This window comes from Pantherophis guttatus, chromosome 3, assembly GCF_059756535.1.
Source record: "Pantherophis guttatus breed Tessera chromosome 3, ASM5975653v1, whole genome shotgun sequence".
NCBI classification, from domain to species: Eukaryota; Metazoa; Chordata; class Lepidosauria; order Squamata; family Colubridae; genus Pantherophis; species Pantherophis guttatus.
Window position 1 is genome coordinate 208,943,417 of NC_142065.1, and position 70,582 is coordinate 209,013,998.

Sequence of the window (70,582 nt, forward strand, 5' to 3'; positions counted from 1 at the left end):
GTAAGGAAATATATTTCTTATATTTATTTACTTATTTATTGGTTTGATTTATATGCCGCCCTTCTCCAGAGACTCAGGGCGGCTTACAATGCGTTAAGCAATAGCCTTCATATTTTTGTATAGACCTGCTTAGTAGGGCTTTTGGCTCCCCCTAAGCGGTGTTCTTTTTCATACAAAGTCAGCTTATTGCCCCCACAATCCGGGTCCTCATTTTACCTACCTCAGAAGGATGGAAGGCTGAGTCAACCTTGAGCCTGGTGAGATTAACTTGCAGTAATTGCAGGCAGCTGGTGTTACTTAACAGTGCTTTAGTCTGCTGCGCAACCAAGGCCCTCTAAAGAAATGATAGGAGGGGGAAATGGGCAGCTTAAACATTTTGTAGAGCTACAGATACTTCCAAAAAATGGAAAACACACCTACACACCACATTTTGGTCTACTTAAGTAACAGAACAATAATAACAGCGTTTGAAGGACCTTGGAGAACTTCTAGTCCAACTAAATGCTGAAACAGGGGACCCGATACCATTTCAGACAAGTGGATGTCCAAACTCTTCCTAAAAATCTCCAGTGATGAACCACCCACAACTTCTGGAGGCAAATAGTTCCACTGATTAATTGTTCTAATTGTCAGGAAATTTCTCCCAAGTTCTAGGTTGGTTCTCCCCTTGATTAGTTTCCATCCATTGTTTCTTGTCTTGCCTTCTGGTAATTTTGAAAATAGGTTGACGCCCTTTTCTTTGGGGCAGCCCCTCAAATATTGAAACTTGCTACCACATCACACCTAGCGCTTCTTTTCACTCTTCTTAGTTCTAGGCTGGTTCTCTCCTTCATTATTTAAGTATAGAAGATTTCCTGTAAGTACAGGTCCACACTTTTTGTGATTAACCAGAACTTCCCCAGTTGATCCAGAAATAAATGGGATGAATTTTCTTACAGAACCGAAGAGCCAAAACTGATGAAAAATGATTATTTTTATTATGAGCCTTGGTGGCGCAGCAGACTAAAGTGCTGTTAAATAGCACCAGCTGGCTGCAATTACTGCAAGTTCAAATCTCACCAGGCTCAAGGTTGACTCAGCCTTCCATCCTTTCGAGGTAGCTAAAATGAGGACCCGGTTTGTGGGGGCAATAAGCTGACTTTGTATAAAAAAAGAACACCGCTGGGGGGGGGTGGCTAAAGCCCTACTAAGCAGGTATATACAAAAGTATGAAGGCTATTGTTTAACGCATTGTTAGCCGCCCTGAGTCTCCAGAGAAGGGCGGCATATAAATCGAACCAATAAATAAATAAATAAATTATGGGTAAGCTAAAGAAACATCTTATTTCCTTGACTTTGAGTTCAAAATGGTTTGTTTGCTTCCGACATACACTACTTGTATTGTTCTGTCATGATGGCTAAAAGTAGGTTGGAAAATGAGTGATAACCAGGAAACCTCAACATAGACTGTTATGACAGTCAACATACAAATGTCAGGTGTAGAAATATACAGCTACTATTGCTCAGTTTGCATATCGCTAGGTCTAATTAAACCTTCCAATACTATAACTTACCTGAAAGTGATGGTTGAAACTCTTCGAAATTGCTGAATGGAAGATTATTGTTTCATATTAGAGGTCTTCAGTGATCAGGGATGGCGGGACATGCAGGCAAAATCTCTTTAAGTCCTATTTAGATGTAGTTCATCAACAGAAGGAAAGTCCATCCACCCGATCTTGAGTTACAAGGTTCAAAGAATTGTCCGCAGATTTGGATATCCCTGGAAGGAGAACCTGAGCAGAAATCTTCGGAGGTGTCTTTATAAAAGGAACAAGGTTCAACATAGCAGGTGAGGATCGATCTCCTGTGGAAAACCTGAAGAGCTTTTGCTTCTGGCATGAATGTTTAAAAGATGCACACATACTCTGTGGAATTTCTAATCGGAAACCACCACCATGTGACTCCCAAAATGTGATCCTTGTCTGTGTAAGATAATCACCAACAGTCAGTGTAGAAGAGAGAGAGTTGGCTTGAGCCTGCTAGAGCAAGGGAACCAAAAGCCAACTCAGATAGAGTTAAATTTTGAAGAAATTTGTAACAGAATATTTAACATCTCCTTATAAAGAAAGATTTTGGGAGAACAGGGGAAATTGTTCTCCAGATTATATTTCTTTGGAGATGCTCTGATTAAGGAGACTATTTTCTGATTGATGTGAGAAGAGCAAACAACAAAACTTCCCTGACCCTTGGATTTCCCAGATCATAAATGGGACTTTGACCATTAAGGAAGATCACAATCATTCAACAATGCAGTCTGTTCTTTTGTTTTGATACTATCTGCTCCTTAAGGTTTATTTCCTCTCTTTGGTCATTAGGAATATGAGGATGGGGATAATGAAGCTTAACCTTCTTGCCTTTCTGACTATCACCCAAAGGTGCTTTTCAGTGGTGAAATTCAATTTTTTTACTACCGGTTCTGTGGGCGTGGTTTGGTGGGCGTGGCAGGGGAAGGATACTGCAAAATCCCCATTCCCTCCCCACTCCTGGGAAAAGATACTGCAAAATCTCCATTCCCACCCCACTCTGGGACCAGCCAGAGGTGGTATTTGCCAGTTCTCCGAACTACTCAAAATTTCCGCTACCGGTTCTTCAGAACCTGTCAGAACCTGCTGGATTTCACCCCTGGTGCTTTTCCAAAAAGCAACTGGACTTTGTTGGGTTTTTTCTTCGAAAACATTTTGCTTTTCAGCCCAGAAGCTTTTTCAGTTCTTTTTCAGAACTGAATTTGACAGCCAAGTTTCTTGCGCAGTCTCCTGATTCTTCAGTGGGTGATTATCTTGCAAAAACAAGAACCAGATGGTCTTGTCACTTGATGCTCACATTGATTCTGCAAGATAAAGAAGGTATCTGATTCTGTGACACTTTTAACAAGATCTGCTTGGCCCATCCCAGAACAGAAAGAATATTTATTACAGAAGATCTGCTTAATGTTACTTATACTCCAATGTATGACAAATTTTGAACATTATAAGCAAAGCCTAGTATGGGTATTACCCAGTGGTGACATCTAAAATTTGTTACTACCGGTTCTGTGGGCGTGGCTTGGGGGTGGTGGGGGTAATGTGACTGGGTGGGTGTGACCAATTTTCTTTTTTTTTTACTTTTAAAATCATTTTTTTCTACAACCTCTTCGGTGAAAATGCTTTCAAAAGGATCTGATGATCCCAGCTGAGTTGTCTGATCGACAGAGGCTTTTTTAAAAAAACCTCTGCCAATCAGGAAACTCAGCTTGGATCGTCAGAGGCATTTAAAAGAAAAAAAATGGTGGGGTTTTTTTTGGTTAAGCTGACTTTGTATAAATATACAAAAGGATGAAGGCTATTGCTTAACGCATTGTAAGCCGCCCTGAGTCTCCGGAGAAGGGCGGCATATAAATCAAATTTAAAAAAAAAATAAAAAAAAATAAGAGCCTTTGAAGATCCCAGCTGAGCCGCGTGATCATCAGAGGCTTTTTTTTTTTTTTTTACTTTTAAAAGCATTTTTTGCCCGAAGAGGTTGTAGAAAAAATGCTTTTAAAAGTAAAAAAAAAAAGCCTCTGATGATTGTGCGGCTCAGCTGGGCATGGGGGGTGGTGGTGGGAGGGCAGGGATTTTTGCTACCCGTTCTCCAAACCACCCGCCTCCATCGCTACCGGATTGGAGGATCCAGTCCGAACCGGGAGCATTTCACCCCTGGTATAACCTACTTAACCTGTGTTCTTTGCACCTCTCTCATTTTCCCCAATGAGGGTTGCAGATGGAGTTGACCCCGGTCTGGTGTATGGCTGAATGTGGGGAGCAGAGTACCTACTTCTAATCTCAGGATTCGAGACAGAAGGTCTGTTGACTAATGTTGGTCACATTTGGCCATCTTGTTTGAGTTTGGCTGTCTCAGAAGCTTAAGAAGCAGAGAATGTGGAATGCTGAATTCACTTTCCTCTTCTTTTTCAACATATTTCCCGCCTGGACTACTGCAATGCTCTCTACATGGGGCTCCCCTTGAGGAGCACCCAGAGGCTCCAGCTGGTCCAGAATGCGGCCGCGCAGGTGGGTATGGGAGCGATGGGGCGCTCCCATGTGACCCCCCCCTGCGCGAGATGCACTGGCTCCCGGTGGTCTTCCGGGTACGCTTCAAGGTTTTGCTTACCACCTTTAGAGCGCTCCATGGCTTAGGACCAGGGTATTTACAAGACCGCCTTCTGCCACCAGTAGCCGCTCACTGATGAGTACGCTCCCATAGAGAGGGGCTCCTCAGGGTGCCGTCAGCCAAACAATATCGACTGGCGGCCCGCAGGGGGAGAGCCTTCTCTGTGGGGGCACCCGCCATCTGGAACGAGCTCCCCCCGGAGATATGGAGAATCCCGGACCTGTGCACTTTTCGCCGTGCCATCAAAACATTTCTTTTTCAGCAGGCCAGCCTGGCCTAACCTCTCTTTTAAACTTTTAAATTTAAAATTTTTTTTAAATTTTAAATTTGTCTTAAGAATTTGGGGTGTTTTAAATTTCATTTTCCGGGCCAAATTATTTAATTGTATTTTAATGCTTTTTAACATTTGTATTATATGTATTTTATCTGGCTGTTCACCACCCTGAGTCCTTCGGGAGTAGGGCGGTATACAAATTCAATAAATAATAATAAATAAATAATAATAATAATAATATTTCAAACCAAATGGGAATGGCTGCCATTGCCACTTGGTCTGAAATATGTCTGTGAGTTCTGCAGCCCTTCCATTGTGGATGGAATGGAAAACAGCTGTATGATTATCTGATGGTTGATGTCATCAAGGGACAGGTTAGTCCAAGTCATGCCTACAAATCTTGTTGGTTAATGTTAGTCATTAATCAACAAATCTTGTTGATTGTTCTTAGCATTGTCAAGGTTTTGACCGACAAATCCAACGAAGCAAGCACTGTTGAGCCAATCCAATCTCTTAATGCAAAACTTTATTGAGTACAGCATTTCAGCACAGAATGAAAGCAAAACCAGCTCTGGGTAATTCCTGGCAATTCAGTATAATTAAAGTAGGAGCATCAAACTGGCAGCCCATAGGTCAGATGCAACACGTGCAGGCCACCCCCACCCTCATTCTGCAAAGGCAAAAAACATGACAATACATCATGTGACATCACATGACATACTCGAGTTTGACACCCGTGAATTAAAGTATAGAATCCTCCCTCCCCGCATTACTGCAGGTCCCCTTGTCCAATTAGGTGTCCAGGTGTTGTTGTGGGAAGATTTCCACAACTCTGGCAAACACCTGCTGAAACATCCTTGGTTCCCATGAGAACGTTTCTTGTTATCGTCTGGACTGCACATTCCAATCTCTCCCTCTCTTTCTCCCAGGTCTTTTGGCAAGTTGCGAAGCAGTAAAAGTGAAAGCAGTTTGAATACACTTCTTGACACTTTAACTGAGCCGAGGTAGTGCAGTGGTTAGAGCGAAGTACTGCAGGCTACTTCTGCTGCCTGCAATTTGGGAGTTCAATTCTCACCGGCTCAAGGTTGACTCAGCCTTCCATCCTTCCGAGGTCAGTAAAATGAGGACCCAGATTGTGGGGGCAATAAGCTGACTTTGTATAAAATATATGAAAGGATGAAGGCTACTGCTTAACGCATTGTAAGCCGCCCTGGGTCTCTGGAGAAGGGTGGCATATAAATCAAATTTAAAAAAAAAAAAGTGCTATTGCTACTGCTATCTTTCCAACCTGGTGATTTCAGATTTTGGCTCTTCTGTTGCTCCCAAGACATGGAATATGGTTAAAAACTGTCTCTCTTGCTCTTTCCCTTCTTAGTAAGAGGATAAAGCCTCATTGCTAATTACTGAATTTAAACTGGTTTCTAACCGATTCCATTTTCACCTTACTCATTGTTGCTTCGTTTCATGAATTAATTGCCTTCAGCTGACACCTGAAAGCAGCAGCTGTGGTTAATGCTTCCCTTGTATTTGTAAAAATCTTACTTCTACAAAGAAACATCAACTGAGTATTTTATAACTGTCATGCAGTTTAATTCCTGCACAGCATTAGTTGTGAACCAAGGTAGACATCTCTTAAAATGCAATTCTCTATAAGTCAATTAAGATGAAAGAGCCAATATGTTGAAAGAGATTTGGTCCCACCTATATGGGATGCAGTGGCTCAGTGGCTAAGATGCTGAGCTTGTCAATCAGAAAGATCAGCAGTTGGGTGGTTCGAATCCCTAGCGCCCGTAACGGGTGAGCTCCGGTTACTTGTCCCAGCTTCTGCCAACCTAGCAGTTCGAAAGCACGTAAAAAATTCAAGTAGAAAAATAGGGACCACTTTGGTGGGAAGGGAACAGCATTCCCTAAGCCTTTGGCATTGAGTCATGTTGGCCACATGAGCATGGAATCGTCGTCAGACAACACTGGCTCTTTGTTTTAGAAACGGAGATGAGCACTGCCCCCTAGAGTTGGGAACAACTAGCACGCATGTTTGAGGGGAACCTTTATCTTTATAAGATGACAGCCTCAAGCGCAAGCCATTCATTGCAGAGGTCTTGCAAGGGGGTTTGGGCTTTTCTATCTCCCTCCAGTAGCTTCACCTTCTTTGAAGATTTTTTGCAAAACGACCTTCATGCTCTCCTTGGACTGAGCTCCTTTTTTTCTCCCAACTAGAAAGTAAATCACTGGATTAATACTGCTGTTTAGGCAGGAGCACATTATAATAGCTGCCTCCCAATTCAGCAGGTGAGGACCAGGTTGAATATTGAAAAAATTAAGAATCACCACAAAGACATTTAATGGAAAAGCAAGGATGAGGAAACAGAGAAGAGTAATTAAAATCATCAGTAAAAGCCGGCCCTGATTCTTCTGGTTGAATTTAAGACACACTTTGATGAAAAGGACCACGGTAGAGAGTGTGATAGACGGAAGGCAAACTACAGCAGTCACAATGAAATGGAGACCGAACGGGTTGTAATTTTCAAAGACATTTGTGAGTAGCATAATACTCATACTTCCACTCAGGAGGAAAGAAGAGATCCACAGGAGGACACAGACCCTGGAGGACAAATGTTTTGGCCGGGAACAGTGATGCCAGATTGGGAAGAGGACAGCCACACACCGGTCAATGCTGATGGCCGTCAGAAGAAAATGAGAGTTCATAAACATCATATGGGAGAAAAAAGCAAAGAAATGGGGGAGAATTCCGCCTCCTAGAAAATAAGTAAATTGATGGATGTCATATATAACTATAGATGCCAGGAACCCAAAGTCTGCAACGGCCAAGTTAAGGATGAATGTGGTGAAACGGTTTCTCTTAATCTGGAAGCCAAGTAGCCAGATGATGTAGCCATTGCCCACAAACCCAACACAACAGGTAAATAAAGTAATGCCCATCAAAGCAATCCATCCTAAATCGGAAGCGGCAATCCCTTCTTCGTACTCATATGAGTCACTGCTATTGTTATATTCATAATAGTTCTGTGCAGCATCCAGATCCCCCAGGCTGGAATTCATCATGAAGGTTTTGTAATCCTCTGAAAATATTTTCGAATGGAAGCTCCTATGAGATGAAAAGAAAGAAGAGTGGATTCAGTCATTCCTGTCTCCTAAATACTTCCAGTATTGTCATAACTTCCAGTATCTAAGGGGCTGTCAACCTGTACTCCAGAACACCTGAAGGCAGGACAAGAAGCAATGAATCAAGAATAATCAAGGAGAGGACTAACCTAGAAATAAGGAGAAATTTCCTGACAGAACAATAAACAGGTGGAACAACTTAACTTCAGAAGCTGTGGGTGCTCCCTCACTGGAGGCTTTTAAGAAGAGATTTGACAACTATTTGGCTGGCATAGGATCTCCTGCTTGATCAGGGAGTTGGACTAGAAGATCTCCAAAGTCCTTTCAAATCTGTTATTCTGTTATTCTAATTTCCCTGTGAATAGCTTGAGCAATGTGGTTGCAGTAAGGAGCAAACTCCTTGAACTGTTTATTGCCACACCTAAGCGGGAAAATACTAACATGCTGTTCCATCCATGCTTCTCAATACATATCTGAAAATGTAATTGGTTTTGGATTGCATTAGATGGTTTCACTCTAGTGAAATTCAGCAATGTCCTCTCTGCTGCTTTTCCACCATTGCTCTGATATATTCAAAATCTCCTTGTGAGCTACCAAAAAAAATAGTAATTATGTAAGGATGCGTTTTTCTCAATGCTTCGTCTTGTTATGGTGATATGGTGCCCAGCGTATAACAGAGATAATAAGAGATAATCGTAAGGAAATATATTTCTTATATTTATTTATTTATTTTATTTATTTATTTATTTATTGGTTCGATTTATATGCCGCCCTTTTCTGGAGACTTAGGGTGGCTTACAATGCGTTTAGCAATAGCCTTCATACTTTTGTATAGACCTGCTTAGTAGGGCTTTCAGCTCCCCCTAAGCGGTGTTTTTTTATACAAAGTCAGTTTATTGCCCCCACAATCCGGGTCCTCATTTTACCTACCACGGAAGGATGGAAGGCTGAGTCAACCTTGAGCCTGGTGAGATTTGAACTTGCAGTAATTGCAGGCAGCTGGTGTTACTTAACAGTGCTTTAGTCTGCTGCGCCACCAAGGTTCTCTTAAGAAATGATAGGAGGGGGAAATGGGCAGCTTAAACATTTTGTAGAGCTACAGATACTTCCAAAAAATGGAAAACACACATACACACCACATTTTGGTCTACTTAAGTAACAGAACAATAATAACAGCGTTTGAAGGACCTTGGAGAACTTCTAGTCCAACTAAATGCTGAAACAGGGGACCCGATACCATTTCAGACAAGTGGATGTCCAAACTCTTCCTAAAAATCTCCAGTGATGAACCACCCACAACTTCTGAAGGCAAATAGTTCCACTGATTAATTGTTCTAATTGTCAGGAAATTTCTAGGTTGTTTCTCCCCTTGATTAGTTTCCATCCATTGTTTCTTGTCTTGCCTTCTGGTAATTTTGAAAATAGGTTGACGCCCTTTTCTTTGGGGCAGCCCCTCAAATATTGAAACTTGCTACCACATCACACCTAGCGCTTCTTTTCACTCTTCTTAGTTCTAGGCTGGTTCTCTCCTTCATTATTTAAGTATAGAAGATTTCCTGTAAGTACCTGTCCACACTTTTTGTGATTAACCAGAACTTCCCCAGTTGATCCAGAAATAAATGGGATGAATTTTCTTACAGAACCGAAGAGCCAAAACTGATGAAAAATGATTATTTTTATTATGAGCCTTGGTGGCGCAGCAGACTAAAGTGCTGTTAAATAGCACCAGCTGGCTGCAATTACTGCAAGTTCAAATCTCACCAGGCTCAAGGTTGACTCAGCCTTCCATCCTTTCGAGGTAGCTAAAATGAGGACCCGGTTTGTAGGGGGAATAAGCTGACTTTGTATAAAAAAAGAACACCGCTGGGGGGGGGGTGGCTAAAGCCCTACTAAGCAGGTATATACAAAAGTATGAAGGCTATTGTTTAACGCATTGTTAGCCGCCCTGAGTCTCCGGAGAAGGGCGGCATATAAATCGAACCAATAAATAAATAAATAAATTATGGGTAAGCTAAAGAAACATCTTATTTCCTTGACTTTGAGTTCAAAATGGTTTGTTTGCTTCCGACATACACTACTTGTATTGTTCTGTCATGATGGCTAAAAGTAGGTTGGAAAATGAGTGATAACCAGGAAACCTCAACATAGACTGTTATGACAGTCAACATACAAATGTCAGGTGTAGAAATATACAGCTACTATTGCTTAGTTTGCATATCCCTAGGTCTAATTAAACCTTCCAATACTGTAACTTACCTGAAAGTGATGGTTGAAACTCTTCGAAGTTGCTGAATGGAAGATTATTGTTTCATATTAGAGGTCTACCGTGATCAGGAATGGCAGGACATGCAGGCAAAATCTCTTTAAGTCCTATTTAGATGTAGTTCATCAACAGAAGGGAAGTCCATCCACCCGATTTTGAGTTACAAGGTTCAAAGAATTGTCCGCAGATTTAGATATCCCTGGAAGGATAACCTGAGCAGAAATCTTCGGAGGTGTTTTTATAAAAGGAGCAGGGTTCAACATAGCAGGTGAGGATCGATCTCCTGTGGAAAACCTGAAGAGCTTTTGCTTCTGGCATGAATGTTTAAAAGATGCACACATACTCTGTGGAATTTCTAATCGGAAACCACCACCATGTGACTCCCAAGGTGTGATCCTTGTCTGTCTAAGATAATCACCAATAGTTGAGTTTTTGCTTCTGACATGAAGAAGAAATTCTAAAACAGTGTTTCCCAACCTTGGAAGCTTGAACCCCCAGCCAGGCATTCTGGGCGTTGAAGTCCACCCATCTTCAAGCTACCAAGATTGAGTAACACTGTTCTAAAAGATGCATACATACTTTGTGTCCTGTCTGATCAGAACCTACCACCATGTGATGCAAAATGTGATCCTTGTCTGTCTAAGATAATCACCAACAGTCAGTGTTGAAGAGAGAGAGTTGGCTTGAGCCTGCTAGAGCAAGGGAACCAAAAGCCAACTCAGATAGAGTTAAATTTGGAAGAACTGTTCAGAAAATGTAGCAGCTCCTTATAAAGAAAGATTTTGGGAGAACAGGGAAAATTGTTCTCCAGATTATATTTCTTTGGAGATGCTCTGATTAAGGAGACTATTTGCTGATTGATGTGAGAAGAGCAAACAACAAAACTTCCCTGACCGTTGGATTTCCCAGATCATAAATGGGACTTTGACCACTGAGGAAGATCACAATCATTCAACAATGCAGTCTGTTCTTTTGTTTTGGTACTATCTGCTCCTTAAGGTTTATTTCCTCTCTTTGGTCATTAGGAATATGAGGATGGGAATAATGAAGCTTAACCTCCTTGCCTTTCTATCACCCAAAGGTGCTTTTCAGTGGTGAAATTCAATTTTTTTTACTACCTGTTCTGAGGGCGTGGTTTGGTGGGCGTGGCAGGAGAAGGATACTGCAAAATCCCAATTCCCTCCCCACTCCTGGGAGAAGAAGATTGCAAAATCTCCTTTCCCACCCTACTCGAGGGAAAGGATACTGCAAAATCTCCATTTTTTTAAAAAAAATTGATTTATATGCCGCCCTTCTCCGGAGACTCAGGGTGGCTTACAATGCACTAAGCAACAGCCTTCATACTTTTGTATATTTATACAAAGTCAGCTTATTGCCCCCACAATCTGGGTCCTCAATTTACCTACCTTAGAAAGGATGGAAGGCTGAGTCAACCTTGAGCCTGGTGAGATTCAAACTTACAGTAATTGCAGACAGCTGGTGTTAAGCACAATGCTATCAGTCTGCTGAGCCACCACCCCACTCCAGGGGAAGGATATTGCAAAATCTCCATTCCCACCCCACTCTGGGGCCAGCCAGAGGTGGTATTTGCCAGTTCTCCGAACTACTCAAAATTTCCGCTACCGGTTCTTCAGAACCTGTCAGAACCTGCTGGATTTCACCCCTGGTGCTTTTCCAAAAAGCAACTGGACTTCCCTGGATTTTTTTCTTCGAAAACATTTTGCTTTTCAGCCCAGAAGCTTTTTCAGTTCTTTTTCAGAACTGAATTTGACAGCCAAGGTTCTTGCGCAATCTCCTTATTCTGCAGTGGGTGATTATCTTGCAAAAACAAGAACCAGATGGTCTTGTCACTTGATGCTCACATTGATTCTGCAAGATAAAGAAGGTATCTGATTCTGTGACACTTTTAATAAGATCTGCTTGGCCCATCCCAGAACAGAAAGAATATTTATTACAGAAGATCTGCTTAATGTTACTTATACTCCAATGTATGACAAATTTTGAATATTATAAGCAAAGCCTAGTATGGGTATTACCCAGTGGTGAAATCTAAAATTTGTTACTACCGGTTCTGTGGGTGTGGCTTGGTGGTGGTGGGGGTAATGTGACTGGGTGGGCGTGACCATTTTTTTTTTTTACTTTTAAAATCATTTTTTTCTACAACCTCTTTGGTGAAGAGGTTGTTAAAAAATGCTTTGAAAAGGATCTGATGATCCCAGCTGAGTTGCCTGATTGACAGAGGCTTTTTTAAAAAACCTCTGCCAATCAGGAAACTCAGCTTGGATCGTCAGAGGCATTTAAAAGAAAAAAAAATGGTGGTTTTTTTTGGATTAAGCTGACTTTGTATAAATATACAAAAGTATAAAGGCTATTGCTTAACGCATTGTAAGCCGCCCTGAGTCTCCAGAGAAGGGCGGTATATAAATCAAATTAAAAAAAATTTTTAAAAAAAATAAAAGCCTTTGAAGATCCCAGCTGAGCCGCATGGTCATCAGAGGCTTTTTTTTTTTAACTTTTAAAAGCATTTTTTGCCCGAAGAGATTGTAGAAAAAATGCTTTTTAAAATAAAAAAAAAAAAAAACCTCTGATGATTGTGCGGCTCAGCTGGGCATGGGGGGGGGGGAGGGAAGGGATTTTTGCTACCTGTTCTCCGAACCACCCGCCTCCTTCACTACCAGATTGGATGATCCAGTCCGAACTGGGAGCATTTCACCCCTGGTATAACCTCCTTAACCTGTGTTCTTTGCACCTCTCTCATTCTCCCCAATGAGGGTTGCCGATGGAGTTGACCCTGGTCTGGTGTATGGCTCAATGTGGGGAGCAGAGTACCTACTTCTAATCTCAGGATTCGAGACAGAAGGTCTGTTGACTAATGTTGGTCACATTTGGCCATCTTGTTTGAGTTTGGCCGTCTCAGAAGCTTAAGAAGCAGAGAATGTGGAATGCTGAATTCACTTTCCCCTTCTTTTTCAACATATTTCAGACCAAGTGGGAATGGCTGGGCAGTTGAATGTTTTTCATTCAACTGCCCAGCCATTGCCACTTGGTCTGAAATATATCTGTGAGTTCTGCAGCCCTTCCATTGTGGATGGAATGGAAAACAGCGGTATGATTATCTGATGGTTGATGTCATCAAGGGACAGGATAGTCCAAGTCATGCCTACAAATCTTGTTGGTTAATGTTGACTTGATTGTTCTTAGCATTGTCAAGATTTTGACCGACAAATCCAAGCAAGCAAGCACTGTTGAGCCAATCCAATCTCTTAATGCAAAACTTTATTGAGTACAGCATTTCGGCACAGAATGAAAGCAAAACCAGCTCTGGGTAATTCCCGGGCAATTCAGTATAATTAAAGTAGGAGTGTCAAACTGGCAGCCCACAAGCCGGATGCATCACGTGCAGGCCACACCCACCCTCCGGTTACTTGCCCCAGCTTCTGCCAACCTAGCAGTTCGAAAGCACGTAAAAAATTCAAGTAGAAAAATAGGGACCACTTTGGTGGGAAGGGAACAGCATTCCGTAAGCCTTTGACGTTGAGTCATGTTGGCCACATGAGCATGGAATCGTCGTCAGACAACACTGGCTCTTTGGTTTAGAAACAGAGATGAGCACTGCCCCCTAGAGTTGGGAACAACTAGCATGCATGTTTGAGGGGAACCTTTATCTTTATAAGATGACAGCCTCAAGTGCAAGCCATTCATTCCATTCAAGAGCCAATATGTTGAAAGAAATTTGGTCCCACCTATAAGATTACAACCCCAAGTAGAAATCAACCATTGCTACTCAGAAGGAAGCACAGAGACTTCTAAGTGGGTTTGGGCTCTTCTAGTTCCCTCCAGTAGCTTCACCTTCTTTGAAGATTTTTTGCAAAACGACCTTCATGCTCTCCTTGGACTGAGCTCCTTTTTTTCTCCCAACTAGAAAGTAGATCACTGGATTAATACTGCTGTTTAGGCAGGAAAACAATATACTACCCATAACCCAATATTCCAGTTGATCATCAGCTTTGCTACTAGAAAAACTAATAATCACCGCAAAGACAGTTAATGGAAAAGCAAGGATGAGGAAACAGAGAAGAGTAATTAAAATCATCAGTAAAAGCCGTCCCTGATTCTTTTGTTTCAATTTAAGACACACTTGGATGAAAAGGACCACGGTAGAGAGTGTGATCAATGGAAGGCAAACTATAGCAGTCACAATGAAATGGAAATTGAGGGGACGGTAATTTACAAAGATTTTTATAATTCTCATAATTCCATTTAGGAGGCAAGAAGAGGTCCACAGGAGGATACACACTGTCGAGGACAAATGTTTTGGCCGGGAACAGTGATGCCAGATTGGGAAGAGGACAGCCACACACCGGTCAATGCTGATGGCCATCAGAAGAAAGTTTGAACTGATGTACATCATGTGGGAGAAAAAAGCAAAGAAATGGAATTGAATGTTGCCTCTTAGAAAATAAGTAAATTGATGGATGACATATATAACTATAGATGCCAGGAACCCAAAGTCTGCAAAGGCCAAGTTAAAGATGAATGTGGTGAAACAGTTTCTCTTAATCTGGAAGCCAAGTAGCCAGATGATGTAGCCATTGCCCACAAACCCAACACAACAGGTAATGAAAGTAATGCCCATCAAAGCAATCCATCCTAAATCAAAAGGGATGATCTCTCTTGCGTTCTCATAGGAGTCCCTGGTATTCTTATACCTATAATAGTTTTCTGTAGCATCCAGATCTCCCAGGCTGAAATTCATCATTAAGCTTTTTTAATCCTCTGAAAATCTTTCTGAGAGGAAGCTCCTATTAAAAGAAAAGAAAAAAGAGGGGATTCAGTCATTCCTGTCTCCGAAATAATACAAATATTATCATAGCTTCCAGTATCTAAGGGGCTGCTCCAAAGAAGAGGGGGATCAAACTGTACTCAAAAGCACCTGATGGCAAGTCAAGAAGAAATGGATCAATATAATCAAGGAGAGAACCAACTTAGAAATGACAGTTAGAACCGTAGACAGGTGGAACAGCTTATCTTCAGAAGCTGTGGGTTCTCTCTCACTGGAGGCTTTTAAGAAGAGATTTGACAACTATTTGTCTGGCATAGGATCTCCTGCTTGATCAGGGAGTTGGACTAGAAGATCTCCAAAGTCCTTTCAAATCTGCTATTCTGTTATTCTACTTTCCCTGTGAATAGCTTGAGTGATGTGACAGCGTTCCAGATAACCCCCCACTCCAAGTAAAGACTCTGAAGCAAGCACTTTTCAAAGTTCTATTTACTAGAATAGGTAAACTGGCACATCTGGGAAAACCCAAATCTGAGAGGTCCAGGTTTTCCCTCAGGAAATCAAAACCCCCAAAACCATCCCCTCATTCCTCGGTCGATCACATGCTCCAATCAACATCTTGAGACATCACTCCGACCACTTCTTCTCCAGATGCAGGATTGCCCTAACCTTGACCGACAGGAAGAATGCTATTATGTCTACAGTCAACCCCTCTACTAAATCCCCCCTCCTACTTTCCCACACAGGAGAAGGTGGCAGCATGGAAGCTTCCGGCCTAATATGGCTTCCAAAGCTGACACGATGTAGCTTCGGTAATGAACCTTCTCCTTGAACTGTTTATTGCCACATCTAAGGGGGATGTTGTTTTAACCAGGCTTCTCAATACATATCTGAAAATGCAGTTGGTATTGGATTGCATTATATCCGTGATGGCGAACCTATGGCACGCGTGCCACCTGTGGCACGTGGAGCCATATCAGTGGGCATGCGAGCATTGCCCTAGCTGAGCTCCAGTGCACATGTGCGCACTGGCCAGCTGGTTTTTGGGCCTTCCGGGCCCACCAGAAGTCAGGAAACAGGCGATTTCCGGCCTCCAGGGGGTTGGGGAAGGCCGTTTTTGCCCTCCCCAGGCTCCTAGAAAGCCCCTGGAGCCTGGGGAGGGTGAGGAATGGGCTCACTGTACCATCACGTGCCAAAAGCAGGGAGAGCGTGGGGGGGTCGCATGTGCAGGGTGCATTGAATTATGGTGTGGGCACGCAAGCACGCCCCCCCCCCCGTGCGACCCTCGCTTTTGGCACGCGATGGCAAAAAGGTTAGCCATCACTGCATTAGATGGTTTCCCTGTACTGAAATTCAGCAGTGTTCTCTCTGCTGCTTTGCCACCATTGCTCTGATACATGCAAAATCTTCATTTATTTATTTACTTTATTTACAAATATTTATGTGCCGCCCTTCTCCCAAAGGACTCGGGGCAGCGAACACAAGTTAAAAACATTCAATAATAAAGGAAAATCCTAATTAAAACCAATTAAAACAGGGACAAATAAATAATAAAACACAAGAATCAGAATCAGCCCATTTGTTGAAACAAGTCTTTAGGCCTCGACGGAAGGAGCGGAGATCAGGCACCGTCCGGAGCTCGGTGGGTAACTCATTCCAGAGGGCAGGAGCACCCACAGAGAACGCTCTACCCCTGGACGTTGCCAGCCGACATTGTCTGGTCGACGGTACCCTGAGGAGGGCAGCCCTGTGTGAGCGGACAGGACAGTGGGAGGCGGGTAGGAGATGGTCCTGCAAGTACCCGGACCTAAGCCATGAGAGCTACATGTGAGCTACAAAGCAGATATTATGTAAGGCAACATTCTTCCCAATGCTTGTCATTGTTATGTTGATATGATGCCCAGAGTATAACAGAGATAATAAGATATAATGATAATAAAATATATCCATGACCGGAAATTAGAAGTTAGGAGATGATACGAGGGAAAACTGGGTAGCTTAAATATTTTGTAGAGCTACAGATACTTCCCAAAAAGGGAAAAGACACATACACACCCCATTTTGTTCTACTTAATAACAATAACACAGATGGAAGGACCTTGGAGATCTTATAGTCAAACCCAGTCTAGTCTCAAGCCGGAGAACCTATACAATTTAAGTGGCTATCCAGTCTCTTCTTAAAACCTCCAGTGGTAAAGCACCCACAACTTCTGAAGGCAAATTGTTCCACTAGTTAATTGTTCTCACTATTTGCTTCTGACGTATTGTTCTGTCATGATGGCTAAAATTAGGATGGGAAATGACTGAAAATCAGGACACCTCAACTGAGACTGTTACGTTAACACATAAATATCAGGTATAGAAATATACAGCTACTTGAAGGAATGGCTATTGCTCTGTTTGCATATCCCTGGGTCTAATGAAACCTTCCCAAATTATAACTCACCTGAAACTGATGGTCCAAATTCTTCAAAGTTGCTGAGTGGAAGATTATTCTGTCACAATATTGAGGGCTGAAGTGACCAGGGATGGCAGGACCTGCAGGCAAAATGTCTTTAAGTGCAATTTAGATGAAGTTCATCAACAGAAGGGAAGTAGTCCAAGCACCCGATCTTGTGTTGCAAGGTTTAAAGAATTGTCAGCAGATTTGGATATCCCTGGAAGTAGAACCTGAGCAGAAATCTTCAGAGGTGTTTTTATAAAAGGAACAGGGTTCAGCATAGCAGGTGAGGATCGATCTCCTGAAGAAAACCTGAAGGGCTTTTGCTTCTGGCATGAAAAAGAAAGTTTAAAAGATGCACACTTTCTCTGTGGATTTTCTCATCAGAAACCATCACCATGTAATGCAAGATGTGGTCCTTGTCTCTCTAAGATAATCGCCAACAGTCAGTGTAGAAAAGAAAGAATTGGTTTGAGCCTGCTAGGGCAAGGGAACCAAAAGCCAATTTAGGCAGAGTTAAATTTTGAAGAACTGTTCAGAAATGTAGCATCTCCTTATAAAGAAAGCTTTTTGGGAACAGGGGAATTGTTCTCCAGATTATATTTCTTTTAAGATACTCTGATTAAGTAGACTATTTGCCGACTGATGTAAGAAGACCAAAGAACAAATCTTCCCTGACAGTTGGGTTTCCTAACTGTTAAATGATCCCTGAGGAAGAGACCCATCATTGAATCACAATGATTCAACTGTAGAGCCTGTTCTTTTGTTTTGATACTGCCTTCTCTTTAATGTTTATTTCTCCTCTTTGGTCATTAGAAATATGAAGATGGGGATAATGAAGCTTAATATTCTTGCCTGAAGATTGCCTTTCTAACCGAATTCCAAAGGTGCTTTTCCAAAAGGCAACTGAACTTTTCTTTTCTGGCATTTTGTTTTTTTTCCAACGTTTTCCTTTTCAGCCAAGAAGCTTCTTCAGTTCTCCTTCAGAACTGAATTTGACAGCCAAGGTTCTTGGGTAATCTCCTTATTCTACAGTTGGTGATTATCTTGCAAAAACAAGAACCAGATTGTGTTATCGCTTGGTGCTCACATTGATTATGCAAAATAAAGAACATATCTCAATGTCTGAGACTTAATAAAACCTTTTTACCAGGGGTGAAATGCTCCCGGTTCGGACCGGATCGCCCAATCCGGTAGCGATGATGGCGGGTGGTTCGGAGAACTGGTAGCAAAAATCTCTGCCCCCTCCCATGCCCAGCTGAGCTGCGCAATCATCAGAGGCTTTTAGTTTTTTACTTTTAAAAGCATTTTTTCTTTGACCGGAAGAATGCTTTTAAAAGTTTTTTTTTTAAAAAGCCTCTGATGATTGTGCGGCTCAGCTGGGATTGTCAGAGCCTTTTAAAAGCATTTTTTAAAAGCATTTTTTCAGCCAAAGAGGTTGTAGAAAAAATGCTTTTAAAAGTAAAAAAAAAAAAAAAAGTTGGCCATGCCCACCCAGTCACATTACTCCCCACCACCACCAAGCCACGCCCACAGAAATTTTACATTTCACCACTGCTTTTACCTAGAGCAAAAGGAATATTTTCTGCAGAAGGTCTGCTTGCTATTACCTGCTACTCCAATGTGTGACAAATGTGGGACATTGTAAGCAAAGCTATCTGGTATGGGTAGAACCTCCTTAACCGAGCTGGGTTATTTCATCAATTCTGAATAATGTATCTGAGGACTAGAAGCCTTTGGATATCAGTGAATCCTCCCATTTTCCCCAGTTAGCTTTCATTGTTGAGGATGGAGTGGACACTGGTCTAGTTTCTGGTTTCCATCAGCCCCCTCTCCCCCCCCCCATTGCAGAAAATGAAAACAGAGGTCAGGACATCCGGCGGTGATGTCATCATGGAGCAGGAAAAAGGAAACGGAGCTCTGTATCCAAATCCCGAAAAATCTTCATCAGGAGCTCTTTAAGGGCAATACCAATCCCGTAGAGATCGGGAAACTAAAGAGGAAGCTCTGAAGATGCAGGATGAAAAGCAATCACCCGAGCAGACAGGAGCAACCCTCTTAAATATGGCGAAGAAAGAAAGAGTCTGCCTTTAAGACAGATTGGGAGTGATGACAGCGGCATAAGAAGGAAGCAAAAAGTGGGAAATGACAGCTTTGTTTGGCAGAGAAGATAACCCCAGAAGGAGGTGAGAAATATTTTGCGGATTGGAGGCGTGGAGAGAGTAAGGCTCTAAGGAGAAGAACAAAGCATGTCCGGAAAAGCGGTGCCTAAAATGGAGTAGAGCGCAGAGCGGTGAGATGGATCTGAGAAAGCCTAGCGTATAAAAAAGGAAGAGCCCAATAAGTGGATTCCGTAAAGCATGAGGAAAGGACACTAACTGTGAGAGGACTTTAAGGATTGTGACAAGCAGAGCATGGAGAAGTGGAGATTGGAGAATACGAGGATAGCCAGTAGGAGATTGACTATTATTACAACTTTAAAGGAATTATATTTTTGAAACATTATAACTGTGAAAATCAGAGTATCTACTTTTAATCTCAGGATTTGAGGCAGAAGCTCTGTGGGCTAATGCTGGTCACGTTTGGCCATCTTGGTTGAGTTTGGAGACTCAAGAGCTTAAGAAGCAGAGATGGTGGAATGCTGAATTCACTTTCCTTTTCCAAACGTATTCCAGACTATGTGAGAACGGCTGGGCAATTGAAGGAAGAACTGTGAGCTCTGCAGCCCTTCCATCATGGGTGACAACAGTACAAGCACTGCCATCTATATCTACATATTGGAGTGATTAGGATGTCAGGATTCAAAGTAATAGAACCATAGCAAGCAAAACTCAGGCAGGTAGATTCCTGAAATAATAGCTTTATTGGATAGATCATATTGGCACAGCTTTGGTGAAAACCAACTCTTATGGTTCCCGCGGTTTCCACCTAATTAAAAGTAAAAGTTTGTCACTTTATGTCACGAAATTGTCACGACTTTATTTAATAATTTTAAATTTTTAATTGATGTTTGTCTTGTGTTTTTAAATAGGCTGTACACCGCCCTGAGTCCTTCGGGAGAAGGGCGGTATAGAAATAAAATTATACTTATACTTATACTTTCTCAAAACAATCAGTCACATGGTCCAATCACGGCTCTGTCTGGTTGCCTGGTGACATCACTCCTCCTTCCTCTGACCAGGTGTGAGAATGTCCTTGGTTCCCAAGAGAAAGTATTTTGTTTTGGCTACAAAATCCCAGCTATCTTAAATCCCCCCTCCCTCAGTTCCACTGAAGGCTCCAAGATGGCTTCAGTCACATCAGCTTCAGGGTTGAAACATACAGTTGTTTAAATTTTACATCTACAGATAAATGTAGCATTAATAGATGACAGCACAATTGTAAAAATATCATTAAATAATAACAGTTCTACCTTAAGATCTTCACTTTATTGCTATTTACAGTTTATGCATGGAGAAAAGGAGAAAGGAAACAAAAACAAGTGAAGAACAAGGACAACAACAACAACAACAACAACAACAGCAACAACAACAACAGAAAAGGCTCTGCTTTCTCACATTGTTCTTTTTTGTGTTTACCAACCTGCAGTATCTATAAACATTTAGGCCTTCTTAGAAACCATATTGTGAATGTTTGTATTTGCCATGCTCTGTAGCAAAATTTTCAAAAAGACCGTAATCCAGGAACTAGAAACTCAAAAAAACAAACAGTAAATAGCAGTCTAATCAAGGGACGACCAAGGAGAAAACAATTCTCCCACCAACATTGACAGGGCAAGCCATCTATGTATATAAAAATGGCTGTGTGGGTGTGTTCCAGCATAACTCTGGAACGCCTCGACCAACTTCAACCAAACCTGGCACACACATGACTTACTCCCTGTAAACAAATATTGTGGGTGTAAAACACCCCTTGGTGTGTGTGTGTGTGTGTGTGTGTGTGTGTGTGTGTTCCAGCATAACTCTAGAACACCTGGGCCACTGAAATGAAAAGGAATGAATTATATCTATAGTGTCAAATCACAGTACTTTTGACAGTGATAGTGTGCATTTTGGATTCAAGTTCTGTTAAGATATAGCCTGTTGCGCCTTCAAATGGCTTCTACTGTACAGCACAGTAGTTGTCATGGTAACGGCTTCATAGTACTCCACAAGGGGCTCCTTCTTGTAAGGGGGATTGGTTCTTCCTTAGCAATTTCAACCAAACTTGGTACACAGATGACTTACTTTCTGCAAAAGAATACTGTGGGATCTAATACAGGATTGGGATAAATGAATACCCAGGCAATGCCAGGTTATCAGCTAGTTGTATATAAAGAAACCTCATTCCCTTCTAGCACTGATGACGTTACCTAATCAGGTAATAAAATGTCTGCAAGCAATGAAGCTCAGAGACCATCAAGGACACGGGAAGAGAAGTCTTTCCCTGCAGATTTGTAGAATGGCTAAGGACATGTTGGACCCACCTGTAGCTGCTTCCCTGCTTAACTAGCGATCTTTCCATTTATATTGACCTGGTGATTTAAGATTTTGCCTGTGGCCTATTATTCTCTTCTATTGCTCCCTCCAGTAGTTTCTCCTTCTTTGAAGACCTTTTGCAAAATGACCTTCATGCTCTCCTTGGACTGAGCTCCTTTTTTTCTCCCAACAAAAAAATAGATCACTGGATTAATACTGCTATTTAGGCAGGAAAGCAGTATACTGCAAATAACCCAATATTCCAGTTGATTGTAAGTTTCAGTACTAGAAAAACTAATAATGACCGCAAGGACACTTAATGGAAAAGCAAGGATGAGGAAACAGAGAAGAGTAATTAAAATCATCAGTAAAAGCCGGCCCTGATTCTTTTGTTTCAATTTAAGACACACTTTGATGAAAAGGACCACAGTAGAGAGTGAGATCAACGGAAGGCAAACTATAGCAATCAGAAGGAAATGGAGAACGGCCATTTTATAGTTTACAAAGATTTGCATAACACACATAATTCCACTCAGGAGAAAAGAGCAGATCCACAGGAGGACACAGACGCTGGAGGATAAATTTTTTGGCCGGGAACAGCGATGCCAGATTGGGAAGAGGACAGCCACACACCGGTCGATGCTGATGGCCGTCAGAAGAAATTTTGCACTGATGTACATCACGCGGGTGAAATAGAGACAGAAGTGGTAGAAAATGTCACTTCCTTGAAAATAGGAAAAATAATTGATATCATATATAAATGTAGATGCGAGGTACCCAAAGTCTGCAATGGCCAAGTTAAGGATGAATGTGGTGAAACCGTTTCTCTTACTCTGGAAGCCAAGTAGCCAGATGATGTAGCCATTGCCCACAAGCCCAATACAACAGGTAATTAAAATAATGGCCATCAAAGCAATCCCTCCTAAATCAAAAGGGGTGATCCCTTCTGCATACACATATAAGTCATTTGAATTGTTATATTCATAATAGTTCTCTGCAGCATCCAGATCTCCCAGGCTGGAATTCATCATTAAGCTTTTGTAATCCTCTGACAATCTTTTTGAGTTGAAACCCCTATTAGGACAAAAGGAAGAAGAGTGAATTCAGTCATTCATGTCTCCTAAATCAGCGGTCCCCAATATTTCTAGTTTAGCAGACTGATGGAGGCAGCAGAGTGGAAGGGCGAAAGTGGATGGTTTTACTCATACATGCGCTGCTTTCACAAATGCAGCTTTGTACTCGCATGCACTTGGCTGCCCATTTATTTTAATCATTTTATTTTTATTTTTGGATTTATATACCGCCCTACTCCTGAAGGACTCAGGGCGGTGAACAGCCAAAAAGATAAAACACACAAACTACAAAATTTAAAAGACAATATAAAAACCCATTAAATAATTTGGCCCAAAACAAATTAAAACACCCCGAATGTTTTAAAACAAATTTAAAATTTACAATTAAAAGAGAAGTTAGGCCAGGCCAGCCTGTTGAAATAAAAAGGTCTTGAGGGCACGGCGGAAGGTGAGTAAATCCGGGATCCTCCGTATCTCCAGGGGGAGCTCGTTCCAGATGGCAGGTGTCCCCACAGAGAAGGGTCTCCCCCTGGGGGCCGCCAGTTGACACTGTTTGGCCGACGGCACCCTGAGAAGCCCCTCTCTATGTGAGTGTACTGGGCGGTGAGAGGCTACTGGTGTCAGAAGGCGGTCCCGTAAGTACCCAGGTCCTAAGCCATGGAGCGCTCTAAAGGCGGTAACCAAAACCTTGAAGCGCACCCAGAAGACCACCAGGAACCAGTGCAGCTCGCACAGGAGGGGGGTCACATGGGAACGCCATGTCGCACCCATAACCACCCGCGTGCCCCATCACTTCTGCAGCCGTGTTCTTAACAGACTGCAGACCAGCAATGGGCTGTCGACTACAGGTTGGACACTGGTGGGTTTCAACTGGAGTTACCACTGGTTCGCTTTGCGCTCACGCTTTGCTTATAATAATTACTAATAATTAGTAATTATTGAGGAAGCATTTCTCCCAACGCTTGTTCTTGTAATGGTGACATGGTGCCCAGAGAATAAGAGCAGCTGATAATCAATAACGATAAGAGAAAATCATCTATGACTTGTAAGCAGGAGTTAGGAGATGATATTGGGGGGAAATTCCTGCTAAGAGAAAAATGGACAGCTTACACATTTTGTAGAGCTACAGGTACCTCCAAAAAAGGGAAAATACACGTACACACCCTGTTTTGGTCAACTTAAGTAACAGAATAACAATAACAGAATTGTAAGGGATCTTGGAGGTCTTCTAGTCCAACCCCCTGCTCAAGAGCCTGGTTTAGCTCAACAGACAGAAGCACGGTTATTTAACATCTGCTGCTTACAATTACTGCAGGTTCGAATCTCGCCAGGCTCAAGGTTGACTCAGCCTTCCATCCTTTCTAAGGTAGGTAAATTGAGGACCCAGTTTGTGGGGGCAATAAACTGACTTTGTATAAATATACAAAAGTATGAAGGCTATTGCTTAACGCACTGTAAGCCGCCCTGAGTCTCCGGAGAAGGACGGCATATAAATAAATAAAAAAAAAAAGTAGGAAACTCTACACCATTTCAGACAACTGGCTGTCCAGTCTCTTCTTAAAAACCTCTAGTGATGAAACACCTACAAGTTCAAGGGGCAAGTTGTTCCACTGGTCAATTGTTCTCATTGTGAGGAAATCCTTAGTTCTAGGTTGCTTCTTTCCTTCACTATTTAATTATAGAAGATTTCCTGTATGTGTTTCTGTGCAAACTTTCTGTGATTAACTGGAACTTTCCCAGCTGATACACAAATAAATGGGATGAATTTTCATACAGAACTGAAGAGCCAAAACTGATGAAAAACAACTCTGGGTAAGCTAAAGAAACGTCTTATTCCCTTGTCCTTGAGTTCAAGATAATTTATTTGCTTCTGACATACTTGTAGTGTTCTAACACGATGGCTAAAAGTAGGTTGGAAAATGAGTCAAAAACCAAGAAACCTCAAATGAGAAGATATGACAACATATAAATATCAGGTAAGAAATACACAGCTACCGAAAGAATACCCTGTTTTCATATCCCTGGGTCTAATTAAGCCTTCCAAAATTATAACATACCTGAAAATGATGGTCCTAACTCTTCAAAGTTGGTGAGTGGAAGATTATTGGGTCACAATATCGAGGGCTGAAGTGACCAGGGATGGCAGGACCTGCAGGCACAATGACTTTAAGTCCTATTTAGATGAAGTTCATCGACAGAAGGGAAGTCCATCCACCCAATCTTGAGTTTCAAGGTTCAAAGAATTGTCTGCAGATTTGGATATACCTGGAAGTAGAGCCTGATCAGAAATCTTCAGAGGTGTTTTCATATAAAGCAGATGGTTGAGTGCCAGCATAACAGGTGAGGATCAATCTCCCAAAGTAACATGCAGAGTTTTTGCTTCTGGCATGAGAAAGAAAGACTAAAAGATGCACACATACTCTGTGGCTTATCTAATCAGAATCTAGCACCATGTGATGCAAATGTGATCCTTGTCTGTCTAAGATAATTGCCAACAGTCAGTGTAGAAGAGAGAGAGTTGGCTTGAGCCTGCTAGGGCAAGGGAGCCAAAAGCCAATTTAGGCAGAGTTAAATTTTGAAGAACTGTTCAGAAAATGTAGCACATCCTTATAAAGAAAGCTTTTGGGAAATGGGAAATTGTTCTCCAGATTACATTTCTTTGAAGATGCTCTGATTTAAGTAGACTATTTGCTAATTAATGTGAGAAGACCAAAGAACAAATCTTCCCTGACAGTTGGATTTCTCAGTTGATAAATGGGACTTTGAGGCCCAGCTGATTTATCTATTTATCTATCTATCTATCTATCTATCTATCTATTTATTTATTTATTTATTTATTTATTTATTTATTTATTTATTTATTTATTTTAATTTGTATACCGCCCTTCTCCAGCAGGACTCAGGGCGGTGAACAGCCAGAATAAAACAGAACATACAAAATTTAAAAATAGTTTAAAAAATATTTAAATATTTTTGGCCACAATTTAAAACAACCCAATTAAAATCAATTCAATTTTACCGAAACAGTGGGATCAAGCCAGCCCGGTTAGGTGAAATAAATAAGTTTTCAGGGCCCGACGAAAAGTCCAGAGGTCTGGTGTTGTGTATATCTCTGGGGGGAGGTTGTTCCAGAGGGCGGGCGCCGCCACAGAGAAGGCTCTCCCCCTGGGGGTCACCAGCCGACATTGCCTGACCAACGGCACCCTGAGGAGGCCCTCTCTGTGCGATCGTACTGGCCGGTGGGAGGCTATTGGTGGCAGAAGGCGGTCTCGTAGATACCCCGGCCCTAAGCCATCGAGCGCACCCGGAAGACCACCGGGAGCCAGTGCAGCTTGCGCAGGAGAGGCGTCACATGGGAGCGCCCCATTGCTCCCATAATCCCCTGTGCGGCCGCATTCTGGACCAGCTGGAGCCTCCGGGTGCACCCCAGGGGGAGCCCCATGTAGAGAGCATTGCAGTAATGATCTTTGAATGATCAGTCATTCAACTGTATAGTCTGTTCTTTTGTTTTGATACTTCTCTTAAATGTATATTTCCACTCTTTGGTCATTAGAAATGTGAGGATGGAGATAATGAAGCTTAACATCCTTGCCTGAATATGCTTTCTCACCTTCTCCCAAAGCTGCTTTTCCAAAAGACACATGGATTTTGGGTTGTTGTTTTTTTTCTTTGAACAACCTGCTTAACCTACCGGAGTTAGTTCTTCAGTTCTGAATAATGTATTTGAGAACTTGAAGACTTTGGACCTCATAAAATCCTCTCATGATTGGGGCAGGCACTGTGCTGAAACTCAATAGACAATGGAAACTGGATGCTGTGCTAATGAAGCAGGAGGTGGACTATTTTTTTTGATTCCACTTTAAAGCTAATTTCTAAAACTTTGTTACATGCACTGGGAAACACCCCCTCCCCCCTTCAAATTGTGTGGCTTAACTTTATTTATACATTTATTTAGTTAGTTAGTTATACAATATTTTATTTATATTCATATAATATTTATACAATAAATTCTTGCTTTATTGCTGTGGTCTGAAATCAAACCCACAACGTCCCCAGGTATTAATGTATATTATTTGGTTACAATGGAATTCATACACTATGGACTGGAGATGATTAACACTCTGTTGTTTAGATAACTTTGACCTTTAAAAATAAAGAGAAATGTTTACAGCAATATTGATTATGAACTACATGTTTCTACTGATAAGCTTAAAGTTGCTTAAATTTTATATCTGCAGCTAAAGGTGGCATTTATAGATAATAGCAAAATAATCAAAAGTTTGTTAGATAATATGGGTTCTAGCCTAACTTGATGATTTATTCAAAGGTCTTAAATGTGTTTCTACTTGCAGTTTATTCATGTAGAAAAGGAAAAGAGGGACAAAACAAAATGAACAACAAAAACAACAACAAAACTCTGTTTTTTTTCTCTAGCAACCTGCAGTATCTGCAAATGTTTAGGTCCTCTTAGAAACCCTACTGTGAATGTCTCTATTTGCCATGCTCCTATTTTTTCTTCTGTTCCTCCCAAGGCATGGGATATGCTTGAAATCTGTCTCTCTTGTTCTTTCCCTTTTTAGTAACTGATTAAAGCCTTAACATTCATTGCTGAATTTAACCTGGCTTCTGATTGGCCCTATCTTATTTTTACTTTTTTTTTTTTTAAAAAAAATTGATTTATATGCCGCCCTTCTCCAGAGACTCAGGGCGGCTTACAATGCGCTAAGCAATAGCCTTCATTCTTTTGTATATTTATACAAAGTCAGCTTATTGCCCCCACAAACTGGGTCCTCAATTTACCTACCTTAGAAAGGATGGAAGGCTGAGTCAACCTTGAGCCTGGCGAGATTCGAACCTGCAGTAATTGCAGGCAGCTGTTCTTAATAACAGGGTGCTTTAGACCATTGTACTACCAAGGCTCTTGGTAGTACATTGTTTGTTCATTTCATGAATTAACTGCCTTTAACTGACCTCTGGAAGTAGCAGGTGTGGTTGGAGCTTCCCCTGTATTTGTAAAAATCTCACTTCTAGAAAGCAAAATAAGCTGAGTATTTTATAAACGTTGTGCAGTGTCCTGCAAATCATTAGATGTGGATTGATGTAGACATTTCTTAAAATGCAATTATTTCTATGTGTCTTCAAATGAAAGAGCCAATATGTTGAAAGAAATTTGGTCCCACCTATAAGATTACAACCCCGAGTAGAAATCAACCATTGCTACTCAGAAGGAAGCACAGAGTCTTCTAAGTGGGTTTGGGCTCTTCTATCTCCCTCCAGTAGCTTCACCTTCTCTGAAGACCTTTTGCAAGATGACCTTCATGCTCTCCTTGGATGGAGCTCCTTTTTTTCTCCCAACTAGAAAGTAGATCACTGGATTAATACTGCTATTTAGGCAGGAAAACAGTATACTACACATCGTCCAATGTTCCAGTTTAAGGTAATCTTCGGGACTATAAGAAAAACTAGTAATCACGGCAAGGACACATAATGGAAAAGAAAGGACAAGGAAACAGACAAGAGTAATTAAAATCATCAGTAAAAGCCGACCCTTATTTTTCTGTTTAGGTTTAAGGCACACTTGGATGAAAAGGACCACAGTAGAGAGTGAGATCAATGGAAGGCAAACTATAGCAATCAGAAGGAAATTGAGGATGTACAGGTTGTATTTTAGAAAGATGTCCATAACACTCATAATTCCACTCAGGAGGAAAGAAGAGATCCACAGGAGAACACAGACGCTGGAGGACAAATGGTTTGGCCGGGAACAGCGATGCCAGATTGGGAAGAGGACAGCCACACACCGATCGATGCTGATGGCCATCAGAAGAAAGTTTCCGTTGATGTACATCACGTGGAAGAAAAAGGGATAGATGTAGCTGTAAATTTCACTTCCTTGAAAATAGGTAAATTGGTAGATCTTATATAGAAATACAGATGTGAGGACTCCAAAGTCTGCGACGGCCAAGTTAAGGATGAATGTGGTGAAACAGTTTCTCTTAATCTGGAAGCCAAGTAGCCAGATGATGTAGCCATTGCCCACAAATCCAATACAACAGGTGAATAAAGTAATGCCCATCAAAGCAATCCATCCTAAATCAGAATCGTACTCATATGAGTCACTAGTGTTGTTATATCCATAATAGTTCTCTGCAGGATCCAAATCTCCAAGGCTGGAATTCATCATTAAAAGCTTCTGAAAATCCTCTGACAATCTTTTTCAATGGAAGCTCCTATGAGAAGAACAGAAAGAAGAGTGGATTCAGTCATTCTTGTCTCCTAAATCAGTAGTCTTTCCAGCTCAGGGGACCAGCAAAGGGGGTGAAAGCAGTGTGGGGAGAGACGGAATGGTTTTGCACATAGGCGTACTGCTTTCAAATGCAGCTTCACACTCACATAGACATGCTCGCCCACAACTTCGGCTGGGTTCCTACAGGGCTGCAAACCATCACTGGGCTATGTACCACCGGTTGGGGACCCCTGTCCTAAATAATATCAATATTATCATAGCTTCCACTATCTAAGGGTTTGCTACAAAGAAAAGGAGGTCAACCTAGTCTCCAAAGCACCTGAAGGCACAACTAGAGGCAATGGACGGAAACTTTTATTTAGTGTATGGCAATAAACGGATTTATAGTGGTTCAAATCAATGGTGAAATGTAAAATTTGTTACTACCGGTTCTGTGGGCGTGGCTTGGTGGTGGTGGGGATAATGTGACTGGGTGGGCGTGGCCAACTTTTTTTTCTTTTAAAACCGTTTTTTCTACAACCTCTTCGGCCGAAGAGGTTGTAGAAAAAATGCTTTTAAAAGCCTCTGATGATCCCAGCTGAACCGCGCGATCATCAGAGGCTTTTTTTTTACTTTTAAAAGCATTTTTTCAGCCGAAGAGGTTGTAGAAAAAATGCTTTTAAAAGCCTCTGACGATCCCAGCTGAGCTGTGCGATCGTCAGAGGCTTTTTTTTTTTTTTTTTTACTTTGAAAAGCATTTTTTCGGCTGAAGAGGTTGTAGAAAAAATGCTTTTAAAAAGTAAAAAAAAAAAGCCTCTGATGATGTCGCAGCTCAGTTGGGCATGGTGGGGGCAGAGATTTTTGCTACTGGTTCTCTGAACCACCCGCTGCCACCACTACCGGATCGGGTGATCCGGTCCAAACCGGGAGCATTCCACCCCTGTTTCAAATCTTAATGTCCAGTCCACCCATTCATTCAAGGAAAGGGTGGTCTATGTTGAAATAATCAGACATTGGGCCAGTATGAGCTCCTGACAGACATTCGGACACAATGTGGTGGATATTTTGTCGAGGAGCACCACAGTCACACTGAGGGGTAGAGACAAGACCCCACTGAAACAATGAGTCATGGCACATACCATATTGGGTACAGATCCTGTTCAGAGTGGACCAATGCTGGTGAGGAAGCTCAAAACCTGGGACCTTTTGTGGAAACCAATCAAGGAGAAAAGCAACCTGGAATTAAGGAGAAATTTCCTAACAGTGAGAACAATTAACCAGTGGAACAGTTTGCCACTGGAAGCTGTGGATGCTCCAACACTGCAGGCTTTAAGAAAAGATCAGACAACCATTTGTCTGGAATGATATCAGATCTCCTGCTTCATAACGGAGTTGGACTAGATGACCTCCAAAGTCCTTCCAACATTGTTATTCTGTTATTCTACTTTCTCTGTAGATAGCTTGACTGCAGCTGCAGAAATGAGCCAACTCCTTGAACTGTTTATTGCCATACCTAAGGGGGAAAAATAACTAACATGTTGCTCCATCCATGCTTCTCAATAAATATCTGAATATGTATTTGGTATTGGATTGTATTGGATGTTTTTACTGTTCTGAAATTCAGCAACATCCTCTCTCCCACTTTGTAACCATTGCACTGTGATATTCAAAATCCCCATGTGAGCTATAAAGAAAAAATTAGTAATTATTAAGGAAGCATTTTTCCCAACGCCTGTTCTTGTAACGGTGGCATGGTGCCAGAGTATAAAAGCAGCTAAATATCGGATAGGAGACACAGCTATTGAATGAATGGCTATTACTCTTTTTGCATATCCCTGAGTCTAATTAAGCCTTCCAAAATTATAACATACCTGAAAAAGATGGTCCAAACTCTTAAAAGTTGGTGAATGGAAGATTATTGGGTCACAATATTGAGGGCTGAAGTGACCAGGGATGGCAGGATCTGCTGGCAAAATGTCTTTAAGTCCTATTTAGATGAAGTCCATCGATAGAAGGAAAGTCCATCCACCCGATCTTGAGTTACAACATTCAAAGTATTGTCTGCAGATTTGGGTATACCTGGAAGAAGAGCCTGATCCAAAATCTTCAGAGGTGTTTTCATATAAAGCAGATGGTTGAGTGCCAGCATAACAGGTGAGGATCGATTTAACATGTGAAATAACAGGCAGAACTTTTATTTCTTGCATGAGAAATACAGGCTAAAAGACGCACACATACTCTGTGACTTGTCTAATCAGAATCTAGCACCATGTGACACCAAGATGTAGTCCTTGTCTGTCTAAATCGGTTCTCATTGAGAGGAAATTTATCCTCAGTTCTAGGTTGCTTCTCTCCTTCACTATTTAATTATAGAAGATTTCCTGTATGTGTGTCTGTGCAAACTTTCTGTGATTAACTGGAACTTTCCCAGCTGATACACAAATAAATGGGATGAATTTTCATACAGAACTGAAGAGCCAAAACTGATGAAAAACAATTATAGGTAAACTAAAGAAACATCTTACTCCTTTGTCCTTGAGTTCAATATAATTTATTTGCTTCTGACATACTTGTAGTGTTCTATCACAATGGCTAAAAGTAGGTTGGAAAATGAGTCAAAAATCAAGAAACCTCAAGTGAGAAGATATGACGACATATAAATATCAGGTAAGAAATACACAGCTACCAAAAGAATGGCTATTACCCTGTTTGCATATCCCTGGGTCTAATTAAACCTTCCAAAATTATAACATACCTGAAAGAGATGGTCCAAACTCTTCAAAGTTGGTGAGTGGAATATTATTGGGACACAATATTGAGGGCTGAAGTGACCAGGGATGGCAGGACCTGCAGGCACAATGACTTTAAGTCCTATTTAGATGAAGTTCATTGATAGAAGGGAAGTCCATCCAACCGATCTTGAGTTACAAGGTTCAAAGAATTGTCTGTAGATTTGGATATCCCTGGAAATAGAACCTGAGCAGACGTCTTCAGAGGTGTTTTTATAAAAGGAACAGAGTTCATTGTAGCAGGTGAGGATCGATCGCCTGCAGAAAAGATTGAGAGCTTTTGCTTCTGGCATGGAGAAGAAACTCTAAAAAATGTATACATACTCTGTGGCCTGTGTAATCTGAATCCAGCACCATGTGATGCAAAATGTGATCCTTGTCTGTCTAAGATAATTGCCAACAGTCAGTGTAGAAGAGAGAGAGTTGGCTTGAGCCTGCTAGGGCAAGGGAACCAAAAGCCAATTTAGGCAGAGTTAAATTTTGAAGAACTGTTCAGAAAATGTAGCACATCCTTATAAAGAAAGCTTTTAGGGAACAGGGGAATTGTTCTCCAGATTATATTTCTTTTAAGATGCTCTGATTAAGGAGACTGTTTGCTGACTGGTGTAAGAAGACCAGAGAACAAATCTTGACTGACAGTTGGATTTCTCAGTTGATAAATGGGACTTTGACCACTGAGGAAAAGACCCATCTTATCACAGTCATTCAGCTGAACAGTCTGTTCTTTGTTTTGATACTATCTTCTCTTACATGTTTATTTCCCCTCTTTGGTCATTAGAAATGTGAGGATGGGGATAATGAAGCTCATCAACCTTGCCTGAATATGCCTTTCTCACCTTCTCCCAAAGCTGCTTTTCCAAAAGACAAATGGACTTTGGGAGGGGGGGTTCTTTGAACAACCTGCTTAACCTACCGGAGTTAGTTCTTCAGTTCTGAATAATGTATTTGAGGACTTGAAGACTTTGGACCTCATAAAATCCTCTCATGATTGGGGCAGGCACTGTGCTGAAACTCAATAGACAATGGAAATTGGATGCTGTGCTAGTGAAGCAGGAGGTGGACTATTTTTTTGATTCCACTTTAAAGCTAATTCCTAAAACTTTGTTACATGCACTGGGAAACACCCCCTCCCCCCCTTCAAATTGTGTGGCTTGACTTTATTTATACATTTATTTAGTTATTTATTGATTTATGTATACAATATTTTATTTATATTTATACAATATTTATACAATAATTTATACAGTAAATTCTTGCTTTATTGCTGTGGTCTGGAATCAAACCTACAACTTCCCCGTGGTGTGTTTGTATATCATTTGGTTACAGTGGTATTTATACACTACGGAATGGAGATGATTAACACTCTGTTGTTTAGATAACTTTGACCTTTAAAAATAAAGACAAATGTTTACAGCAATATTGATTATGAACTACAAGTTTTTGCTGATCAGCACAAAGTTGCTTAAATTTTACATCTGCAGCTAAAGGTGGCATTCATAGACAATAGCAAAATAATCAAAAAGTTCTTAAATAATAAGTGTTCTATCTTAAGCTTGATACTTTATTCTAAGATCTTAACTGTATTGCTACTTGCAGTTTATGAAGAAAAGTTTAGTTTAGTTTCAATTTTTATTTATAAGTACAAACTAAACAGAACAATGAAACGTACAAAACATAAAAACATATAAACACCCATTTCAATACATGTCCAGTTTGTCGCAACTGTAATATATATTTCTCTTTGTATTTTGACTCTTCCTTATTTGGTCCTTCCCTTTTGTCTATCTACTATAGATCTTTATTGACCTATGTCTGTTCTTTGTTTCCATCATACTATATTTGGTCATTTTGTTTACTTCCTATTCCTTCATCTCTTTCCTATCTTTCAACCAACTATACCACTTTTCCCATACTAAGTAAAAGTCATGTTCTTCCCTATTTTGTAATTCCTTTGTGAGTCTATCTAATTCCGCACATTCCATAGTTTTATTGATTACTTTATCTGGTGTTGGTATATCACTACTCTTCCAGTGTTGCGTGTATAGTATTCGTGCTGCTGTTATCATATGTATAATTAAATATGTTGTTTCTTTTTCGTAGTGTCCATTCACTATGCCTAGTAGGAAGATTTCTGGTCTTAGTTCTATCTTTTGGTGTGTTATTTCCTCTATTTCTATTTTGATCTTTTGCCAATATTGTTTCGCCATTGGGCAGGTCCACCACATATGGTAATAGGTGCCTTTGTGATGGTTGCATTTCCAACATGTTGATGGTGTGCCGGGGAACATTCTTGCCAATCTGGCTGGTGGCAAGTGCCACCTATAAAACATTTTATAGAGATTTTCTTTATAGGGTACAGACATTGTCAATTTATAATTTATTTTCCATAGTTTTTCCCATTTGTCTAATTGAATACTATAACCGAAATTTTTTGCCCAGGTTATCATATTTTCTTTCACTACCTCTTCTTCTAATTTATATCCTCGTAAGTAATTGTAAATTTTTTTGATCAGTTTGTCCTGTGTCTCTTGCAAAATTTTATAAGCCAGGCCGGCCTGTTGGAACAACAGGGTCTTAAGGGCACGGCGAAAGGTACGAAGCTCGGGGATCATACGAATCTCCAGGGGCAGCTCATTCCAGAGGGCAGGTGCACCCACGGAGAAGACTCTCCCCCTGGGGATCGCCAGTCGGCATTGTTTGGCCGACAGCACCCTGAGGAGTCCCTCTCAGTGGGAACATATTGGCCGGTGGGAGGCTACCGGTGGCAGAAGGCGATCTCGTACATACCCAGGTCCTAAACCATGGAGCACTTTAAAGGTGGTAACCAACACCTTGAATCGAAAGGAAACAAAAACAATGGAATGACACCAAAATAGAAAAGGCTCTGCTTTCTTACTTTGTTCTTGTTTTGTGTCTACTAATCTGCAGTATCTGTAAGCATTTAGTCCCTCTTAGAAACCGTACGGTAAATGTTAGAATTTGCCATGATCTGTAGTGAATCTATTGAAAACACCCTAATCCAGGAACTACAAAGTCAGAAAAACAATCAATAGTAAACAGCAATCTAATCAAGGAGCTACCAAGGGAAAACGACGGTCCCACCAACATTGATAGGACAAGCTTTTGTACATAACCAAAGACCAAACCTCACTCTCTCCTATCGCTGATGATGTTACCTAGTCAGGAAATGAAATGTCTGCAAACAAGCAATCTAGCTCAGAGAGCACCAAGGACCCCAAAGAGAAGTCTTTCCCTGCAGATTTGTAGAATGGCTAAGAACTTTTTGTACCCACTTCTAGCTGCTTCCCTGCTTAACTAACCATATTTCCATCCTTTCTTACTGAACTGGGGATTTAAGGTTTTGCCTATGGCCTATTTTTCTCTTCTGTTGCTCCCAAGGTCTGAAATATGCTTGAAAACTGTCTCTCTTGTTCTTTCCCTTTATGGTAACTGATTAAAGCCTTAACATTCATTACTGAATTTGACCTGGTTTCTGACTGGTTCTATCTTATTTTTTCTCATTGTTGCTTCATCTCATGAATTAACTGCCTTTCATTGACATCTGGAAGCAGCAGGTGTGTTTGGAGCTTCCCCTGTATTTGTAAAAATCTTATTTCTAGAAAGCAAAATTTATTTATTGTATTTATTTATTTATTGGTTCGATTTATATGCCGCCCTTCTCCGGAGACTCAGGGCGGCTTACAATGCATTAAGTAATAGCCTTCATACTTTTGTATATACCTGCTTAGTAGGGCTTTTGCCCCCCCCCCACAAGCAGTGTTCTTTTTTATACAAAGTCGGCTTATTGCCCCCACAATCCGGGTCCTCATTTTATCTACCTCGGAAGGATGGAAGGCTGAGTCAACCTTGAGCCTGGGGAGATTTGAACTTGCAGTAATTGCAGGCAGCTGGCAGCTAAGTGCTACTTAACAGCACTTTAGTCCACTGCACCACCAAGGCTCCTGAGTATTTTATAAGTGGAGTATGCAGTTCATGTCCTGCAAATCATTAGATGTGGTTTGCTGTAGACATTTCTTAAAATGCAATTATTTCTATGTGTATTCAGATGAAAGAGCCAATATGCTGAAAGAAATTTGGTCCCATCTATAAGATTACAACCTCGAGTAGAAATCAACCATTGCTACTCAGAAGGAAGCACAGAGGTCTTCTAAGTGGGTTTGGGCTCTTCTAGTTCCCTCCTGTAGCTTCACCTTCTCTGAAGACCTTTTGCAAAATGACCTTCATGCTCTCCTTGGACGGAGCTCCTTTTTTCCTCCCAGCTAGAAAGTAGATCACTGGGTTAATACTGCTGTTTAGGCAGAAGAACAGAAAACTACACATAACCCAATATTCCAGTTTAAGGTAATCTTCGGGACTATAAGAAAAACTAGTAATCACGGCAAGGACGCATAATGGAAAAGAAAGGACGAGGAAACAGACAAGAGTAATTAAAATCATCAGTAAAAGCCGACCCTTATTTTTCTGTTTAGGTTTAAGGCACACTTGGATGAAAAGGACCACAGTAGAGAGTGAGATCAATGGAAGGCAAACTATAGCAATCACAAAGAAATGGAGATTGAACAGTCTGTAGTTTACAAAGACTTGCATAAGCCTCATAATTCCACTCAGGAGGAAAGAGAAGATCCACAGGAGGACACAGACACTGGAGGACAAATGTTTTGGGCGGGAACAGCAATGCCAGATTGGGAAGAGGACAGCCACACACCGGTCGATGCTGATGGCCGTCAGAAGAAAGTTTGTGTTGATGTACATCATGTGGATGAAATAGATATAGAGCTGGTAAAATATTTCGCTGCCTTGAAAACCGGCAAATGAATGAATATGATATAGAAATATAGATGCGAGGTAGCCAAAGTCTGCAATGGCCAAGTTAAGGATGAATGTGGTGAAACGGTTTCTCTTAATCTGGAAGCCAAGTAGCCAGATGATGTAGCCATTGCCCACAAACCCAACACAACAGGTAATTAAAGAAATGCGTATCCATACATTCCATTCTAAATCAGAAGGGGTAATCCCTTCTTTATACTCATATGAGTCACTGCTATTATATTCATAATAGTTCTCTATAGCATCCAGATCTCCCAGGCTGGAATTCATCATTAAGCTTTTGTAATCCTCTGACAATCTTTTTAAGTGGAAACTCCTATTAGGGCAAAAGAAAGAAGAGTGGATTCAATCATTCTTGTCTCTTAAATAATACCAATATTGTCATAACTTCCACTATCTAAGGAAGGGGAGTCAAACTCATGGCCCATGGGCCGCACGCATCACACGCTGGCCAAGCCCAACCCCCAGTTTAGCAAAGGGGGAAAAATTTGTGATAAATTACATGACATGACACCATGAGTTTGACACCCCTGATCTAAGGTGCTGCCACAAAGACGGACTGGGTCAACCTGTTCTCCAAAGCACCAAAAGGCAGGACAAGAAGCAATGGGTGGAAATTTATCAAGGAGAGAACCAACTTAGAAATAAGGAGAAATTTCCTGAGAGAACAATTAATCAGTGGAAAGGCTCACTTTCAGATGTTTCAGTGCTCCAACACTGCAGGTTTTTAAGAAGAGATTGGTCTGGAACGATATAGGATGCCCTGCTTGATCGAGGAGTTGGACTAGAAGACCTCTAAGGCCCCTTCCAACTCTGTTATTCTATTCTTGTTCCCTTCTAACCCTATGAATAGGTTGAGTGATGTGGCTGCAGTAATGAGCCAACTCCTTGAACTGTTTATCGCCACACCCAAAGGCAGAAAAATACTAATGTTTTGCTCCATCTATGCTTCTCGACAAATATCTGAAAATGTATTTGGTATTGGATTGTGTTGGATGTTTTTACTGTACTGAAATTAGCAATTACGTAAAGAAGCATTTTATTTATTTATTTATTTATTTATTTATTTATTTATTTATTTATTTATTTTTATTTTTTTATTTATTTATTCAATTTGTATGCCACCCCTCTCCGAAGACTTGTTCCTTTGCCCAGAGTGTATTGTTTCCCCAATACTCGCTCCTTTGCCCAGAGTGTATTGTTTCCCCAATACTTGTTCCTTTGCCCAGAGTGTAAGAGCAGCTAGTAATTGGTAACATAATAGATAATAGAGAAAATAATCTATGACTTGAAATCAGGAGTTAGGAGATGATATGGGTGAAAATTCCAGCTAAGGGAGAAATAGAAAACTTACACATTTTGTAGAGCTACAGATACTTCCAAAAAAGGGAAAAAACATATCCATACCACACTTTGGTCTACTTAAGTAACAGAATAACATTAACAGAGTTGGAAGGGACCCTGGAGGTCTTCTAGTCCAGCCCCTGCTCAAGTAGGACACCCTATACCATTTCAGACAAGTGGCTGTCCAGTCTCTTCTTAAAAGCTTCCAATGTTGGAGCACCCACAACTTCTAGAGGCAAGTCGTTCCACTGGTTAATCGTTTCAGTGTAAGGAAATTTCTCCTTCGTTCTAGGTTGCTTCTGTCCTTCATTATTTAAGTATAGACGATTTCCTGTATGTGTGTGTGCAAACTTCCTGTGATTAACTGGAAGTTTCCCTGATAGAAAACAATCATGGCTAAGCTAAAGAAACATCTTATTCCCTTGACCTTGGGTTCAAGGTCAAGTCTGCTTGCTTCTGACATACTTCTATTTTTTTTCTGTCATGATGACTAAAAGTTGGTTGGAAAATGAGTGAAAACCAGGAAACCTCAACTGACAGTTATGACAGTCAACATATAAATATCAGGTATAGAAATATACAGCTACTGAAAGAATGGCTATTGCTCTGTTTGCATATCCCTGGGTCTAATTAAACCTTCCAAAATTATAACATACCTGAAAATGATGGTCCAAAGTCTTCAAAGTTGGTGAGTGGAAGTTTATTGTGTCACAATATTGAGGGCTGAAGTGATGACACTCCCTGCAGGCAAAATGTCATTTAAGTCCTATTTAGATGAAATTAATTAACAGAAGGAAAGTCCATCCATCCTATCTTAAGTTTCAAAATTCAAAGACTTGCCTGCAGAATTTGATGCACCTGGAAGTAAAGGCTGAGTAGATTGCTTCAAAGGAGTTTTTATAAAAGAGTGAGGATTCAGTGCCACGCAGATTGATCTCCTGCGGAAAACATGAAGACCGTTTGCTCCTGGCATGAAAAAGAAAATCTAAAAAATCCATAAATACTCTGTCTCCTGTCTAATCGGAATCTAGAACCATGTGACACCAAGATGTGGTCTGTCTAAGATTGCCAAGAGTCAGTGTAGAAAAGCCTTCCAGGGCAAAAGAATCCAAAGCCAAGTCAGACAGAGTTAAATCTTGAAGAACTGTTCAGAAAATGTAGCGTATCCTTATAAACAAAGATTTTGGGGAACAGGGGGGATTGTTCTCCAGATTATATCTCTTTGAAGATGCTCTGATTAAGGAGACTAGTTGATGTGAGAAGACGAAAGAACAAAACTTCACTGACAGTTGGGTTTCTCAGCTGATAAATGGGACTTTGACCACTGAAGAAGAGAGGCAGCTGATCACAATCATTCAAGTGTACAGTCTGTTCTTTTGTTTTGATACTATCTTCTCTTTGATGTTTCCTTTCCCTCTTTGGTCATTAAAAATATGAGGATGGAGATAATGAAGCTTAACCTCTCTCCCTGGTAGATGCTTTTTTGCCCATGCCCCTAAGGTGCTTTTCTAAAGAGAAACTGGACTTTGTTTGTTTGGTTGGTTGTTTCTTTGAAAACATTTTCCTTCTTATCCCCAAAGTTTCTTCAGTTCTTCTTCAGAACTCAACTTGACAGCCAAGGTCCTTGGTTAGTCTCCTGATTCTACAGTTGGTGATTATCTTGCAAAAACAAGAACCAAATTGTCTTGTCAATTGGTGCTCACATTGATTGTTCAAAATAAAGAACATATCTCCATGTCTGAGACTTTTAATGAAACCTTTTTATCCACCCCAGAACAGAAATATTTCTTTCTGCAGAAGATCTGCTTCCTACTACTTGCTACTCCAATGTATGACAACTTTTCAGACATTGTAAACAAGGCTGCCTAGTATGGGTGGAATCTGTTTAACCTACCTGTGTTAGTTTTTCAATCCTGAATAATGTATTTGAGGACTTGAAGACTTTGGATCTCATGAAATCCTCTCATGATTGGGGCAGGCACTGTGCTGAAACTCAGTTGACTTCTTCCAACATGGAACTTCATTCTCTTTCCAATAGGTGGCTCCCAAGAGTGGTAGAAGATGCAAGTAGTCACCAACAGGGGGCATAGTGAACTGAGAACATTACATATAGTAGGGGAACTGGATTTTTGCTTTGGGGGATTTTCGTTTTGAGATTGAGATTTATTTTGCAATGTGAAGATATTAAGATATATTGGGCTTTGAGAAACATTGAGTTTTTACATTTTCAACTCTACTCTACTCTACTCAACTCTGTCTAGTTGTTTGTGGAATGAGGCAAATAAAATTACCTGCCAAATATATCAAACAAGATTTCATGCTAGTGAACCAGAGGGTGGACACTTTTTTTGATTCCAGCTTAAAGCTAATTCCTAAAACTTTCTTACATGTACTGGGAAACTCTCCCAAGAAATATTGTGTGACTCAACTTTATTGTGATACTTGCCTTATTGTGGTGGTCTGAAATCAAACCCATAAAATCTCCTTAGTGTGCCCGTATATTACTTGGTTACAGTGGTTTTTATACAAAAGAAATGAAGATTATTAACACTCTGTTGGTTAGATAACTTAGACATTTAAAGACAAAGAAAAAAGTTCTCATCAATATTGATTATGAACTACATGTTTTTGCTGATCAGCATAAGGTTGTTTAAAATTTACATCTAAAGCTAAAGGTGACATTCATAGACAATAGCAAAATAATCAAAAAGTTCTTAAATAATAAGTGTTCCAGCTTAAGCTTGATGCTTTATTCTAAGATCTTAACTGTATTGCTACTTGCAGTTTATGAAGAAAAGGAAAAAGGAAACAAAAACAATGGAATGACAACAAAATAGAAAAGGCTCCGCTTTCTCACTTTGTTCTTGTTTTGTGTCTACTAATCTGCTGTATCTGTAAGCATTTAGGGCCTCCTTGAAACCATACTGAAGATGTTTGTATTTGCCATGATCTGCAGTAAACCTTTCGAAAACACCCCAGTCTAGGAACTGCAAACTCAGAAAACTTATCAAACAGTAAATAGCAGTTTAATCAAGGGACTATCAAGGGAAAAATAACATTCCCCCCAACATTGACAGGGCAAACCTTTTATGTAAATAAATGCCAAACCTCATTCCCTAGAGAAATCTTTTCCTGCAGATTTGTAGAATTGCTAAGGACTTTTTGTAACCACCTGTAGCTGCTTCCCTGATTAACTAGCCATATTTCCATCTTTTCTTACTGACCAGTGAATTTAAGATTTTGCCTGTGGCCTATTTTTCCTCTTCTGTTGCTTCCAAGGCCTGGAATATGCTTGAAAACTGTCTCTCTTGTTCTTTCCCTTTATGGTAACCGATTAAAGCCTTAACATTACTGAATTTGACCTGGTTTCTGACTGGCTCTAATTGTTGCTTCATCTCACAAATTAACTGCCTTTAGGTAACATCTGGAAGCAGCTGGTGTGGTTGGTGCTTCCCCTGTATTTGTAAAAATCTTATTTCTAGAAAGCAAAAATAAGCTGAGTATTTTATAAGCGTCTTGCAGTTCATGTCCTGCACAGCATTAGTTGTGGATTGATGTAGACATCTCTTACAATTCTCTATTCAGATGAAAGAGCCAATGTGTTGAAAGAGATTTGGTCCCACTAATAATATTACAGCCTCAAGTGCAAGTAAGAGGTTAGACCTCTTCTATCTCCCTCCAGTAGCTTCACCTTCTTTGAAAATGTTTTGCAAAATGACCTTCATGTTCTTCTTGGACTGAGCTCCTTTTTTTCTCCCAACAAAAAAATAGATCACTGGATTAATACTGCTATTTAGGCAGGAAAGCAGTATACTGCAAATAACCCACTGTTCCAGTTGATTGTAAGTTTCAGTACTAGAAAAACTAATAATGACCGCAAGGACACTTAATGGAAAAGCAAGGATGAGGAAACAGAGAAGAGTAATTAAAATCATCAGTAAAAGCCGACCCTGATTCTTTTGTTTCAATTTAAGACACACTTGGATGAAAAGGACCACGGTAGAGAGTGTGATCAATGGAAGGCAAACTATAGCAATCAGAAGGAAATGGAGAACGGCCATGTTATAGTTTACAAAGATGTCCATAACACACATAATTCCACCCAGGAGGAAAGAGAAGATCCACAGGAGGACACAGACACTGGAGGATAAATGTTTTGGCCGGGAACAGCGATGCCAGATTGGGAAGAGGACAGCCACACACCGGTCGATGCTGATGGCCGTCAGAAGAAAGTTTGCACTGATGTACATCATGCGGGTGAAATAGAGGCAGCAGTGGTAGAAAATGTCAGTTCCTTGAAAATAATTGATATGATATAGAAATATAGATGCGAGGTAGCCAAAGTCTGCAATGGCCAAGTTAAGGATGAATGTGGTGAAACCGTTTCTCTTAATCTGGAAGCCAAGTAGCCAGATGATGTAGCCATTGCCCACAAACCCAATACAACAGGTGAATAAAGTAATGCTTGTCCAAAGAATCCATTCTAAACTAGAAGAGGTGATCCATTTTTCGTACACATATGAGTCACTGATATTGATATATTCGTAATAGTTCTGTGTAGCATCCAGATCTCCAGAGCTGGAATTCATCATTAAACTTTTGTAATCCTCTGAAAATCTTTTTGATTGGAAGCTCCTATTAGATGAAAAGAAAGAAGAGTGGATTCAGTCATTCCTGTCTCCTAAATCAGTGGTCTTTCCGGCTTACGGGACTAGTGGAGTGGGCGAAGTCAGTGGGGGAAGAGACGGGATGGTTTTGCACATAGGTGTACGGCTTTCACAAATGCAGCTTTGCACTTGCGTGCACCTGCTCGCCCATGACTTCGGCCGGGTTCCTAAAGGGCTGCAGACAATCAACGAGCCAGGGACTGCATGTTGGGCACCTGCCTTAAATAATTCCAATATTATCATAGCTTCCACTATCTAAGCGTTTGACACCAAGAAGATGGGGTCAACCTATTCTCCAAAGCACCAGAGGGCATGACAAGAAGCAATGGATGGATACTTTTTGATATGGGACATATTCTATCAATGGCTAGATCACAGAAATAGAAGTTAGAAAGGAGGAGATATAAATGGAGGAAATGGGATAGAGGAGTGTTGTTAAAGATGAGAAGGTTAAATGTTAAGTATTAATGTTATTATATTACTATGTTGTTATATTATTAATATGATGGTGATGATTTATCAGGGTGCCGTCGACCAAACAATGTCGACTGGCGGCCCCCCAGGGGGAGAGCCTTCTCTGTGGGGGCACCTGCCATCTGGAACAAGCTCCCCCCGGAGATACGGAGGATCCAAGATTTACGCACTTTCCGCCGCGCCCTAAAAACGTTTTTATTCCAACAGGCTGGTCTGGCCTAACTCTCCCTTTTAAATTGAATTTTAAATGTTTTACATAAATTGGATGTTTTTAAATTTGTTTTTGAGCCCAAATTATTTAATCTATTTTTAATAGCTTTTAACTTTTGTATGTTATTTGTATTTTTATCTTGGCTGTTCCCCGCCCTGAGTCCCCAGGGAGTAGGGCAGTATATAAATATGATGATGATGATGATGATGATGATGATGATGATGATAGTAATAATAATAATAATAATAATAATAATAATAATAATAATAATAATAATAATAATATTTATCACAACAAAGATGTATAAATGTGACTATTTAAACATAATTGTACCCAGAACACACACAGTTTGATGAAAATTGAATGTTATCTAAATAAAACAAATAAAACTTCGGGGGGGGGGAGAAAAAAAGGAAAAAAGAAGAAGTAATGGATGGAAACTAATCAAGGAGAGAAGCAACCTGGAATTAAGGAGAAATTTCCTAACAGTGAGGAAAATTAACCAGTGGAACAACTTGCCTTCAGAGATCGTGGGTGCTTCAAAACAGGAGGCTTTTAAGAAGAGATCTGACAACTATTTGTCTGGAATGATATAGGATCTAATATCTAAGGAGGATGTTGCTTTATCCATGTTTCTCAATACATATCTTTAAAAGGTATTTGGTATTCTATTAGTTTTTACTGAACTGAAATTCAGCAATATCCTCTCTGCCACTTTGTCGCTGTGGTACTGTGACATTCAAAATGTGAGCGACAAAGCAAAAATTAATAATTATGTAAGGAAGCATTTTTCCCAATGCTTGTTCTTGTTATGGTGATATGTTGCCTGGAATATAAGAGAGATAATAAGAGATAATCATAAGAAAATATATCTATGGACTGAAACTAGGAGTTAGGAGAAGATATGAGGGAAAAAATCCTGCTAATGGAGAAATGGGCAGGTTACAAATTTTGTAGAGCTACAGATAGTTACAAAAAAAGGCTGGGGGGAATACACATACATGCCCCATTTTGGTCTGCTTAAGTAACAGAATAACAATAATAGAGTTGGAGGGACCAGTCACAACTTTTGGAGGCAAGCTGTTCCACTGGTTAATTGTTCTCCTTTTCAGGTAATTTCTCCTCAGTTCTAGCTTGGTTCTCTCCCACATGAGTTAAACATAGAAAATTTCCTGTATATTTGTGAGAAAACTTTGAGGATTAACCAGATCTTTACCAGTTGATACACAAAAAAATAGGATGAATTTAGAACTGAAGAACTAAAACTGATGAAAAACAATTATGGGTAAGCTAAGGAAACCTCTTATTCCCTTGGATTCCAAACAGTTTATACTTGTATTCTTCTGTCATAATAGCTAAAGGTAGGTTGCAAAATGAGTCAAAACCAGGAAACCTCAACTGTTCTTGAGTAAGAGTAAGAGTAAGGTGTCAATCAACATATAAATATGACAAGAAACATTTTGCTATGTAATAATTGGTATCGAAATGTACAGCTATTAAAGGAATGGCTATTACTCTACTTGCATGTCACTGCCTCTAATTAAATGTTCCAAAATTATAACTTACCTGAAAATGGTGGTCCAAGCTTTTCAAAGTTGGTGAGTGGAAGATTATTATTTCATACTTGCATTGACTAGGGATGACAGGACCAGCAGGCAAAATGACTTTAATTTCTATTTAGATGAAGTTCATCGACAGAAGGGAAGTCCATCCACCCGATCTTGAGTTACAGGGTTCAAAGAATTGTCTGCAGATTTGGATATACCTGGAAGCAGAGCTTGATCAGAAATCTTCAGAGGTGTTTTTATATAAAGCATAGGGCTGAGTGCCAGCATAGCAGGTGAGAATTGATCTCCTGCAGAAAAGACGGAGAGCTGTGCCTTCTGGCATGAGAAAGACACTCTAAATGTACTCTGTGTCCTGTCTGATAAGAATCTACCATCACATGATACAAGATGTGACTCTTGTCTGTCTAAAATAATCGCCAACAGTCAGTGTTGAAGAGAGACAGTTGGCTTGAGCCTGCTAGGGCAAGGGAATCAAAGCCAAGGCAGACAGAGTTAAATTCTGAAGAAATGTAGCATCTCCTTATAAACAATGCTTTCTGGGAACAGGGGAAGCTGTTCTCCAGATTATATTTCTTTTAAGATGCTCTGATTAAGTAGACTGTTTGCTGCTTGACATGAGAAGATGAAAGAACAAAACTTCCCTGACAGTTTGATTTTTCAGCTGATAAATGGGACTTTGACCACTGAGGAAGAGCTGATCACAATCCTTCAAGTGTGCAGTCTGTTCTTTTGATTTGATACTACCTTCTCTTTAAAGTTTATTTCTCCTCTTTAGTTATTAGAAATATGAGGATGGGGATAATGAAGCTTAACATCCTCGGTTGAGGATGTCTTTCTGAACATCACTCAAAGGTGCTTTTCAAAAAGGCTACTGGACTTTCTTCAGTTTTGGGGGAGGGGGGTTTGAAATATTTTGCTCTGAGCAATCATGCTTCAAGGACTTCAGAGACAAGTCTTTCCTTGCAGGTTTGTAGAATTCCAAATGACTTTTTGTACCCACCTGTAGCTGCTTCCCTGCCTAACTACCATCTTTCCATCCTTTCTTACTAACCTGGTGGTTTCAGATTTTGGCTCTTCTGTTGCTCCCAAGGCATGGAATATGCTTGAAAACTGTCTCTCTTGCACTTTCCCTTCTTAGTAAGAGGATCAAGCCTCACTGTTAATTACTGAATTTGAACTGGTTTCTAATTCTATTTTTATCTTATTCATTGTTGCTTCATTTCATGAATTTATTGCCTTCGGTTGATATGTGGAAGCAGCAGGCTTTGTTGGTGCTTCCCCTGTATTTGTAAAACTCTTATTTCTAGAAAGCAAAATAAGATGAGTATTTTCTAAATGCCATGCAGTTCATTTCCTGCACAGCATTAGTTGCGGACTGATGTAGAAATCTCTTAAAATGCAATTCTCTAAAAAGTCTATTAAGATGAAAGAGCCAATACGTTGAAAGAGATTTGGTCCCACCTATAAGCTGACAGCCTCAAGTGCAAGTTATTCATTGTTGCTCAGAAAGAAGCACAGAGGTCTTGACACCATCTTTTTAAGGTTTATTTCCCCTCTTAAAAATATGAGGATGGGGACAGTGAAGCTTAACCTCTCTCCCTGGTAGATGCTTTACTGGTCATGCCCCAAAGGTGCTTTTCCAAAGGGCAACTGGATTTTCCTTTCTTTGTTTTTTCTTTGAAAACATTTTCCTTCTTATCCCCGAAACTTCTTAACTGAAATTGACAGCCAAGATTCCTGGGCACTTCCTTATTCTACAATTTGTTTGTTTGTTTGTTTGTTTGTTTGTTTGTTTGTTTGTTCGATTTATATGCCGCCCTTTTCCGGAGACTCAGGGCGGCTTACAATGCGTTAAGCAATAGCCTTCATACTTTTGTATATACCTGCTTAGTAGGGCTTTCGCCCCCCCACCCCCAAAGCGGTGTTTGTGATTATCTTGTGTAAGCAGTTGGTGATTATCTTGCAAAAACAAGAACCAGATTGTCTTGGCAATTGATTCTCACATTGATTGTGCAAGACAAAGAACATATCTCATTGTCTGAGACTTTTAACAAGATCTACTTGGCCTATCCCAGAACAGAAAGATTTTTTATTTCTGCAGAAGATCTGCTTCCTACTACCTGCTACGCCAATGTTTGACAAATGTGGGACATCGTAAACAAAGCTGCCTAATCTGGGTAGAATCTGTTTAACCTATCTGTATTAGTTCTTCAATCCCAAATAATGTATTTGAGGAGTTGAAGACTTTGGATCTCGTGAAATCCTCTCCTAATTCTGGCAGGCACAGTGCTGAAACTCAGTTGACTTCTTCCAGCATGGAACTTCACTCTCTTTCCAATAGGCGGCTCCCAGGAATGGTGGAAGATGCAGGTAGTCACCAACAGGGGGTGTAATTAACAGAGGAATATTATATAAAGCGGGAACTGAATTTTTGCTTTGGGAGAATTTTCGTTTTGAGACTGAGATTTATTTTGCAAAGTGGAGATATAAGGATACATTGGGCTTTCAGACAGTTTGAGTTTTTGCATTTTCAACTTTACTCAGAGTGTGTATAGTTGTTTTTGGAATGGGGCAAATAAAACTACCTGCTAAACATATCAAAGTTTTTCCATCATCACAAGATGGATGCTATGCTAAAACTAGAGGGTGGACACTTCTTTGATTTCAGTTTAAAGCTAATTCCTAAAACTTTTTACATGCATTGGGAAACAAAACAAAATTGTCTGACTTGATTTTATTGTGACACTTGCTTTATTGTAGTGGTCTGGAATTAAACCCACAATATCTCCCTGGTGTGCTTATATTTTATTTAAGTTACAGTAAGATTTGTACATTACAGACTGGAGATTATAAACACTTTATTGTTTAGATAACCTAATCCTAGGTTATTTAAAAACAAAGAGAAAAGTTTACATCGATATTGATTATGAACTCCATGTTTTTGCTGATAAGCATAAGGTTGTTTACATTTTACATCGAAAGATAAAGGCGGCATTAATAGACAATAGCAAAATAATCAAAAAGTTCTTAAATAAACATTGGTCTATCTCAGTGATGGCAAATCTTTTCGGCACTGCCATCGTCAGGGATGCAACCCGGAGGAGAAGCTGTCCAATGGGCATGTACGCGCCAGGAAATTAACTTCCGGTTTCCAGTGCACTCATGTGCATTGGACAGCTTGTCTTCCAGTTACTGGCGCGCATGCCCTCGCAACGATCAGCTGGCCAGCTATTCCAGTTTCTGACACTGCCACATACACGAAAGACAGCTGATTGTCATGTGCACATGCACACCAGAAACCCAGAAGAGGAATGGGCAAAGCCGCGCATGCCAGCTGACATGGTGATCTGTCCCCGTCCACACACACACACAAACACAGCCAGCCGAGGGTTAAGGAAACACTTTGGCACACACCCAGGTCATTATCTCCAACTTGGCAGCGATTTGCACACCGTCTGCCAAGTGCGTTTATTTCCACAGAAAACAGACAGATAACATACCCAGCGTCCAAACGTCCAACAACAATAAATATTTCTCTCAGCAGTTCCGAACGAGGCTTTAGTGACTATCCAAGGTTTACTTTTTTCATCACAAAGATCACTGGCCACCACCCTCTATTATATAGTCTCTGGGGTGTGGTCCAGTGACTCAGTTCTAATCCCTAGCACGCCTCCTGAGCTGCTGCAATCGTTTATCACGCCTTCGGAGGCGTGCGTCCAGGAATGATGTTTCTCCGTCGCTCTCATCCGAGCCACCTGTCTCCCTGTTAATCTCCTCTCCCTCGGCCGGCACCTGAGACAGTGCCAGAGGGGAGGGGCCTGGAGAGGGAGGCCTGGCTGACTCCTCTTCCTCATGCTTGGAGCTTTCTTCCTCCGATGGGACAGGCTCAGAGGGCGGGGCCACAACACATGGCTCTGCATGCCACTTTGGACACGTGTGTCATAGTTTCACCTTCACAGGTCTAACTTAAGCTTGATACTTTATTCTGACGTCTTAACTGTATTGCTACTTGCAGTTTATGCAGGAAAGGAAAAAGGAAACAAAATAGAATAACAACAAAATAGAAAAGGCTCTGCTTTCTCACTTTGTTCTTTTTTTGTGTCTACCAATCTGCAGCACCTTTAAGCATTTAGGCCCATGATGGCAAACCTATGGCACGCATGCCACATGTGGCATGTGGAGCCATATCTGTGGGCATGCAAGTGTTGCCCTAGCAGTGAACATGTGGGTGCTGGCCAGCTGATTTTCAGGCCTTCCGGGCCCATCGGAAGTTGGGAAAGGGGCTATTTCCGGACTCTTGGGGGGTGGGGAAGGCTGTTTTAACCCTCCCCAGGCTCCAAGAAAGCCTCTGGAGCCTGGGGAGGGCAAAAAATGGGCATACCGGGCCCACCGTGCCATCACGTGCCAAAAGCGGGGGGAACATGGGGGGGTCATGAGCACATTCATGGGGGGCGGGGGCATTGAATTATGGGTTTGGGCATGAGCACGCGCGACCCCCTCACGCGATCCCCGCTTTTGACACGCGAAGACAAAAAGGTTAGCCATCACTGATTTAGGCCCTCTTTGAAACCATACTGTAAATGTTTGTATTTGCCATGATCTGTAGTGAATCTTTCAAAACCACCCTAATCAAGGAACTACAAGGAACTAAAACCATCAAACGGTAAATAGGAGTCTAATCAAGGGACGACCAAGGGAAAAACAACATTTCCACCAACATTGACAGGGCAAGCCATTGTATATAAACAAAGGCCAAACCTCATTCCCTTCTAGCACTGATGACATTACCTAGTCAGGGAACTAAATGTCTGCAAGCAATCAAGCCCAGAAGCCACCAGGGACCCAAAAAGAGAAATCTTCCCCTGCAGATTTGTAGAATTCCTAAGGACTTTTTCTACCTACCCTTCCCTGCTTAACTACCATCTTTCCATCCTTTCTTACTTACTGACCAGGGGATTTGAGATTTCGTCTGTGGCCTATTTTTCTCTTCTGTTGCTCCCAAGGCATGGAATATGCCTGAGAACTCTCTCTCTTACTGTTTGACATTTAGGGAAGAGGTTAAAGTCTTAACATTGAATTTGGACCATTTCTAACTAGCTGTTTTAATTTTACTCATTGTTGATTCCTTTCATAAATTAGCTGCCTTTAGGTGACATTCGGAAGCAGCTGGTGTGGTTGTAGCTTCCCCTGTATTGGTAAAACTCTTATTTCTAGAAAGCAAAATAAGCGGGGTATTTTATAAATGCCATGCAGTTCATTTCCTGCACAGCATTAGATGTGGATTGATGTGGATTCCAAGAGCCTTGGTAGCGCAGTGGACTAATGCACTGTTATTAACATCTGATGCTTGCAATTACTGCAAGTTCAAATCCCACCAGGCTCAAGGTTGATTCAGCCTTCCATCCTTTCAAAGGTAGATAAAATGAGGACCCAGATTGTGGGGCAATAAGCTGACTTTGTATAAATATACAAAAGTATGAAGGCTATTGCTTAACGCATTGTAAGACACCCTGAGTCTCCAGAGAAGGGTGGCATATAAATTAAAGCAAAAAAATAAAATAAAATTGATATGCACATTTCTTAAAATGCAATTCTTTCCATGTGTATTCAGATGAAAGAGCCAATGTGTTGAAAGAAATTTGGTCTCGCCTATCAGATTACAGCCCCCAGTAGCAATATGGTTGATTACTGCTTGGAAGGAAGCACAGAGGTCTTGCAAATGGGTTTGAGCTCTTCTATCCCCCTCCAGTAGCTTCACCTTCTTTGAAGACCTTTTGCAAGATGACCTTCATGCTCTCCTTGGACTGAGCTCCTTTTTTTCTCCCAACTAGAAAGTAGATCACTGGATTAATACTGCTGTTTAGGCAGGAAAACAATATACTACACATAACCCAATGTTCCAGTTGATCATCAGCTTCGCTACTAGAAAAACTACTAATCACCGCAAAGACACTTAATGGAAAAGCAAGGATGAGGAAACAGAGAAGAGTAATTAAAATCATCAGTAAAAGCCGTCCCTGATTCTTTTGTTTCAATTTAAGACACACTTGGATGAAAAGGATCACGGTAGAGAGTGTGATCAATGGAAGGCAAACTACAGCAGTCACAAGGAAATGGAAATTGAGGAGACTGTAATTTCCAAAGATTTTCATAATACTCATAATTCCACTCAGGAGGAAAGAAGAGGTCCACAGGAGGATACACACTGTCGAGGACAAATGTTTTGGCCGGGAACAGCGATGCCAGATTGGGAAGAGGACAACCACACATCGATCGATGCTGATGGCCGTCAGAAGAAAGTTTGCACTGATGTACATCATGTGGATGAAATAGATCCAGAAGATGTAGAAAATACCGCTTCCTTGAAAATCAGTAAATGGGGGGATACTATATATAAATACAGATGCAAGGTACCCAAAATCTGCAATGGCTAAATTAAGGATGAATGTGGTGAAACAGTTTCTGTTAATCTGGAAGCCAAGTAGCCAGACGATGTAGCCATTGCCCACAAACCCAATACAACAGGTAATTAAAGTAATGCTTGTCCAAAGAATCCACCCTAATTGAGAAAGGTTGATCTCTTCTTTGTACTTATATGAGTCACTGGTATTGTTATACCTATAATAGTTCTGTGTAGCATCCACACTTCCCAGGCTGGAATTCATCATTATCCTTTGTTATCCTCTAACAATCTTTTTAAGTGGAAACTCCTATTAGGACAAAAGAAAGAACAGTGGATTTAGTCATTCTTCTCTCCTAAGTAATACCAATATTGTATTGTAATACCACTATCTAAGGAAGGGATGTCAAACTCATGGCCCGCGGGCCAGATGTGTCATGCACTGGTGACGCCCAATCCTGGTTCAGCGAAGGGATGGAAGTTGTGATACATCATATGACAACAACGTGATGATGTGAGTTTGACACCTCTGATCTAAGGGGCTGCCACAAAGAAGATGGGGTCAACCTGTTCTCCAAAGCACCAGAAGTAGTGGTGAAATCTGAACCGGTTTGCTACCGGTTTGCTGGCCGGTACACCAGCGAATGATTCCCTACTTTCTAGCAAAGCTAAACCACGCAGCACAGCTGAGCCCTCCCTTGCTATTCTACTTACCTTCCCAAGCCTCCTTTTGGTGCGTGTTGTGCGAAGCTAAACCGCACCGCACAGCTGATCATCAGAAATACCAGTTCAGAGGAACTGGTAGCTTTTTAAACTACTGGTTCAATCAAACCAGTAGCTCAGTAACTTTTTTAAACTACCGGTTCAACTGAATCGGTAGCTTTCTTCTACTACCAGTTCTCCCGGACCAGTAGTTTTTATCACTACCGTTTCACCCAAAACCGGTATGAACTGGTAGCATTTCACCCCTGACCAGAAGGCAGGACAAGAAGTAATGGGTGGAAATTTATCAAGGAGAGAACCAACCTAGAAATAAGGAGAAATTTCCTGACAGAACAATTAATCAGTGGAAAGGCTCACTTTCAGATGTTTCAGTGCTCCAACACTGCAGGTTTTTAAGGAGAGATTTGTCTGGAATGATATAGGATGCCCTGCTTGATCAGGGAGTTGGACTAGAAGACCTCTAAGGCCCCTTCCAACTCTGTTATTCTATTCTTGTTCTCTTCTAACCCTATGAATAGGTTGAGTGATGTGGCTGCAGTAATGAGCCAACTCCTTGAATTGTTTATTGCCACACCCAAGGCAGAAAAATACTAATGTTTTGCTCCATCTATGCTTCTCGACAAATAGCTGAAAATGTGTTTGGTATTGGATTGTGTTGGATATTTTTACTGTACTGAAATTCAGCAACATCCTCTCTGCCATTTGTCACCATTGCACTGTGATATTCAAAATCCCAATGTGAGTTACAAAGCAAAAATTAGTAATTATGTAAGGAAGCATTTTTAAGGAAGCGTTTTAATCTATTTTAAATTTTGTATTTATATGTTTTATTCCATGGCTGTTCACCGCCCTGAGTCCTTCGGGAGTAAGGCGGTATACAAATTCAATAAAATAAATAAATAAATAAATAAGAGAAAATAATCTATGACTTGAAACCAGGAGCTAGGAGATGATATGGGGAAAAAATTCCTGCTAAGAGATAAATTAGAATTAGAATTGGAATTCTTTATTGGCCAAGTGTGATTAGACACACAAGGAATTTATCCCCAGTGCATAAACTATCAGTATACGTACAATGATAGTGATAGATCAATTGTAAAAATACATTTATCATAAAACATTAGATACAATACTAGTGATAGTCATGGATACTAAATAAGCAGTTGACATAAATCATACTAGGATACTAATTAAACAATTTAAATCGGAAGATAGAAGCAACAAGTTATAGTCATAAGAAGATAGTGATAGGTAATAGAGAAGATGAGAATAATGGAAATACTGCCTTTTTAGATATTTTGACAGTATTGTGGGAATTAGTTGTTTAACAGAGTGATGGCATGGGGGAAAAACACTGTCCTTGTGTCTAGTTATTCTGATGTGCAGTGCCCTATAGTGTCATTTTGAGGGTAGAAATTGAAACAGTTTATGTCCAGGATGTGAGGGGTCTGTAGATATTTTCACAGCCCTCTTTTTGACTCGTGCAGTATACAGGTCCTCAATGGAAGGCAGGTTGGTAGCCATTGTTTTTTCTGCAGTTCTAATTATCGGTTGAAGTCTGTCTCTGTCTTGTTGGGTTGCAGAACCAAAACGGACAATTATAGAAGTGCAGATGACAGAGTCAACTTTGTAGAACTGTATCAGCAGCTCCTTGGGCAGTTTGAGCTTCCTGAGTTGGCACAGGAAGAACATTCTTTGTTGTGCTTTTTAGATGATGTATTTGATGTTAGGGGTCCATTTTAAGTCTTGAGATACTACAGAACCTAGAAACTTAAAAGTTTCTACTGTTGCTACTGTGTTTTCTAGTATTGTGAATGGTGGTAGTATAGGAGGGCTTCTCCTAAAATCTACTATCATTTCTACAGTTTTAAGTGTGTTCAGTTCCAGACTGTTCCAGCTGCACCACAAGGCTAGTTTTTCAACCTCCCGTCTGTATGCTGATTCATCGTTGTCTCGAATGAGAACAATCACTGTTGTAATATCTGCAAACTTCAATACTTTAACAGAGGGCTCCTTTGAGATGCAGTCATTGGTATAGATCAGGGGTCTGCAACCTTAAACACTCAAAGAGCCATTTGGACCCGTTTCCCACAGAAAAGAAAACACCAGGAGCCACAAAACCCTTCCCGTGCCTGACTATTTCTTGAGCGGCCACAAAACTAGCATATGTAGTTGAATTAAACGTTCTGTTTTCTTCTGAAACTTTTCTTTTCTTGGATTTATCCATGGTTGGCCTACCGGGGGTGGAAAAGCTCAATAAATCGCGTGCCAGCGGGTGTTGCACATTGGTGGTTGTGACGCGTATTTTGAGTGACAGGGAGCCGCAGCAGAGAGGTGAAAGAGCCACATGCGGCTCCAGAGCTGCAGGTTGCTGACCCCTGGTATATAGAGAGAAGAGAAGTGGAGAGAGAACACAAGCCTGGGGGGCCCCTGTGCTAATTGTGCAGGTATCTGATGTGATTCTGCTTAGCTTTACCTGCTGCTTCATGTCTGTTAGAAAGTGTATGATCCACTTACAGGTGTGGTCAGGCATGGCTAACTGATTTCATTTAGCTAGAAGACTATCTGGATGATTGTATTGAATGACGAGCTGAAGTCTACAAAAAGGACCCTTTCATTGGTCTTTGGAGATTCAAGATGGACAACTTGCAGGTTTCGTAGAGCTACAGATACTTCCAAAAAAGGGAAAATACACATATACACTCTGCTTTGAGCTACTTAAGTAACAGAATAACAATAACAGAGTTGGAAGGGGCCTTGGAGATATTCTAGTCCATTAAGGAAATTTTTCCTTAGTTCTAGGTTGCTTCTTTCCTTCTTATTATTATACTTATTATTCAAGTTTGGTAGTACAGTGGTCTAAAGCACCCTGTTATTAAGACCAGCTGCCTGCAATTACTGCAAGTTCGAATCTCTCCAGGCTCAAGGTTGACTCAGCCTTCCATCCTTTCTAAGGTAGGTAAATTGAGGACCCAGTTTGTGGGGGCAATAAGCTGACTTTGTATAAATATACAAAAGTATGAAGGCTATTGCTTAACACATTCTAAGCCGCCCTGAGTCTCCGGAGAAGGGCAGCATATAAATCAATTTTTTTTTAAAAAAGTACTGTATAGATTTCCTGTATGTCTGTATGCAAACTTCCTGTGATTAACTGGAGCTTTCCATGATGGAAAACAATTATGGGTAAGCTAAAGAAACATTTTATTCCCTTGACCTTGGGTTCAAGACAGTTAGTTTGCTTCTGACATACTTCTATTTTTCTGTCATGATGGCTAAAAGTTGGTTGGAAAATCAGTAAAAACCAGGAAACCTCAACTGACACTGTTATGACAATCAACATATAAATATCAGGTATAGAAATATACAGCTAATGAAGGAATGACTATTGCTCTATTTGCATATCTCTGGGTCTAATTAAACCTTCCAAAATTATAACGTACCTGAAATTGATGGTCCGAAGTCTTCAAAGTTGATGAGAGGAAGATTATTATGTCACAGTTGGGGGCTGAAGTAACTGGGAATGGCAGGACCAAATGTTATTTAAGTCCTATTTAGATAACAGTTGGAAAGTCCATCCATCCTATCTTAAATTTCAAAGTTCAAAGAATTGCCTGCAGAATTTGATGCATCTGGTAGTAAAGGCTGAGTAGATTTCTTCAAAGGAGTTTTTATAAAAGAGTGAGGATTCAGTGCCACGCAGATGGATCTCCTGTGGAAAACATGAAGAGCGTTTGCTTCTGACATGAAGAAGAAAGTCTAAAAGACACACACATACTCTGTGGCTTGTCTAATCAGAATGTAGCATCATGTGACACCAAGATGTCTAAGATAATCGCCAACAGTCAGTGTAGAAGAGAGAGAGTTGGCTTGAGCCTGCTAGGGTAAGGGAATCCAAAGCCAAGTCAGACAGAGTTAAATTTTGAAGAACTGTTCAGAAAATGTAGCATCTCCTTATAAAGAAAGATTTTGGGAGAACAGGGGAAATTGTTCTCCAGATTATATTTCTTTGGAGATGCTCCGATTAAGGAGACTAGTTGATGTGAGAAGATGAAAGAACAAATCTTCCAGGACAGTTGGATTTCTCAGCTGATAAATGGGACTTTGACCATTGAGGATGAGAGCCAGCTAATCACAATGATTCAACTGTACAGCCTGTTCTTTTGTTTTGATACTATCTGCTCCTTAAGTTGATTTCCTCTCTTTGGTCGTTAAAAATATGAGGACGGGGATAGTGAAGCTTAACCTCTCTCCCTGGTAGATGTTTTCTTGGCCATGCCCTAAAGGTGCTTTTCCAAAGGGCAACTGGACTTTCTTTATATTTTCTTTGAAAGCATTTTGCTTCTCAGCCAAGTAGCTTCTTCAGTTCATCTTCAGAACTGAACTTGACAGCCAAGGTCCTTGGACAGCCTCCTTATTCTACCGTTGGTGATTATCTTGCAAAAACAAGAATCAGATTGTCTTGTCACTTGATGCTCATATTGATTATGCAAGATAAAAAGATTATGCCAGATAATATCTCACTGCATGAGAACTTAACGAGATCTGCTTATCCTTCCCTCCCTCCCTCCCTCCCTTCTCAATTTGTATAGTCTATTTGATAAGATTGCTGTCACCATAAGACACTGAGCAGAATTCTATCCAGATATTATTATTATTTATTATTTATTTTTCATATTTGTATACCGCCCTACTCCCGAAGGACTCAGGGCGGTGAACAGCCATAATAAATACAAATACATATAGAAGTTAAAAACTATTAAGAAAACAGATTAAGTAATTTAGGCTCAAAGATTAAAAACATCCAAATTTATCTAAAGAGGTTTAAAACCCAATTTAAAAGCCAGTTTAAAAGCCAATTAAAAAGGGAGAGTTAGGCCAGACCAGCTTGTTGGAATAGAAATGTTTTCAGGGCACAGCGGAATATGCGTAAGTCTTGGATGTTTCGTAACTCCGGGGGAAGCCCGTTCCAGATGGTAGGTTAAACCTATTGTTAAACCTGGAAGCCATCTTTCTACTTTTTGTGCCTTCAGGCTTCAGGCCTGCCACAAATTCTACTGTGGGACAATGTGAGGGGGGATTGTGTAGAGTGAAGAAGATATGTAGTCAAAATAGAATTCTTTCTAGAAAGTCAAGGCCAAGGTGCCCTGCAGCTGTGCTGAGAAGAATGAGGAAGTATCTTCTATTCTGGAGGGTGCCTGATTGGTTCGTGTGATGGACCTGTGGATGAGGGGCAAGAGCTTGAATTTTCTCTTCGGTGAGGAAAATCCAGAAAATGACATCTCTAATAAAAATTAGCTTTGAAGAAACTCAAGCCTCGGAGTTTGATTTCATTGGGGGTGTTACTTGGAAGCCTGACAGATATTTCTGCTGGCTTTGTTCTCCATTTGTGTAGTCATTTGCTTTCACATGGTGGCCTATGACCTGAGCCTGAAGACAAGCTGAAAGCATTTCCTATGCATTGTTTCTGTACTTAATTCTTTGAAACAAATTAAAGACACTGAGCTGGTCACCTGGAAAGTGGATAGCCCAGGTTTGATACCTGAGCACCACGTAAAGGGTGAGCTATCATTCTTACCCTACCATTCTTACCTCTAACTCCTGCCCACCTAGCAGTTCGAAAACATTCAAATGTGATTAGATAAATAGGTATCACTTCATATGGAAGGTAGCAGCATTCCATGGACCTCAAGGTATAGTTATACTGGCTACATGACCATGAAAGTGTCTTCGGACAATTCTGGCTTCTTCATCTAAGAAACTGAGATGAGCACTGCCCCATAAAGTTGGATACAATGGGACAGGGGAAATCTTTATCCTTTACCTTTATGTTTGAAGCATGCAAAACTCAGTACTATTTCTAATCAGCAGAACATGACATCAATATGTTCTCTTTGGCTTTTTAAGATAATCACCAAGTGTCAGTGTAGAAAGGGGAGGCTTGATATGAACCTGGGCAGTTAGCAAGGAAAAGGGGTTTAAATATAAATTTGACTAAAGATCCTGTTTGTTTGTTTGTTTGTTTGTTTGTTTGTTTGTTTGAACTTAAATTCATGCAAAATAAGTTTTTGAGTGGCAGGTATGAATGGCAAGGAAAGGCCATCAGAAAGAGGCTAAAAATGTATCCTCCTGTTCCATGGATTGATGGTTTAAACTGCCTGTCCTCTTGTAGGTTTAATTTTTTTTCTCCAGTTTTCCCATTTGTTACTATCCAAATTGACTATATGGATTTCTTCCAATCTGCAGAAAGAAAATTTTCCCCCACATGACCTTGTTTGGTGAGGTGTCCCTTGGCTACAGTTTAATATCCTGAAGACAAATGGCCTTTCACCAGCATCTCAGACCCTCCCAAATCAGATGAAAAAACTCTGCCTGGACTATTCTCTCCATAACATGTCTTCAGAATTCTTGATCTACATCTCTTAAAATTCTACTCAGGAACCAGAATCAATATGTTCAGGGAGATTGAATCCTAGACATAAGATAATAGCTTTAAAGCAGAGGTGAAATCCAGCAGGTTCTAACAGGTTCTGAAGAACCGGTAGCAGAAATTTTGAGTAGTTTGGAGAACCGGCAAATACCATCTCTGGCTGGCCCCAGAGTGGGGAGGGAATGGGGATTTTGCAATATCCTTCCCCTGCCACGCCTATCAAGCCACGCCCACAGAATTGGTAGGGGAAAAAGTTTGGATTTCACCCCTGCTTTAAAGTATAGTCTCAGTTGTGGTATCCTGTTAATCCAGTAGTAGTTACTCCCCTCACAATACATAAATATTTAGTAGCAAATGTGTGTTCCAACTCTCTGCATTATCCCTGAGATATAGCTCTGTATAATGGACCTCAATGGCAAAACAGTTTTAGTTATGGTAACCATCATTTTCATACTTTGGGGGCACGGTTCTGGATAGTTAGTTTATAGCAGTGGAGGGAACATCCTTGCTTTCCACATCTTTCCCCAGTCTTCAAGATGAACTCTGACAACATACTTTTCCGAGGGAAACAAAATAAGTTCATATTTTATTTTTGTAGCAAGAAACACATTTTTGTAGTCAAGCGATATCCAAAATAAGAGACAAGTTAAAACTACATTTTTACAGAGAGGTTGAAACTACATTTGTAGATATCGCTGTGCTTTCAGGAGCTTCATCTTCCCTGAAGACTCTTTCAAAAACAACCTTGATGCTTTCCCTTCTCTGAGCTTGTTTCTTTCTCCCAACCAGATAATAGATTATTGGGTTAACTGTGCTGTTTAGGGAACCACCCAAAGGTATGTACACATTCAGTGGAATATCTTGGAAAGAATAACCAAGGTAAACATAATGAGCATATAACCCGTAAATATTTAATGGAAGAGTAAAAATAAGGAAACAGAGAAGAGTAATTAAGATAATCACTAACAGTCGTCCACGTTTGATCTGTTTAGGTTTAAGACATATTTTGATGAATAGGATCAGAGTAGAAATTGTAATCAATGGAAGGCAAAGCACTGAAGTCACAACAAAATCGAGATTTGAGAAGCCATGATAATTAAATACAAAATCCATAATGTTCAAAATTCCACTCAAGAGGACAGTGCAGATCCAGATGAGGGCACACACAACAGGGGACAAATATTTTGGGCGGGAACAGCGATGCCAAATTGGGAACAGGACACACACACACCGGTCAATGCTGATGGCTGTCAGAAGAAAGAGGCCTGTCATATACAAGATGTAAGAAAGATAGACGAGGATCATCAAGGGAATTTTTAATCCTATAAAATATATAAAATAAAAAATGCAAGATGTTCCACAAATTGCGAGAAACCCAATGTCAGCAATTGCTAAATTAAGAATCAATATGGTGAAAGGATTTCTCTTAATTTGGAATCCAAGAAGCCGGATAATGATTCCATTTAGCAGAACTCCAATACAGCAGATGATGAATATGATAGAGTTTATGATAATATAAACGGACATCTTATTGTGCTCACCTAAATAATTGACAAATAATCTCAAATACAATATTCAGAATACTCTACTCTAGTATTTCAGGCTGAAATCCACCAAGAGACTTTTGTAATGCAGCAATAATCTCTGCTTTCCAAATGGAAGTTCCTATTAGAAGAAAAGAGAGAAGAGAATGGGTTTTAATGTTTTAATTTTTAAATGTTTTTATAATGGTTTTTTAAATGCATTGCAAGCCGCCCTGAGTCTCCGGAGAAAGGCGGCATATAAATTGAACTAACAATAATAATAATAATAAGAGCGGATTCAATCATTCCTCCATAATTATCATATTGTCATCTTTATCTTCTCTGATAACAACAACAATAACAATAACAGCAATAGATGAAGAGGGCCTCTCAGATAAAGAGTAAAGTGAGGCATAACTTACAGAAACTTTTACCAGGACCAGTTGTCACTTGGATCAAGAAGAACCACACTAGATGTTGGAGTTTCTGGACATCTGGTGCCAAGTTGGTTACAGGACTCAAAACTGTTGGTGAAACAATCAGGTCCAGCAACTGCAGGACTAATGGAAGGAATGGTTTTTATTGGTCATAAATATACAAAGGCAGAAAACAAAGTAATAATATAATGAAGTTATTACCAGAAGTAATAGGTGCTCTTGAGTGCAGTCCCAAAACATTTGGAGCATCACTTAAACACCATCGGAATTGACAAAATCATCATCAGTCAATTGCAAAAGGCAGATTTACTTGGAAAAACCTACACACTGTGACAATACCTTTAACACCATCAAACCACCACATCCGTCTATCCCAGGTCCTTGGGAAGGACTCAGTAGATATCTAAAACCACCAAATCCAATCTGAACATCTGGCCAATTGACTATAACTATAATTTATTAAACTAGAGCTCTAGCTGACTCTTATTCACTACACAATTCAGAACAATGAAAAGTAAAAATAATAAAATCAATCAAAAAATATATCCCCTTAGTGGCATAGTTGCTTCCACTATCCACAAAATGTGAAGTTCCACCTTCAGCCGTGAAAGCTCATTGATCAGCAAGATTAATATCAGCAGGGTAGTCCAAACATAAAGCACAAGACATGAATACTAATATTATCTTTATTCTGAGTTTGCAGTAACACAATCTTGCAAGTCTGAAAGTTCTTTTCCGTTACTTTACTTTCACTGTCTAGAAAACTAGGGAGGGTCCTTCTGAGATATTACTACCCACTCCCCTTTTCCATTCAAAAGACCAGGAATGCAATAACTATAACAAAAGAATTTTTAAAATGTAGAGAAGAGCTTTAGAAAGGTACCAACTACAAAACAGATACAGAAGGAGGAGGAGGAGGAGGAGGAGGAGGAGGAGGAGGAGGAGGAGGAGGAGGAGGAGGAGGAGGAGGAGGAGGAGGAAAATTAATAGCACTAGAATAGAACTCATAAAATACACATATTAAGATTTATTGGAGTGAATCATAAGAAGATTGGTGCCACACCATGCTGGGAAAAAATTTGCTACTGAACTGAGTCCCATTGTCCCACTGGGTCTCACTGAGCCCCTGCAGGATCACTTGATCCCATCCTGATGGTCGCCAGAATGGAGTACTTTGCAACTAACAGTTACAAAAACCGAAGCATACCTGATGATGATAAGAATCTCCCAACAGAACCAGCAAGTCTTTTTGGAAATCTAAGGATGAGATCTTTTTCAAGGACTCCCATTGGCCTCCACTTGATGCAGTTAGTTCCTTCTTCAGAGAAAGAGGAATTGAGCTGAACCAAGCTGCAAACGTTTTTAGAAAGAAAAAAACAACAACTTGTGTCATATGCGTCTCTGACTTTTGCAATTTAAAGGGCTATCGCACACAAGATGCAAAGGAAGTGCTTGAAGATACCATCATATCACAAGGCGATAGGAGTTTTAAGGTCATGAACTGAGATTCGGTTCACACAGTGATTTATGATACGATAAATGAAAAGTAGCATTTAAGAATCTTTTTACTAGATGTGCCCTACCTAGAGTTTGCCAGGTTGTTTATATGTGCAATAATGGAAGGAAGAGTATATCCCCCACAGTAGAAGAATGGAATTTGAAAGTAAGATGATGATTAAATTGATTGCTCTGCTTAAAAACAATAATTAGGAATAAATTTATTGTGGCTTGGAGATCACTGTTTTCTGAGTTCATATATTATGCTAAGCCAAAATGTGACTGTGGTTTGTATACAAGCCATGTTTATTAGATCAGCATATTCTGTGAAGCCAGGAAACTGAGATTAATGCCATCAATTCTGGTTTAGCAGTGTGTTTGAACTCTCCTAGGTGATTTTAGAAAGATCACATGCTTTGATTGGTGTTCCCTCAAAGCACATGGTCCGTTGCCTCCCAGGCTATAGCTAAATAAATCACACCAAAGCTGGAGATGAAATCCATTTTATTCTTTCCAGAGTAGGTTACTTGGGGAATCTAAAATCAAAGGACCAGAGACAAAATTTTCCAGTATGATGGCCATGCTCACAAAAAAAAAGCATCATGTGAATTTAGAGATTATCAAAGCAAATATATCTAGCAGGCATTTCTTATCAGTACAGCCAGCAATTTTGAGATCTGTTATATGTCATGAAGGCAGGAAAAGTAAAGTTAGATCAGTCATGTCTCCCATTTATCAATTGCCTGTGTTTCCTGCAGCACCACAGCTGTAGCTCCTTAAATGGCAGAGCAACAGGATAGCTTTAGGAGCCCAATCTGTCACTTCCACTTTGTATGCGAACATTTTTCTCAGAAGGAGCATGGAAGGCCATTCAAAATATTGGCTGAAAAGTACAAAATGGCTGAATATTGGCTCATCTGTGTCATGGCCCAGTTGAAGCTTCCATGTACTCCTCAACAGCAGTCTCATGTAAGGTCCATTGCTGTAGTCTAGCCTGGAGGTCATAATAATAATAATAATAATAATAATAATAATAATAATAATAATAATAATAATAATAATAATAATAATAATAATAATAATAATAATAATAATAATAATAATAATAATAATATTATTATTTTATTTCTATACCCCCCTTCTCCTGAAGGACTCAGGGCGGTGTACAGGCTATTAAAAGCACAAGACAAACATCAATTAAAATTATTTAAAATTATTAAATAATTCGGCTCAATTTAAAACCCCAGAAATTTAAAACACCCAATTTAAAATTATTATGTTGATAGCCCGGCCTGGTGGAACAACAGGGTCTTGAGTGCACAGTGAAATACCTGGAGGTTGGAGATCTTACGCACTTCCGAGGTCATGAGTGACCATGAGCAGGGCTTCTTGGTCCAAGAATACATGCAATGGATACACAACTGTAAGCTGTGCAAAGACCCTCCTAGCCTGCAGTAGGTATCCCCTCCCAAGTGGTCAGTTAGAGGGACAAGTTTAGGGGACTTGAGGGAAAGGTAGGAGTGGTAATGAGTGAGGGCTCCAGTTAGTCGTGAGAGCTAGTGCTAAAGTGCTTCAGGAGTACCCGGCTATGTTTCCTGTAGCACCCACAGATGTTGCCTTGATCAGCAGAGCAATATAATAGCTTTATGAACCATGGTGGCAAAGTGGTTAGAATGCAGTATTGCAGACTAATTCTACTGACTGCCAACTGTGAGCAGTTCAGCACTTCAGCTCTCACTGGCTCAAGCTTGACTCAGGTTTCCATCCTTCTGAGGTCAGTAAAATGTGGACCCAGATTGTTGGGGGCAATAGGCTGACTCTGTAAACTGCTTAGAGAGGGCTATAAAGCACTATGAGGAGGTATATAAATCTAAGTGTTATTTTGTCAAGCTTCCAAGTAATATGTCCCCAAGGCATCCATTTTCATTAAAGTCTGTTTATTAGGAATATATCAAATTGGCAAGGACTTGGTGTAATTCCGACTCTCGCCAGGATCCAGAATTTGTTGTTGTTAGTTGCGAAGTCATGTGCGACCCATCGTGACCCCATGGACAACCTTCCTCCAGGCCTTCCTGTCCTCTATCACCCTCTGGAGTCCATTTAAGCTTACGCCTACTGCTTCAGTGACTCCATCCAGTCACCTCGTTCTCTGCCGTCCCCTTCTTCTTTTGCCCTCAATCTTTTCTAGCATTAGGCTCTTCTCCAGTGAGTCCTTCCTTCTTGTTAGGTGGCAACCTAATTAGGTCCTTGCCTCAGTTGCCATTGTATATTGAGGTCTACTTGTATCTTGTTAGAAAAACTATATAGCTCTCATAAGTCTTTTCATTTCAGTTTTTGGATGCTCTGTTACCTTTTCCGTATTATGTACCTTTGCCACCATTTACTGTATTGGTTTGCTAGTTTTCAATTGGCAGATGTGAAAAGGACAGTGACATCAAATGAAATTTATTTTTATTTTATTTATTTTTATTTGATTTATATGCCGCCCTTCTCCGGAGACTCAGGGCGGTTTACAATGTGTTAAGCAATAGCCTTCATACTTTTGTATATTTATACAAAGTCAGCTTATTTCCCCCACAAACTGGGTCCTCATTTAACCTACCTTAGAAAGGATGGAAGGCTGAGTCAACCTTGAGCCTGGATTCGAACCTGCAGAAATTGCAGGCAGCTGTGTTAATTACAGGGTGCATTAAACCACTGTACTACCAAGGAAATGATGTTATCTACTTCAGTTGACAGATCTTTGATTTCCTCAAGGCACCACATCCATCTATGAATTTGTTTGGGAATCCTTTGGCTCCAATTTAGCATCTTGAATGTACAGGACCATCTTGCCAAATAAAACCCTGAAAATATTTCTCACAATCGTTAGATATTGTTAGATACCTTATTTATTGAGGTCTCCTTTGGCTAGAGTTTAACGTCTTGAAGATAAAGGATATTTCATCAGCCTCTCAGACCCTCCCAAATCAGAGAGCCTTGGTAGTACAGGGGTTTAAGGCACCATGTTATTAAGCTTATTAAGACCAGCTGCCTGCAATTACTGCAGGGTTCGAATCTCGCCAAGGCTCAAGGTTGACTCAGCCTTCCATCCTTTCTAAGGTAGGTGAAATGAGGACCCAGTTTGTGGGGGCAATAAGCTGACTTTGTATAAATATACAAAAGGATGAAGGCTATTGCTAAGCACATTGTAAGCCGCCCTGAGTCTTCGGAGAAGGGCGGCATATAAATCATTTTTTTTTAAAAAAAATGTAAAAACCCTCAGCCCAGACTCTCCACAACATGACTTCAGAATTCTTGGTGTACGTCTCTAAAACTTCTACTCAGGAGTCAAAAATCAACAGAGTCAAGGTGACTGAATCCTTGATATAAGAAAACAGTTTTAAAGTACAATCTCATCATGTCTATTTGAAAAGTTCCATTAGCAGTTACTACCTTCACAATATGTAAATGTTTAGTAGTAAATGTGCTCTCTACACCAGGGGTCTCCAAACTTGGCAACTTTAAGACTTGTGGACTTCAACTTCAACAAATATTTCTAAATATTATTCCTTGGATAAACTGTTTTAGCATCCAGTTCACAGTCACGGAAAAGTTGTGTGAAGCTAACTTGTAGGAATGTTTATGGTTCAATGAGTCATTCACAATGTCAAATTCACAAATTTGCTTACCAACTTCATGATTCACTTAACAACTGTGGCCAAAAAGGTTGTAAAATTGGGCATGGCTCACTTAACAACCATCTCACTTAGAAACAGAAATGTTGGTCCCAGTTGTGGTAAATTGAGGGCCACCCATAGTCAAAGTTTAAAAAATGGCTATTCCTGCATGAATGGACGGTAAAACCACTCATTTTTTCAGCTTTGACTGTCCTCATTTATGACATATGAAAGATCAACCCACCACAACTTCTTGACTTCCATGACGTTAGTGCTCTCCGCAGTAACTACTGTGATATTTACTGTGAAGCAATAGATATTGAAATGTATGCAGGAAACTATCAATTCTTGACATTAAAACACCAAACTGCTAACATCTTATGCAAACTCGAAAAAAGGGAGCAGTGCCATCACATGTTGAGTGAATCAAGATAACATTGGGATGGTGTTGCACTGCGCGCATCTCTGCATTTCGGGTATCCGGCATCCCACCGGCGTGCCTGGCTTTGTCTCCACCTGAAACGAGCAGCAAGCAATGAAGAGAAGCCAAAGCTAGCAGTGGCCGGTGCGTCATTCGTGCAGGTACCTTGCCTTCTTCAGACGCGCTCCCCAAAGGGAGACTGCGCACCGCTTGCACCTGCCTTCCGCACGATGCCAACAGCTGTCTGGACTTCTTTCACCCACGACTCAACCCATGGAGCCTGTCGGGAAGCAACTTCGGGGGTCCCCAATTCACCCATCCCGCCCATTGAATACTCCAATTCAGAGAATTATGGCCACAGGCCGGCTGAAAAAAAATTCAAAATTGAAACATACCATCGCCATAGAAAGAGTATAAGGAGAGGAGTGCGGGGAGGACTCCGTGGAACTATCAGGTGTTTTTTCTCTATTACCAAATTGGGATTTCTCAAATCTCATTTCGGCAAAAGTGACAGAAAGTGAAGACCAGATCTCTTTCTTGTAAGTAAAAGTTTTCCCTTCAGGAGCTCATGGAAGGTAGTCTTGTCTTGCAAAAGAGGGAAGCTGATGACTTTGCCACATTACAAGCAACTCTTTCACCGTCTGTATCTTGAACTTGGCTACGTTATTTCGAGCAGGGGTTTCCAACCTTGGCAACTTTACGAGTTGTGGACTTCAACTCCCAGAATTCCTCAGCCAGGCTGAGGAATTCTGGGAGTTGAAGTCCACAACTCGTAAAGTTGCCAAGGTTGGAGACCCCTGATTTAGAGGAAAACTTGCCCTTTGATGAAGTAAGCAGTCAAAAGAAAGAGGTTGGGAGGAGGGGGGATATTTAATTTTAATTTCTGATACCTGAATCATAATCATAAGTTTATTTGTCAAGCATATATAAGATAACAGGTAAAAGTATAAACATAATTTGAATGCATGAAAAGAGTAAGTTAAAAGGAATATTAGGACAGGGACGGTAGGCACGCTGGTGCACTTATGCACGTCCCTCACAGACCTCTTAGGAATGGGGTGAGGTCAACAGTAGACAGTTTAAGGTTAAAGTTTTGGGGGTTTGGGGAAGAAACTACAGAGTCAGGTAGTGCATTCCAGGCATCGACCACTCTGTTACTGAAGTCGTATTTTCTGCAATCGAGTTTGGAGCAGTTTACCTTAAGTTTGTATCTATTATTTGCTCGTGTATTGTTGTGGTTGAAGCTGAAGTAGTCATTGACAGGTAGGACAATTGTGGCAGATAATTTTATGTACTATGCTTAGGTCAGACTGAAGTCGGTGTAGTTCCAAGTTGTCTAAGCCCAAAATTTGGAGTCTGTTGGCATAAGGTATTTTATTGCGGTTAGAGAAATGGAGGACTCTTCTCGTAAAATATCTCTGGACTCTCTCAATTGTATTAATGTCCAATATGCAGTGCAGGTTCCAGGCAGATGAACTGTATTCAAGAATTGGTCTAGCAAATGTTTTGTATGCTCTAGTTAGTAGTACAACATTATCAGAGAAGAAGCTACGCAAAATTAGGTTAACAACTCTTAATGCCTTTTTGGTATTCATCCAGTCCTGGGCTATGTAAAGAGTCCTCCAAAAAGAGTAGACACAAAGTTATAAAGTCTTCAGAAGCAACCAGGCTTGGATGAAAACAAACACTTAATAGAAGGTTTCATTGCGAAATATTCCAGAAACTTGTAGTAAAGTGAAGAGATCTAGGAGTTGGAAGTCCTTTTGTCTTTTCACAATTACATTTATGAAGCTCATGAGCCATCTGCTGGCCAACTGGTGTTATAGTTTTTAAATCATATTTATATCACAAAGGACATACACACCAAATTGTTATATTTCCAGTGGGCTTATAAACCATGGGGCTATGATAAAGTCTTGGAGAAACATCCATTTTTGACTCAAGAAAAATTCTCCTTAGTTCTAATCAAGTTTCCTTGATTAGTTTCCATCCATTGCTTCTTGTCCTGCCTTCAAGTGTCCTAAAGGTGCTTTTTCAGGACTTCGTTGTTTTTTCTTTTGAAAACGTTTCGCTTCTCATCCAAGAAGCTTCTTCAGCTCTGACAGGATAGCAGGGAATGGAAGGAATAAGGATAAGGAACCATTTGCACTATTCAGGTGACTCTAAAGACATAGATAAACCTCCTAGTGCTTCAATGACCCTCTAAAATGCAGATTACCAGCTGCCTGCAAGGAATATAAATCCTTCCATTCCCCACTATCCTGTCGGAACTGAAGAAGCTTCTTGGATGAGAAGCGAAATGTCTTCAAAGAAAAAAAACAAGAAAATCCAGTTGCCTCCTGAAAAAAGACCTTTGGGACAACCAGGACCCGGATGACTGAGAATCTCTACAGACCAATGGTGGAATGCAATTTTTTTTACTACCGGTTCTGTGGGCATGGCTTGGTGGGCTTGGCAAGGGAAGGATACTGCAAAATCTCCATTCCCACTCCACTCCAGGGGAAGGATACTGTAAAATCTCCATTCACTCCCCACTCCAGGGGAAGGATACTGCAAAATTCCCATTTCTTCCCAATCATCTGGGACTCGGGAGGCAGAGAATAGATGGGGGCGGGGCCAGCCAGAGGTGGTATTTGCCGGTTCTCTCAAAATTTCCACTACCAGTTCTCCAGAACCTTTCAGAATCTGATCAATAACACCCCTGCTACAGACTTCTACCTTCAGATGCTGTTCTGTCCCCATCCCACACACGCACCCAACCAGCCAGCCGAGGGTTAAATAAACTCTTCAAACACTCAACGTCAGTTGATAAGGAACTTGGCAGCAACTCTGTGGCTGCCTGCCAAGAACTTTTACTCCGATAACGCAGTCAAAAATACACACAGTTTGAATAGTCCAGTTTGTAATTAAATCCACAGCAAATAGGCGTTGTGTCCAAAGGTGCAAAGTGACCCGCCAGAGATTAGCTTTGTCCGTCACAGAGTCCGAATGGCCACCACACTCCCTTTTATAGCCTGTGGGGTGTGGTCCAGTGACTCAGCTTAATCTCTGGCATGCCTTCTCCTCTGCTGCGCATGCTTGTCTCTCCGACGCTGGCATGGGTCCAACCACAATGTTTCTTTGTCACTATCCGATGGCTCGGAAATACCTGGCTCCTGGCCAATCTCTTCTCCTTCGGGAGACACCTGAGGCATTGCCAGAGAGGAGGGTCCTGGAGAGGGAGGCCTGGCCATCTCCTCTCCTTCATGTTCGGAGCCTTCTTCCTCCGATAAGATAGGCTCGGAGGACAGAGCCACAACAGATGCTTTGGAGAATAGCTTGACTTCCTCTTCTTTGTGACAGTTCCTCAAATATTGGAACATTGGTAGAATGAACTCCCCTAGTTCTTCTTTTCATTAAAGTAGACATACCCAATTCCTGCAACCGTTCTTCATGTATTTTAGTCTCCAGTCTCCTAATCATCTTTGCTGCTCTTCTCTACACTCTTCCCAGAATCTCAGCATCTTGTTCCTCTTTTGTTCCAGGGGGAGATTGACAATTATTCATTTCCAAAAGTTTCACACCCCAAGCCTAAAAGATTTTCTGTTACTGCCCTAGATCAAAATGATATAACCGGGGAAATGTTGATCATGGATGTGGTTTGCTTGTGGAGGGCCTTCACAACTTGTTTGTTTATTTTATTTATTTTTCAGATTTCTATACCGCCCTTCTCCTTTCGGACTCAGGGCGGTGAACAGCCAAATATAAAACATTCGTACACAAAAGTTAAAATAGATTTAAAATAATTAAATAAAATTTGGCCCATAATTTAAAACATTTCAATTAAAATCAATATCAAATTTTAAAACCAACCATAAAAATCAGGACAGCCCGGCTAACTGAAAAAAAATAGGTTTTAAGGGCCTGACGAAAAGTCCGGAGGTCTGGGATCACTCGTATCTCTGGGGGTAGATTGTTCTAGAGGGTGGGTGCCACCACTGAGAAGGCTCTCCCCCTGGGGGTCGCCAGCCGACATTGTCTGGCCGACGGCACCCTGAGGAGGCCCTCCCTGTGGGAGCGAACTGGCCGGTGGGAGGCAATTGGTGGCAGAAGGCGGTCCCGTAAGTACCCCGACCCTAAGCCTAAATTTAATGTGTGAAGGCTGTAACTGTGGCTGACTTTAGGAAGAATGTCATTAATGTTATAGATAAAAGAAAGGAAGACAGCATGAATACAAAATGAGAGAGCTTTGTTTGCCTGGGGAAGTCTTCGGCTGCACTCTTGAGGCGACAATGATCAGAAACGGTAATGCGACTTAATGCCGGGCAGAGGGCATTAAGCAAAGATTTTTGCTCTTCAGCAGATCATTGAATAATGTATGAAGATGAGAAATACAATTCATTGTGTGTTTATTGATTTAGAGAAAGTGTGATGACAAAGTCAATGGCCTTGAATTATGGGATTTTTGCACCGTGTGATTGCTGAATGAGATAAGAGCTGCGTGTGATGAAAGAAAAGCATGAGTTGGAATAAATGAAATGCTTAGTGAGTGGCTTGGCATTGAGCAGGGAGTAGGACAAGAATATCTAGTGATTTTTTTTGATTGTTTAATTCCGTCAGGGATAAATGTATAAAGGATTCTTGTACAGATGATAGAGGTCCATTAGTTAAAGATGGTTTGGTTGCCACGATCTCAAATTTTTCCCTACTGGTTCTGTGGGCGTGGCTTAATTGGTGGCCGTGGCTTGGTGGTCAGGTGACCGGGTGGGTGTGGCTTGGTGGTCAGGTGACCGGGTGGGTGTGGCTTGGTGGTCA

The 70,582-nt window shown here is 40.7% G+C and overlaps 7 protein-coding genes across 9 annotated transcripts; all 7 read right to left on the reverse strand.

The window, feature by feature from the left end:
* Positions 1-6,559: 6,559 nt before the first annotated feature.
* LOC148114979 (mas-related G protein-coupled receptor member H-like) lies at positions 6,560-7,501 on the reverse strand. Its single transcript, XM_087888831.1, has one exon. It carries the CDS (start codon positions 7,499-7,501, stop codon positions 6,560-6,562), a length of 942 nt encoding a protein of 313 aa, XP_087744957.1.
* A 6,149-nt stretch (positions 7,502-13,650) lies between these two features.
* On the reverse strand, positions 13,651-14,583 carry LOC132709051 (mas-related G protein-coupled receptor member H-like). The gene has a single exon (XM_087890764.1). The coding sequence runs from the start codon at positions 14,581-14,583 to the stop codon at positions 13,651-13,653; it is 933 nt and encodes a 310-aa protein (XP_087746890.1).
* A 5,442-nt stretch (positions 14,584-20,025) lies between these two features.
* LOC148114980 (mas-related G protein-coupled receptor member H-like) lies at positions 20,026-24,921 on the reverse strand. The gene is made up of 2 exons (XM_087888832.1): positions 24,632-24,921; positions 20,026-22,575 (listed from the first exon to the last, which is right to left on the reverse strand). The coding sequence occupies exon 2, from the start codon at positions 22,530-22,532 to the stop codon at positions 21,588-21,590; it is 945 nt and encodes a 314-aa protein (XP_087744958.1). The 5' UTR covers positions 22,533-22,575; positions 24,632-24,921; the 3' UTR covers positions 20,026-21,587.
* Positions 24,922-27,729: 2,808 nt separating this feature from the next.
* LOC148114981 (mas-related G protein-coupled receptor member H-like) lies at positions 27,730-31,695 on the reverse strand. Of its 2 annotated transcripts, none has more exons than XM_087890920.1 (2): positions 31,556-31,695; positions 27,730-28,804 (listed from the first exon to the last, which is right to left on the reverse strand). In XM_087890920.1, exon 2 carries the CDS (start codon positions 28,756-28,758, stop codon positions 27,838-27,840), a length of 921 nt encoding a protein of 306 aa, XP_087747046.1. In that variant the 5' UTR covers positions 28,759-28,804; positions 31,556-31,695; the 3' UTR covers positions 27,730-27,837. The 2 variants fall into 2 exon arrangements, with proteins under 2 accessions (XP_087747046.1, XP_087747047.1); XM_087890921.1 differs by lacking the exon at positions 31,556-31,695 and adding an exon at positions 29,940-30,054.
* Positions 31,696-31,752: 57 nt separating this feature from the next.
* LOC117659016 (mas-related G protein-coupled receptor member H-like) lies at positions 31,753-44,985 on the reverse strand. 2 transcript variants are annotated; one of them, XR_015733457.1, is made up of 2 exons: positions 44,700-44,788; positions 31,753-31,847 (listed from the first exon to the last, which is right to left on the reverse strand). XR_015733457.1 is itself a non-coding variant. In XM_087890919.1 (2 exons), exon 2 carries the CDS (start codon positions 42,371-42,373, stop codon positions 41,450-41,452), a length of 924 nt encoding a protein of 307 aa, XP_087747045.1. In that variant the 5' UTR covers positions 42,374-42,416; positions 44,700-44,985; the 3' UTR covers positions 41,337-41,449. The 2 variants fall into 2 exon arrangements, 1 of the variants encoding a protein (XP_087747045.1); XM_087890919.1 differs by lacking the exon at positions 31,753-31,847 and adding an exon at positions 41,337-42,416 and having other exon boundaries at positions 44,700-44,985.
* A 5,224-nt stretch (positions 44,986-50,209) lies between these two features.
* On the reverse strand, positions 50,210-51,468 carry LOC117676509 (mas-related G protein-coupled receptor member H-like). The gene has a single exon (XM_034436020.3). It carries the CDS (start codon positions 51,367-51,369, stop codon positions 50,437-50,439), a length of 933 nt encoding a protein of 310 aa, XP_034291911.1. The 5' UTR covers positions 51,370-51,468; the 3' UTR covers positions 50,210-50,436.
* A 7,345-nt stretch (positions 51,469-58,813) lies between these two features.
* Positions 58,814-61,551, reverse strand: LOC117676510 (mas-related G protein-coupled receptor member H-like). Its single transcript, XM_087888834.1, has 3 exons — positions 61,419-61,551; positions 60,197-60,334; positions 58,814-59,916 (listed from the first exon to the last, which is right to left on the reverse strand). Exon 3 carries the CDS (start codon positions 59,776-59,778, stop codon positions 58,912-58,914), a length of 867 nt encoding a protein of 288 aa, XP_087744960.1. The 5' UTR covers positions 59,779-59,916; positions 60,197-60,334; positions 61,419-61,551; the 3' UTR covers positions 58,814-58,911.
* Between the last annotated feature and the right edge of the window lie 9,031 nt (positions 61,552-70,582).

What these genes read in the sequence shown, in the direction of transcription:
- LOC117676509 (XM_034436020.3), bottom strand. Translation starts at nt 51,369, where the DNA reads ATGATGAATTCCAGCCTGGGAAGTGTGGATGCTACACAGAACTATTAT.
- LOC148114979 (XM_087888831.1), bottom strand. Translation starts at nt 7,501, where the DNA reads ATGATGAATTCCAGCCTGGGGGATCTGGATGCTGCACAGAACTATTAT.
- LOC117676510 (XM_087888834.1), bottom strand. Translation starts at nt 59,778, where the DNA reads ATGTCCGTTTATATTATCATAAACTCTATCATATTCATCATCTGCTGT.
- LOC132709051 (XM_087890764.1), bottom strand. Translation starts at nt 14,583, where the DNA reads ATGATGAATTTCAGCCTGGGAGATCTGGATGCTACAGAAAACTATTAT.
- LOC117659016 (XM_087890919.1), bottom strand. Translation starts at nt 42,373, where the DNA reads ATGATGAATTCCAGCTCTGGAGATCTGGATGCTACACAGAACTATTAC.
- LOC148114980 (XM_087888832.1), bottom strand. Translation starts at nt 22,532, where the DNA reads ATGATGAATTCCAGCCTGGGAGATCTGGATGCTGCAGAGAACTATTAT.
- LOC148114981 (XM_087890920.1), bottom strand. Translation starts at nt 28,758, where the DNA reads ATGATGAATTCCAGCCTTGGAGATTTGGATCCTGCAGAGAACTATTAT.